Raw genomic sequence first — 72,089 nt, forward strand, 5'->3', positions numbered from 1 at the left:
CAACAGTTGACGAAGAACAACAAGAAACAAACAAAGAGAAATGCCAAATCAAGGCAGGGGCAGCATTCGCTCATGTCAAGAAAGCATGTAATTTACTTAAAGACCGTCACAAGCAAGATATTAGGACGGCAGGATTTGGCAGCATAGAGAACTGCAAAATAACGGGCTCCATCTGCAGACCACTTGCAGCACACATCTACGACAACCTGGACACAGAAAGCATGACAATCACCTTCGGTGATGGTACCGAAGACAAGAAAATCAAGATTACCAAGGAAGCTATACACAAGGTGTTTGGATACCCAAACGGCACGGAAAAGTCAGCACCAAGGCCAGAGAAGAGCCCAACTTCAATGAAAGAACTGATGTCAGACCTTGGCTTCAAACATACAAATTTCAAGCCAAAAGAACTGTTCAGGGAGCTAAAAATATTGGTGGAACTAGATGACGAACAGTCAAACAGGAAATCAGTTAAAATATTTTTTCTTATTTTTTTCCACAACGTTGTCTGCGGGTCAAGCGCCGCTATCTTCGCCCGACAAGCTATAATAGTAGAGGACATGGACTATCCAGAGATGGCAAAGATGGATTTCTGCGAGGTAATCGTCGAATGTATTAAGTAAGGAGCCAAGATATGGCAGAAACACAGAAATTTGCCTCGGGAAGAAAAGAACAAAAAGCATGTCAATGGTTTGGCACAGGGGCCAGTAATCATGTACCTCGACTCCCTGCTGCTGCCAACCGACACAAAAGAAATGCGGAAGATTGCAAAGACAATGGACAAGACCTCATTAACACGAGCAAACCATCTCAAAGAGAGTGACCTAGCAAAAATAGCTAGATCAGACATGAAAAGGGACGGAAAAGCACGACCAGATGACTATGAATTTGGCAAAATACAGGTATAGCTATATTGTACATAAATCAGTCCTTCCCTTTTTGAAAACGGTTTCCATTCTAATCAACTACATTACACCAAAACGATGCAGACATGGAAAGGAACAGCGGAGAGGATCTTCTATGCCAACACAGCATCAACTTCGTCTTCAATTCACCAGATAGCAGTAGAACATCGCAAACAACAGCAACACCAGAACACGACCAAACTGCTACCACCTCCACCCAAACGCCGGCGCGAACCACGTGTCGGCACCAGTCGAAGCAGGGAACCAAACAAAAGCATCAGCACAGGAGTAGAAGAAAGATTCCAAAGGATAAACAAATTGTTGGAAAAAGTACTCCATGAAGCAGAACAAATACCCGCAGTAACCACCAGGGCTGAACACCAATGCAACGAAAAGGAAAAGATATTGGATGAAAAAAACAAGAACCTAGTCGTGCAACAAACAATTGCCCTGATGGATTCATTAGAACAACTCAGACAATTTCATGACATAGTTTGCACAAGGTACCTGATAGACAACGCGACCCTGCAGACACTAGAGCAGCAGATCCAGCAGCCTCAAGTAGACTAGCCGATGCCAACCGCACAAATGAAATCGTAGCCACAACAGAACCAAGAGAAAGGAGAAAAAAAGAAAGAAGAAGAAGACGAAGAGAGGAAGAGAAGAACAAAATCAAGGGACATAGGCATTGACAAGAACAAGATAAAGCGGCAAAAACAGGTAAGTAAATAGTAATGCATGGTGCCATACGCACCCTAAAGCAAACCCCTGTTTTCATACCTCAACTGAAAAAGAACTGCCTCAATGCTTTCAGAAACGTACCAATAGCACGCCAGGCCAAGATGAACTCCAACAGCAGGATGGTGTCAACAACCCCAAAAACACAAATGAACGGAACAAACAAAGCAACCTCACAACGGACAATGCTACAACAACAACTACCCCAACACAAGCACAAGATACGATCAACGTCAGAACTTGTGAAGAGGTCAGTATGAACATCCATTTTTCCTTTCAAAACTGGATAGAGTTATAAGTTAACTGACAAACCTCCAACAAAATATAGACTCAGCTGAAGAACAAGCAAGTCAGCAGCCCCGCGAACCAAATGCAAGACGCTAACCCACAATCAACCGTTAGCATAAGAAACGACAAAGAAGAAGAAAACAACTAGGAGGAGGTAAACTTCCATACCCACTATTACCCACACTGAAAGCTCATAAATGGCAGGAAAGAAAGTGAACCGCAAACTCATATTGTTTGATCTCCAGGTATCACAAGCACTGCAAGACCAAGAGACAACCCGTGTTGAAATTGAACCCCATAGTGAACCTCAAACAGCCGAAGGCGTCACAGAACAGGAACTTTGTGTACAAGAGATTTCCAGCGCCACAACATTGCAGATCACCATCACGAGTACAAAGGAGAAAGCGCAAGACATCCCAGCCGATGAGAAACAAGAGCCTGTTATACCTGACAAAGAAACAGTAGATGCAGGCACAAATAACCCAGTCATCAACACGGAGGTAAAAATTCAACAACAACAACAACCACTTTTCAAAATATTTTTATGATGTCTGAACTACCTAATACACCCCGCCACGGCAATACAAAGATTATAAGGTATGTCTCACCATTTTCTTTGAACAAATGCAGGAAACAAACGAGTACGCTGATATCGAAGATCAAGAACTTCAAACAACAACATCTGAAGAGGTGAGGTTACAAAGCTCAGACACAAATGAAGTTCAATCTATAAATTCAATTTTTATTAAACAGGAAGAGGAAGCATGCAAAAGCACTGGCATAGACATTCAACAAGAAAAACTAGAGGACAACACGAGACAAGGAGAAGCCGTAGTACAAGTAGTAGACAGTCCTGCAACTCCAGAGATAGAGGTCTTATAAAAAAATTGTAACTGAACAGTCACAAATGCACCCATTTCTTAAATATTTTCTGTGTTGGTGCAGGCACAAGAAGCTCAAGAAACCATCAACAATCAAGACCATCAAACACAACCAGAGGAGCCCAATGAACAACCCGAACATGTTCTTCAAACGATAGACAATAATGCCACTGAAGACCAAGCCACAAAAAATCACTCACCAAACAACAGGTACCAGAGACAGGGGCAGCGTCAACGACTGAAAAGGTAAACTTACGAAACCTGCAACTATGAAATTATAAAATTGCTGCGTGCACAATCAAATAAACTCAAACCTACCACATTTGTATTCAGTCCAATGGACTCTCACTTTGCCGCCTCTATGTTTGAACAGCTGCAAGAAAAAAAACAAGGTCAGTGACGATGAACAGCAAAATAAAGAGCAACAGAAGGACCCAAAACCACCACTGAACGAAAAATCAGCAGTAACAACAACAAATACAGAGGTGAAAACACATAAAACCTCTTCATGAACTTATAGTTCAAAAACACGCATTTGACATTTCACTACTTTCCTGCATCGCAGAGAGAGGAGACCAATGAGCAAAAGGAGGACACTGAAGAAGGGCAACATGTTCTTCAAAAGGCAGTCATCAACGTAACAGAAGACCAAGCCCCAAAATATTCACTCACCGAAAAACACGCAGCAGAGAGGGCAGCAGCAACAACGACTGAAAAGGTAAAGTTACATACGTTGATCCTATCAAAGTATAAAATAGCTATATGGAACCTCAAATGCACTGCCACTTAGCCACCTGTGTGTTTCAAAAGCTACAAGACAAAAATGACGGCAGCGGCGATGAACTACAAAAGAAAGAAGAAGAAGATGCCCAAAAACCTCCACTCTACGAAGAACAAGCACAACATTCAGCAGCAACGATTGAGGAGGTAAAGTTACATAAGTTGATTCTACGAAAATATAAAATTGTTCCATGAGAATTAAAATGCACTCAAACTTAGCCACCTTTATGATTGAACAGCTGCAAGAAAAAAACCATGACAGTGACGATGAACACCAAAACAAAGAACAGGAGGATACCCAAGAAACTACACTCGACAAAGAACGGGTGGAACAGTCGGCATCACCAACGACAGCTCAACAGGTGAAGTTGCACAAAATATTTCCACAAAATTACACGACTTAATCACAATCAAAATAGCTTAAACAACACAACAAACGCTTCGCTATTTTCCCATAACAGCTTCTATAATTAAAATAAAGTAGCAAGTTAAATTATTTCAATGCTTTTTCAATGATAACGCAGAAACACGAAGAAGGCGACCACGGAGATACAAGCAATGAAGCAGACACACACATTGTTCCAGAGAAAGAAGCAGAAACCATCGAAGAAAACCCTACACCGTTGTACGATGCCAATTCCCCTGGCAGAGAGGTCAGTGCCAACTAGGTCGAGACTGAAAAACAAGACGGAAAAGACCACCAGCAAGACACGCCGGTTGACAAGGAAAAACATGATGCTAAGAAAGACACAAACGACTCAAATGAGGATGCAGTAAAAACTGAACAAAAGGGTACAATGCAAAAAGAAGAACATAACATGCCGCAAGAAGCAGAAGGAGAACAACACTGGACAGGACATATCTTCTAGCATCGAAGCAGGCAAGACAATAGAAACTTAATTGATATCTTGTGATCTTGTGACTTGGAATTATTTACATTAAATTCAAAATAATCGCAGGCACAATGGAGAAAGGGGACAAACATAATGATTCCGTCAACAAAGCCATCGAAGACCTGTACAACGCTGTATGCAAGCCATGGACACAGAGAGAAATGTAAGTTCATGCAACTAACACAAAACACATTATTACACACGATCATTTTGACTGTATCATGTGTAAACTAAAACATTTTTCTAAATATACTTTGCAGGGATGAGCTTTTCATTACAACGAACAAGTTTGATGTCAATCTAGGCCATGTCGCCGAAAGCTTCAAGGTCGGTAAATCAGTACGCACCGAAGCAATCGAGCCCATGCTAACAATCTTGAGAAAACAACTAAATGGCACAGGGAGAAAGATTCTGTCATTAAGAAACACTGTAAGTAAAGATCACGGCAAAAGAATCAAGTTTAAAACAATATATATGACTTTATAAATAGATAAACTTCCCTATAACTGAACTTACAAATTCCCTTTGTGTATCTGTGACAAAACAAGCAGCACTCGATAAAGGAAGCCGAGGACGAAGATCCAATGTCTACAAAAATAATGATCAAGAACACATTAGAAAAAAATTACTACCTGCCAGGCTTAGATCATTTTTCAACATGCAAGAAGAAGAAAAACTGCAAGATTATAACATGGTAAGCAGATCAGCTTGCATGTATATTGTGCAAAAGTTCTCATTTTATTTTATGTTTCTAAATATAAGAAGATTTCCAAATATTTTCTTTTTATTTTTTGTTTTGCAGTTCCTTCTACCATGTTCGTTGCGCGGGTTTGAGGAAGACGAAAATACAAGTCATTACTTCACCATTACAGTTAACATGCAAAAACAGCGCTTTGAACTCCTTGAATCTTCAACTGCATATCCAGGCACAATAGAATTCTTTAACAATGTAACCAGCAAATTAATGAAAATATGGAAGCACGTAAGCACAGAGCTACATCTTTCACAAAAAAGCATCGACCATTTCAACAGGGTCAAACTGCAGGTGCCACTTGAAGGAGAAGACACGTAAGCACTTCCAACATTTCACTTCTTTCTTTTTTTCAATGCAAGATTCACTACTACAATTACTGAAATAATCCTGTTCTTTCGTCTTTTTAATGCAACAATTACCACTACCATTGCTCCAACACTTCTCTTCTTTCCGTTTGTTGAATGCAACAATCTTACTAGTACCATTCCTCTACATGCAGAATGGACTGCGCATTCTATATGTACATGAACCTGAAGCACTACTCCAATGATGGAACAGCATCAACCTTAGAGCCAGAACAAGTACCAGAGTTGAGGAAAAAAATTCTATATCAACTAATCAGTCAACACAAAGGGAATACCAAACTGTCATTAATCAAGTGTACAACATGTTAGTCTTTTCAGAAACTAATCCTTACAATTTTGTCACACTAGAAGAAGTAATATTCTTTTTTTAATTATTATTTTTTGATTCTAACAGATATGCTGAAGTATGAAGTCGATATGGGAGACAAAGAAATGCAACAGACAGAATGTTGCGTACTAGAAGATTTTCTGCCAAATCCCGAGCCAAAAGAACATATTATGCATGCGACAACCACAAAAGAGCATGAAGTTATTGATATATCCAGTAAACACAAAGAGGTTATGGATGTCAGCAGACACGCCGTCGCCCAAGAATCTTGCACAGACCATGAAGAAAAGGATCCACCAGTAGAACCAGATCAACCACCACCAGACGACAAGATACCACACCATGCTGAAGAGCAAACGGACGAGCAAAATATCAACAGCAATACCCCGAGCACAGAGCAACTTGAACAAACAGGCACTGATTTAAAAGAGGATGGCACAAGCAACGACGTACCAAATACACAAGAACAGGTTTCCGAGCAGAAGAAACAACCTGTTCTTCTTCAAGAAGAAACAGGCTCGACAAGCAATCAGCAAGGCACCTCCAGCACCATCTATCTAGAGTTCCTAAAACCCAAAACAATGGAAAAGCACGACGAAGTTGATGAATTTCTTTCAAGCCTTAACCCGCTCCAACTAGAGGAATACAACGAGCATGTAAAGATGGGTGTTGGATTCGATGCAATCAAAACATGGCTGAATGACCATGAAAGCTATGAATTCAACAAAGATCCCACGCCGTATCTGACAATCTTGCAGCAAGAATCAGGAGAACATTCAATGCCTCAATCATCTGAGAACAGCTCAGAAAAGAAAATCTCAGTCAAGAAGAGACCGGTAAAGCCTTCAAGAAAGCTGCATGGAAAAATTCCTACTTTTGTCCCAGGAGATTTCAAATATATGGACAAAGCCAGAGCACTTCATGAATACCTATTCAGCACAGAAGGACAGGATGAATGCGGAGAGTAAGTACTTTCTCTTGTCACAACAAAAAAACAAAGAAATGTTGCCCCTTTTAAAACCAACCTAACTAATGTATAAACTTTTTCTGCTTGCAGTCTAAACGTATATATTAGCTCGAAGCGACCCGATTGGATTACAGGAGAACAAATGATGGAACAGCTACGGAAAGGAGATCATGGACAGATGGAGGGATCCATCGCAAACGCATTGTTTGAAGAATGGACAGTGCAGCAACAATACAACACAACCGATAAAGCCATACTTCCCGCAGAATTTGCAAACGTATGAAGTCCAATTTGACAAAAACACTTGCATCATTTCAGTGATTACAAAGATTGTACTAAAAAGTAGAAAAAAAAATGGTCGCAGATCGTGCTCGGTGTTAAAATTGGAGAAAAAGGAGGACTAGCAGAATTCAATGAGGGCGAAGCATTGAAACAGTTTGCACCCCTTGTAACAGGGAAGGAACTTTTAAAGAAAATGCTGGTAAGTTAATAGAAATATACAAACATAATTCATTTTTCCTACAGATTGCACATTTACATGTCATTTAATTCTCCTGACAAGAATGAACTTTAACTCACTCTGTCTCCAAACACCGCAGATTATGATACCTCACAATACAGCTAAACACTACACATTGTACGTGCTCAACAAGTACACAAGCTCCATCGACATACTTGACTCCCTGAATTACAGAGACGGAGATGGAAAGAATACATGGAAAACACACCATAAGGATCACCCAGAACTGGTACGTCAATTCAACCTTGTTTTCTAATTGGTTTTCCAATTCCTGTATTCCCTTGTTTAATGCCAAAACCCAACAATAACACCAAACCGTAATCACAGATTAAAAGGACGCACACACTCATGAAGAAGCATTACGGTGAAGCAGAGCTACGAGCCAACGGCGAACCGAACTGGTCGAGGATAGCAGAAACACCTAACAGAGTTTGCGTGCCAAAACAGCAGGGTACCCAATGCAGACACTTCATGGTTCAATTTGTAAAATACTGGAATGGCATTGATCTCATAAAAGATGATGAGGATTTCGATGTAAGTGAATAGTACGAGAGCAACAATTTTAATTTTTACAAGCAGCACTACTTGAATACTTCAATTATCTCATGAAAGAAAAATAAAAGAATATCCAATGACCTCCATGCAGCAAAGCAACGTAGATGCCGAGTGGAAACCAGAGTTCCTTTTTACAGCCATATTTGGTGAAACAAACCAAGTAAAGTGCGAGAAACTACATGGAAGAGTCAAAGAATTCAAACCAGAAACTTCAAAGTTCTTTTCCACCAACAAAGGTAAGAAAATCATTTCTACTTATCTTTTTTTGTAATAACCTACCCATCCCACGGTTCACCAATGTCTTTCGTATCACAAGAGCTTACATATTACATATCTGCTTCCGCTGACAGAAACAGATGAAACTAAAAGGGAAAAAGACGAAGCACCAGTCCATACCCAAAACATTCTCATTGCTTCCAACACACAACGGAGGCGTCCGACCTCTTCCATCTAGTCATGAGCGACAACTGGCAGGAAGAATACAAAAAGTGAGTTGTTTTCTATTGCACCTCAAAAATAGTTGGACAGAGCCAAAAATAATGTAAAAATCTATTTCTCACTGACCGTGACCTCCAAAATTATTTAATCTCCCTGTCGCAGCAAAACTATATTTAGGCGCATCCGCAGGGACAGTGAAAGCACGCAACTTACTGGAGCCCAACTGAAGGCAGTATTTGGTCCAAGACCAGCACAGACGAACATACCACATCATATGGAAAAGAGGGTCCTCGATGACATAGCAGAAATCTGGGAAAGCAGACAAGATTCAAAACAGAGTGACAGAGTAATATTAGACCCGAACTTTGCAGAGGTAAACTTTTAAAAAGCAAAATCTTGTCTATATTGCAACACCTACTCTTTTTATATTGTTACACAGCTCTTTTTTCTAACAGTTTTTTTCATCATAATTATTGTTTGCAGCATATATTGGATTTAAAGGAACACAAAACTACTATTAAAAAAATTTAAAAATGAATTGCAAAAAAGAAAGAATCAGCTGGTTCCCATGTATCTCAAGGAAAATCAACGGAAAAAGCTCTCAACAGCAAACATGGTAACAACCCTTTCCTCCATGACAAAATCTCAAAATATGCGTTCTATTAAATTACTTTATATTAAACTGTCATCTAAGCAACAAGTATTTTGTACGCAGATATTCGTTCCAATGGAGAAGCATGACCGCTATGTACTATATGTGCTGGACAAATACAAACACAAAGTTCACATTATTGATCCTCGAGAAACGACTCCAGAGGAATTTGAGAAAGAAAAGATAGACGTGGATAAATTGGATCTAAAAGAAGCATCTCGAGTTCTTCAGGAAAATGAAGATGCTAAAAAAGAAAGAGAAAGACAGTTTCAGGAATATCATGTTCATAAGTCGGCAATCGTAAGCATTTATACATAACAATTTTTTTCAGTTTTACAAGTTGCAATATTAAAACAATTAATTACAAAATGCAATATTCTCAAGTACCTAGGTTTAAAGAAGTCTTCAACACCATACTAGGACAAACAATGAATGCCAAGGGTACAAGATGGCAGATTCATACCGCGCAAGATGTTCCAGTGGTAGAAAAGGGAGAATCAACATTTGCTATTTTAAAGCTTGCATTCCTCTACAATGGTGAAAAGTTTGTCGAAGACCTGGAAGATTTGACAGTAAGTTTATATAGATTTACTTATAAACAACTTATATGCACAAACTCTAATAATATACTTCCCTTCTCGGCAAAATTTCACAGGATGAGGTCGAAGACTGGAGGGCAGAGGCAATTTACATTCTCTTAAGTAGCGAGATGAATCAAGTCAAAGCTAGTGAAATGGGTGACGAGATTAGCAATATCTTGAGCAAAAATGAAGACTAAAACTTTTGATTTAGCCCGCGAGGCTAATTCTATCTAGACGTGACAAAAAAGTTTATCAATAACTCACATTTCTATGTAATGTAGTTAGAAATTGCGTGTTCATGTTGAAAAGATAACTATTTCGACAACAGTGCCTCTTACATCATCAGAGAGTGCCAGTAAACTATAAACAACAATGCCTCTTCTTATTTGTACGACAGCAGTGACTCCCAAAACGAACCCTTACGCATGACTCTGGAAACCACCCTCTCGTGCCTCCAGAGGCGACATGGCCTTGTGCCACCAAACCCTGGGTCACCATGCCTCCGGGCAATATCAACACACACACATACCCTTACGCGTGACTCTGGAGACCACCCTCCCGTGCCTCCAGAGGTGACATGGCCTTGTGCCACCAAAGCCTGGGTCACCATGCATCCGGGCAATATCCACACACAAATACCAAGAACGCCTCAACCGTGGCTAGCTCCTACGCACACGTGACTTCACATGCTTCAAACCCGTGCCTCTGGAGGCAGCATACCAATGACTTCACGTGACTTCACATGCTTCAAACCCGTGCCTCCGGAGGCAACATACCAATGCCTTCGTAGTATACACACACACACACGTGACTTCACATGCTTCAAACCCGTGCCTTTGGAGGCAACATACCAATGACTTCACATGACTTCACATGCTTCAAACCCGTGCCTCCGGAGGCAACATACCAATGCATTCGTAGTATACACACACGTGACTTCACATGCTTCAAACCCGTGCCTCTGGAGGCAACATACCAATGACTTCACGTGACTTCACATGCTTCAAACCCGTGCCTCCGGAGGCAACATACCAATGCCTTCGTAGTATACACACACGTGACTTCACATGCTTCAAACCCGTGCCTCTGGAGGCAACATACCAATGACTTCACGTGACTTCACATGCTTCAAACCCGTGCCTCCGGAGGCAACATACCAGTGCCTTCGTAGTATACACACATGTGAATGCACGCACAAACCTAGCTCATAAGCAGACGTGACTTCACATGCTTCAAACCCGTGCCTCTGGAGGCAACATACCAATGACTTCACGTGACTTCACATGCTTCAAACCCGTGCCTCCGGAGGCAACATACCAATGCCTTCGTAGTATACACACATGTGAATGCACGCACAAACCTAGCTCATAAGCAGACGTGACTGCACATGCTTCAAACCCGTGCCTCTGCAGGCAACATACCAATGACTTCACGTGACTTCACATGCTTCAAACCCGTGCCTCCGGAGGCAACATACCAATGCCTTCGTAGTATACACACATGTGAATGCACGCACAAACCTAGCTCATAAGCAGACGTGACTGCACATGCTTCAAACCCGTGCCTTTCGAAACAAAGAAGCTTGCCTTTTGCACAACCTGCTATATAAAAATTAAACAAGCAGGTTCCCTCGCGCCGGAGGCGCCGTCTCACACCATGACATAAAACACGCCGCACGAACCAGCACGCCGCACGACCAACACACACTTCGACCTATGCCCCCCCCTTCAAGATGTTTATGAAAATTGAACGAGCCGAAGGCGAGCCGGAGGTTCCCTCGCGCCGGAGGCGCCGTGCCACACCACGACGTACAACGCGCTGCACGTACCAGCACGCTGCACGACCAACACACACTTCGACCTATGCCCCCCCCTTCAAGATGTTTAGGAAAATTGAACGAGCCGAAGGCGAGCCGGAGGTTCCCTCGCGCCGGAGGCGCCGTGCCACACCACGACGTACAACGCGCCGCACGTACCAGCACGCCGCACGACCAACACACACTTCGACCTATGCCCCCCCCTTCAAGATGTTTAGGAAAATTGAACGAGCCGAAGGCGAGCCGGAGGTTCCCTCGCGCCGGAGGCGCCGTGCCACACCACGACGTACAACGCGCCGCACGAACCAGCACGCCGCACGACCAACACACACTTCGACCTATGCCCCCTCTTCAAGATGTTTAGGAAAATTGAACGAGCCGGAGGTTCCCTCGCGCCGGAGGCGCCGTCTCACACCATGACATAAAACGCGCCGCACGAACCAGCACGCCGCACGACCAACACACACTTCGACCTATGCCCCCCTTCAAGATGTTTATGAAAATTGAACGAGCCGGAGGTTCCCTCGCGCCGGAGGCGCCGTGCCACACCACGACGTACAACACGCCGCACGTACCAGCACGCGGCACGACCAACACACACTTCGACCTATGCCCCCCCCTTCAAGATGTTTAGGAAAATTGAACGAGCCGAAGGCGAGCCGGAGGTTCCCTCGCGCCGGAGGCGCCGTGCCACACCACGACGTACAACGCGCCGCACGAATCAGCACGCCGCACGACCAACACACACTTCGACCTATGCCCCCTCTTCAAGATGTTTAGGAAAATTGAACGAGCCGGAGGTTTCCTCGCGCCGGAGGCGCCGTCTCACACCATGACATAAAACGCGCCGCACGAACCAGCACGCCGCATGACCAACACACACTTCGACCTATGCCCCCCTTCAAGATGTTTATGAAAATTGAACGAGCCGAAGGCGAGCCGGAGGTTCCCTCGCGCCGGAGGCGCCGTGCCACACCACGACGTACAACGCGCCGCACGTACCAGCACGCTGCACGACCAACACACACTTCGACCTATGCCCCCCTTCAAGATGTTTATGAAAATTGAACGAGCCGAAGGCGAGCCGGAGGTTCCCTCGCGCCAGAGGCGCCGTGCCACACCACGACGTACAACGCGCCGCACGAACCAGCACGCCGCGCGACCAACACACACTTCGACCTATGCCCCCCTTCAAGATGTTTAGGAAAATTGAACGAGCCGAAGGCGAGCCGGAGGTTCCCTCGCGCCGGAGGCGCCGTGCCACACCACGACGTACAACGCGCCGCACGAACCAGCACGCCGCACGACCAACACACACTTCGACCTATGCCCCCCTTCAAGATGTTTATGAAAATTGAATGAGCCGAAGGCGAGCCGGAGGTTCCCTCGCGCCGGAGGCGCCGTGCCACACCACGACGTACAACGCGCCGCACGAACCAGCACGCCGCACGACCAACACACACTTCGACCTATGCCCCCCTTGAAGATGTTTATGAAAATTGAACGAGCCGAAGGCGAGCCGGAGGTTCCCTCGCGCTGGAGGCGCCGTGCCACACCACGACGTACAAGGCGCCGCACGAACCAGCACGCCGCACGACCAACACACACTTCGACCTATGCCCCCCCTTCAAGATGTTTAGGAAAATTGAACGAGCCGAAGGCGAGCCGGAGGTTCCCTCGCGCCGGAGGCGCCGTCTCACACCACGACGTATAACGCGCCGCACGAACCAGCACGCCGCACGACCAACACACACTTCGACCTATGCCCCCCTTCAAGATGTTTAGGAAAACTGAACGAGCCGAAGGCGAGCCGGAGGTTCCCTCGCGCCGGAGGCGCCGTGCCACACCACGACGTACAACGCGCCGCACGAACCAGCACGCCGCACGACCAACACACACTTCAACCTATGCCCCCCTTCAAGATGTTTAGGAAAATTGAACGAGCCGAAGGCGAGCCGGAGGTTCCCTCGCGCCGGAGGCACCGTGCCACACCACGACGTACAACGCGCCGCACGAACCGGCACGCCGCACGATCAACACACGCTTCGACCTATGCCCCCCCTTGAAGATGTTTATGAAAACTGAACGAGCCGAAGGCGAGCCGGAGGTTCCCTCGTGACGGAGGCGCCGTGCCACACCATGATGTACAACGCGCCGCACGAACCAGCACGCCGCACGACCAACACACACTTCGACCTATGCCCCCCTTGAAGATGTTTATGAAAATTGAACGAGCCGAAGGCGAGCTGGAGGTTCCCTCGCGCCGGAGGCGCCGTGCCACACCACGACGTACAACGCGTCGCACGAACCAGCACGCCGCACGACCAACACACACTTCGACCTATGCCCCCCCCTTCAAGATGTTTTGGAAAATTGAACGAGCCGGAGGCGCTTTTTTCTTCAATTTAGTAAAGTTATTATACACCCGTGCCTCTCATAGTGTTCACTTGTGCCTATAAAGAAGTCACACGATTGAATGACTCTGGAAACTGCTGTTTACATTAAAAAGTTGCTTTTTTTTCTTTACTTGAAAGGTGACATTTGATAGTGTTGATAGTCCCCGCCCGTAACTACCCCATAAATCTCCATTACCCGGAAATATAATGGGAACAAAAAGGGAAACGGGAAAGGGAATCAGGGAACCAACCGCGCGAGCTGGTATTTTTTTTGTGTTTTCGCGCGGAAAGGGAAAACGGAAAATTCTAATAGTTCGAGGGTCAAACTACAAAACGCACCAAACCACAAACTGGAAAGGGAAAACCGGGAACCAACTGCGCAACTGGTTTTCCCTTGCGGGAGCGCTCCGCGCGTGACACCCGAACCGCTCGTTACGAGCGCTTCGAAGGAGCGCTCGTTAACTAGTTGCTCACAGTACTCCTTAATTAGTGATTTCGGATATCCTTCATTAATTTGGAGTTTCATTTTAGTTGAGCCCAATGCGCTCCTCCACTAAAACTTGCTCAGAGATAGAGAGAGCATTTGGCGCATACAGCCCAACCCATGTATGCTTCCGGCCCGCCTAACCTATTCCCCACCTCGAGATATTTTCGTTTCCCCCTTGCCCTCGCCATATCGTCTATCGCCTTCGGTTGCCACTCCTCTCCCCCCGCCATGTCGCTCGCCATGGCCACTCCCACCGCCACCGCCGCCGCCCATCTCGCCTCGCCCCTCCTCTTCTCCTCATCCCCGGACCCCCGCAGCCGCCGAACCCTGAGGGCCCCGTTCCGACGCGCCCGCCTTGCCGTCGTCGCCTCCGTCCCCGACCCCGCCGACAAGCCGGTGGAGTACACGCCCTGGCTCATCGCCGGCCTCGGCAACCCCGGCAGCAAGTACCACGGCACTCGCCACAACGTGCGTGCATCCCTTCGCCCGTGCTCCTGCCCCTCCCCCCTCCGATTCGAGATGACCCGCCTCCCCCTCACTTCGCCTGTGTGCGTCTGCGTGTGATTAGGTGGGGTTCGAGATGGTGGATCGCATCGCGCGGGACGAAGGGATCACGATGAACACCATCCAGTCCAAGTCTCTGCTCGGAGTAGGTACCCCGCTCACTCTCTCTCCTCGCTCGCAGCGTGTACATATGTGCCGCAGTTTTCAGTATCGTGTTTCGCAGTTACTGCTTGCTCTGTGAACCGCTGCAGACAAGACACCTTATTTTTAGCTGAGTTTTAGTTAAGAGGCATGCTATCTGGCCTTGATGTGAATTCCGATTCATGCTATGTTGTTTAGCTCGACGGCGATATTTGGTACACTGTAATTGTAAGCTTCTTACTATGCTGGCACCAGAAAGGCAGAAATATGACTTATATTCCAGATAAAATATGGTGGCTGAAGCAAGTGATCTGTGGAGAACACCCATCCCCATATCTAAGTTAACCTTTTACCAGTTTCTTGACAATGAATTATAGCTTGATTGCGTGTAAGCGTGTTTTTCTGCAGTATTAGCAAAGTGAATCTAAGTTGTTGTCGTCTAGGTGTTGTTCTACTTAATGTATTTACTTTTGAACAAACAGGCTGGGATGTTTTTTTCCACCTTTCATAAACTCTAGGGAAACTGGATTTCATTGCCTAGTCTTTCCCCTCTTGAATTTCAGTAGTAAGGCACTTAATATGGGTCAACATAACTCTGGTTTCCTTGAAAACGTAATATCCAGTTAAACTGGACTGTGTTTTCCACCAGCACAGATGGTAATAGGCAAAACCTTGGTAGTCTTTCCGAAGTATCCCTATCTTTAGTTACAAACAATGCATTCATTTCATGCTGGATTACCGTTTCAAATTCAATACTTGATTTTGTACTAAAAGTTTAAAATGGTAAACTTGATATCTGTCAAGAGGAAATGGTGTTCCAAGTGTCAGCGTATTACACCTTTTGATCATGCAGCTAACCTACTCCATTGTTCTGCAGATGACATCTTTGAAAATGTTCGGATCTCTTTTCTTGAAAATTAATTTGTGTTGTTGGCTCCTTCCTGATTTTGAATGTTAATCGTCATGTTCAAAACATGTATATACTGGAGGCACTGCATGTGTGTAGTGGCATATATTTGATGCATTAGTTACTTCTGAAGAAAGTAGTCTGGTGCATCAAGTTTGGCTAGTTGAGTGAACATTTTGTTACTGGAAGCATCGTTATGAATGGCAAGATGTGTTGCAGTCATTTGTAATCTTCAGATTAATTGTGTTTCCACTCATCCGTTGGGTTGTATTTTGGTACAGGTTTAATTGGGGAGGTACCAGTGCTGCTGATAAAGCCACAATCATACATGAATTACTGTGGTGAAGCAGTGAGTCTTTATTCTTGTCCTTCTTGAAGTAAACATTTCCTGGCAACTATATCATTTATGAGAAAAGTTGGTGTAATAGATTTGTGATATACTCACTTCAAGAATATCACTTCAATGTCTTTTTTGTACGAAGCAAAAGTTACCTAAGTTGGCTGCAGAGAAGTACTATCAGTTATGTTGCTAATCTAACTATGCCTATACATATCAGTTCTCATTTCTATTAGCATATCATGGACCATGTCTTATCAAAATGAACTAGTTTCTATAAGTTGTTGATAGGCTTGTTGAACACCCGTTTTCTCTATTCTGATGCAATATTTTTCGTGGTCTTCTTAATTTGTCATGTACTAACGGAAAACATTCCTCTATCGTGTGAAGATTGGACCGCTTGCTGCCTATTACCAAGTACCTCTGCGGCACATTCTTGTGGTACATACTATCATTGTTCTTTAGTAGCTTACAGCAGCAACTCGGTATCATGTGCTTGCAACTGAAACCAATGGTCTATTTTTTTCAGATTTATGATGACATGAGTCTGCCCAATGGTGTATTGCGACTTCAACGGAAAGGTGGCCATGGCCGCCATAATGGGTAATATATGAAGTTCCAAATAATTTGAACAATTAGTATGTTTAGTACTTGTAGTCACATGGAACGTGCTGATGTTACTTTTACATACATAATGCATTAGATTTAGTTCAGTCACTTCATTTTCTCATTCTAGAGTTCAAAAGGCGAACCAGAATGGAATTCATTTAGAGTAATTGTAACAAAAATGGGCCTGGTTTATTTTTCAGATGTAACAGTAAGATTTGCTTCTCTAGAAATCATACTGGAAGTTAAGTTCATATAGTTCCTGTTGAGATGTTTGCCTGAAGAGCTCATGAACAACAAATATGAATTTTGCTCAGGAGGCCAGGATTGAGCCAGAACATGTATTACATGGACTTACAGAATAAAAATTTGATCTATCAAAATTTTGCAGTATTGAGTTTGGAATACTTGAATAATGGGTGCCTCTTCTAACTTAATATTGTGAGGGAAAATATTAGTTCCTTTTGTTGTAGGCTTTATGTTATACTAGCAGTTTGCTTATAAATATTATGCATTTGAAGTGCTGTTTCTGCGATTTTAATAGGTAAGATATATTACTTACATTTCACAATCTATTGCTTACACTCTCAATGACCATCTGCACTGAAAAACAGCCTACAGAATGTAATTGAGCATTTGGATGGCTGTCGGGAGTTTCCTCGTTTATCTATAGGTACACATTATTATGTTCACCAGCTAGCACTTCAGTGTCTTCTCTGAAAATACGGGTCATGCCAACCTTGAGTTGTTGACTGTTGAATACAGGCATTGGTAGCCCACCTGGCAAAATGGATACACGAGCTTTTCTTCTGCAGAAGTTTAGTTCAGAGGAACGAATTCAGGTATTCATTTCACCATGTTTGAAATTTGGTCTTAGATATTGCGTATAGTGTGAAACCCCTTTCTTGTGATCTTTTGTCCTCTTCCAGTATGTTCATCCATTTTTCTCTCTCTAGTGGAAAAAACAGGCAATGCCATACCATCAATTGCATTCTAAGAGTTTATTCCCGATAATTAATAACATTTCAATTGAAAAATCTCCCACGATTTCATTGGGTATTGTAACTGATGAGTATAAATATATGTTGAACTCATGGTGAACATATGTAAGTACAAACAAAGAATGGTGATATGATTCTGCGCTGGCCATACTTCACATTTGTTGGTACTACTCGAACTAGATTGTATCCTTTACCTGGTGACGCAAAGGGACTATCTCAATTTATATGTACTGTTAACTGTTCTCAAGTTTACTTGCGAAGTTTCGCAATGTTGGTTCTCGTTTTCTACTGGTCGGCCCTTTTCTGGGAGGAACTCTCAGATATGGTTTTTGCTACATGATTATTGACCTAAAACCTGTTATCTTATTTTTATATAGATTGACACCGCATTGGAGCAAGGGGTGGATGCTGTGAGGACCCTTGTGCTCAAGGGTTCTAGTGGAAGTATTGAGAGATTTAATCTGGTGCAGAAGTACAAGTTCAACAGGGCTTGATGATTCTTTAGATGCTTGGATCTGTCTACTTTTGGAAGATACATGAATGCACACGAAAATGTTTTTGCAAGCGTTTGATGTGATAATACGCATAACCTTAGGTGCACTAAGTTGGATGTCCTGTAGTTTTGAGGATGTTAAAAACTTAAACAGGGTGTAGATAAGGTAGAGTTCTTCTGCACATCTTCCTAAAGATAACTCATGGTTTACTCAAATTGGAAATAAAATAGGTCCATTTGATGAAGGTCATGTAAAAACACTTTGTACTTCTGTAGGTTAATGACACATTAGTCTGATGTAAAAGAGGAATGTAGACCATTTCATTCCACCTTTCCTAATTCTGTGATTTTGTCCATGCAAATAAATACTTAGTTGTCCTTGTTGGGGTAGATCATCTGCCTGCAAAGTGGTGATATAGGTAATTTATTATCTTTGACCGTGCAACTCGTTTTCATCAACTTGATGTGGTAAAGTTGTTTAGTAGTGTGTCATGTTATGGTTAGAGATGTCTATGCCCCCACGTTATGTCACCCTTTAAAAGATTATTGTAGGAGATCCTCAGCTCTTATTTGACAAGGACTTGAAAGCAAAATCCAGTTTTTTATTTTCTTATGCTGATATGTCAGTCCAAACTTGTCGGCAACAGATAGATTACAGACGTTTCTTATGCTATGTAAAGCTTGCACATTCTTGCATCAGTTAAGCTAACTACTATCTACAAGACGCTGAGTAAAGCTAATGTAGCTATAATTTGTATTGAAATTTCAAGTTTAATATAGATATTTGGTGATTAACTTGCACGGGTCAGCTTATGATTAAATGTGATTTGCAACCATCTAGCATAATATTCTCTAGGTGAAGTTTAAAATTAGATCTAGAACAGTCTGCTATGCGCTAATTTAAGAAGGCAAGACCTGCTAGACCTTCCTGCTATGAGATAGGGTTCAGGATGGTGGCGATAATAGTTGAATCACCTTTTCAATTCATGGCTGGTTTATTATACTCATCTTCTTTACTGCCATCTTATCCTTTTGCGCGTTCCAATCTCATGTGCAAAATGTACACGAGTTGATTAGCTCCTGATCTGGGACCATAAAATTTTACTACTACATGTACACATATTCCATAAAACTATGTTTTTGATTGAATACTAGCATGTTTTCGTATTCTCTTTGTATTTTTGACATAAGTTTTACAATTTGAAGTTGATGCTGCTTTGCCTCCATTTTTAACGGGCTGTTTGTAAAACTTGAATTGGCTATGATGTGCAGCCAAGAACATGTATATGTTAATTTTTGTGGAAGTGTGCCTTTTCTGGTAATGTTACTTTATCCCTGATAAAACATTTATATACATGTTTCCTGTAATATTGCATTTTTATTTCATTTCCTCGTGGAAGAACTACATACGTCTCTTTATGTTATCAAATTTTATTAGTGAACCTTAAAAGATCAAATGCATGGTTCGGCAACAGAGTTAGTGAAGTTGTAGCTTTAGAAACCTGGTATTAATTGTGCTGAGATTGGTGGTAATGGCAATTGGCAACCTGACACATTAATTATTTTTGAGTTTCACATAATACTCCAGAAGCTTGCATAGCTGGAGAAATGACATGTGCACCGATGCTGGGTTCTCATAGTTGATTAGTTGTCCTTTAATGTAGAACATGATGTAATGAAGTAAGGTGACTAATAGTTTTTGGTAATTATAAGAATGTGAAAAGATCAGTTTTCAGCAATAACTGGTAGCAATTGCCTTTTCTACCAATATCAACCTTTTCATAGCAATACTAAGAACTTCTGATTAACGAAGCGCCTAGCGGAAATAGCAGAATGGAAACTAAGAACTTCTACCAATATCAACCTTTTCATATGATGACTCAAATGTTGTCATTACTTGCTAAAGCAACAGCAGAATGGAAAATAATTTATTCTGAATGAAATTGTAGTTGGTTCTAACCTTTTCTAAGTGGGAGGGGAAGGAACTAGTTTCAGTGCGGAGCTACCAATATTCCAGAAAGCCAGAGATAACTTGTGGTGTGATGGTACCAGTAACAACCATGTGACTTGCCTAGTACATCACACAAGATACGATATTTGTCAAAGGCTTAGTTTTGACCATGGTTTCAAGACCAAAAAACATTAGTCTAGTAACCTCACTTCCACTAATATTTGCCAGAAAAATTCCTTATGACTAATTGTTTTTTAATCACCAAGTGGATTCCAAAGTTTCAAAGATTATATTATCTAAAGCTCTTCCCTCCACCATCACGTTACCTAAACTACTTGCTAATCTCTTTCTTAAAGCCATCACCCAAGTAGGGCTTGGAGCAATCATACATCTAATCCATGTGCATCCATCTGTTGATCATTCGCTTGCCGAGCTGTATTATATTTACCAAGTGTCATAATCGTAGCCGTATTGGCTTAATTTGCGGGCTACACTGGATCTCTATGTTTTATATTGTTTCCGGTGGTGACGTTTAATTTTAGTGTTTTGTTAAGCTTTAGACATTCTAGACTATTAGATTTTGGTCTAGGTGTTTGTTTACTCCCTCATTGCATGATTGAGTATAGGAGAATCACTTCACATGACTTTAAGTGAAATCCACCCAATCTCAAGTGCTTATTTTATGGAGTAGGTAATGTCACTTGGAACACTAGAACATAGTTTAGAGTCCCTGCTCACATTGCTTGGGTTTGTTAACTAGCTTTCAAACATATTCAGTAGGAAGACATCAACCTCAATTATTAAGCCAAGCCGTTTTTAATCTCCTGTGGTGGCCCAAAAAGCACTTGCGAAGAAAAATAAAGAGATATGGTTGCTAAGTTGAGTGTTATGTATATATTGCTTTGGAGTAAAATGGGTGAGGTCATCCCTGGGATTAAACTATGTGCTAAACTTGTCATCATGAGCCACAAAGAAGGATTTTCTCTCGAGAGCATAAGTTAGGCGGGTCCCTGCTAGGATTCGGGCGATCTTAAATGTTGCCAACTTTGTGCTTGCAATCAACTAACAAATAAGTTGGGGATGTGACGAGGGGCCTTTGTTTAGGTAACACAACAGACTCAAGACAAACTTGGGACTAGTCACATGTAGCTTGTAATCAAGTTGCAGGTTGCAAGTGGCATACATTTCTATCTTATCAGCACCCCATCAAGGTTACTGAGCAGTGTTTTCGTTTCACCTGCTGTGATTAAATGGTCCACATGTGTTAGGTACTTCCGAGTGTAAGGTGCAAACTAGTGAGCCTTGTGAGATCCACACAAGTTAGTGACGTGCTACCCACCTTTCATAAAACCTCAAGGTAATATATGACTTGCTTTTGAGCATTACTGCAGTAGCATTGTAGAACATTTTTGGGATCAATACCATTTACTACTTTGATATATGGTTGGATGTCAACTTGATTATTTTCGTTTATGAAAAATAGACATGCATAACCATTTCAAAGCCCTCATTCCAGGGCATGAACTCTAGAATAGAGAGTGAAATATGACAACAGTATGACAGCAAATAGGCTACCTTAGCCGTGTTTTCCTGACTGTGAGGGTTAAATAATATCTAGATGAGGTGCTCTGTAGTGCAAGGTGGAGACCACTGCAGCAAGCAAATGCTAATGATGGATAGCCCCCAATCTTTAATCAGGGGAACAACGGGATGATTCACTGACCCTAATTTTGTTTGTTGGCCATAAACTAGTAAGTAGGAAGTGAAAGATATGAAGGAAAACATATTCAGCTCACATTTGATTCCCTACATGTTAGATCCAATATAGTTATCATCAACAAGGAGAATTATACCATTCAAGGAGATAGTAAATTGCAGGTAAAATTGGTTCGTTTACCTGCATCTGTGTTTGCAGGTTTTATTGAGTATACATGTTAGATTCTTGGTGGCATAAACTAATGATATTAGTGCTGCTGAACTTGTGTATTATAATAAAAGACCATGTGCGTTGCTGCAAATTGCAGTCTGAGGAAAATATTTAGGATCCCTTGCCCTCCAACCGCCCAAGCTTCTTTCAGACAATTCCTCCTGGAATCAAAACATATTATTTTTTCAAAAGAAGTTGGTGTCTTATGGGGTCCTAGTATTGGTCATCCTATAAGGTAGCCCGGAGCATGGAAGGAAAGGACAAGTAGATGAGGACTTTTGAAGTTATAGAAGCCAAAGTTTCTTTATAGAACTTGGCAACTTGCTCTACATTTTCTGGATTTTGCTAGGTTCACCACGCTAGCACGTGGCATGGGCTGGAATCAGTCCTAACCAACCATTAACTTCTACTCTTCTCTTTCTGTTCAAGCCTTATGCAGTATAGAATGGATTATTACTTTTTATCCAACATTTGTTTTTATTTGAAAAATTGGTCGATTGATTGTAGTGTAGATCTATATATACTACAATGGATTGTAGAAAAACGGCTCAAAATTCTGACCAAAAAAATACCGCAGTAGGTTTTCTATTTGGAGAACATATAGGACTGTTGTAGATATGACTCATAACAAGTTCAGTGTCCTGGATAGTTCAGATCTGGCCTATACAAGAGTAGGATCTATCTCAATTATGTCATGCATGGTGGTCATATTGGCGCACAACTTTCCTGTCTCGCATGATTGCTGTTCTGAAATGTGCATCATATTGTGTGATCTTACTTTTTTAGGAGATGTAGATGTTTCCTGCATTTGCAGTGCTCTAACTTGTAGACTTGAAAAAATCTAGCTACAGTTGGAGATGTCAAATCAGGATCACATTAGTTGAAACTTCAATTTGGCATCGTAGTAGACATTCTTTGGACTGTAGCGCAACTGACGACATTTATTTGCAGTAAACAAGAACTGTTTAATGGTAGATTCGGTTCATTGATGTAATATTAAAATAAGATGCTAATTCATCGTCTGTTGAGAAACTGCAATCACATTTCTAACGTCATGTACAATAATTCAAGGGAAGTTCACTTTAATTTTATTTTGTTGGTAAACAGTCTTGAGCACATTGTATGCCGATGACTACGCGTGATCTTTTCTTGTCGGTAATAATTGGCTACTGGAGGATTATATATTTATGAACCTGTTGTCTGTTAACGTTTGTCTAGATATGTAGCACCGTTTACAAAATAGATCAACAGGGTAGCAAGAGAAGATTCCATGCATGTGAGGTTTCTTATCTAACATCTGCTAGTCTCTGCTAGAATCTAGGTGTAACTGGGAAGTATACAAACTCTAGGATCATCTTGATAATGTATTTTTATTTCGCTTCTGTACAGAATACGAGTTTGGGCTACAGATGTCAATGTCAAACAAAAGGTGGCTTTGTTGCATAAAACCGGGCTGTCAGTCTAACGGATCCAAAAGATGTATTATATGGTTCTTTGACCCTTGATTTGTTATAGATGGAGGCATGCTTAGAGAATAAAAAAGTACAAGCTAGTACATACTTTATGGTCATCAATGCAATCAAGTATTTGCTCAACTTGGCTAACCTGAAACCATTAAAGTAAGCTGAAGCTCCATGACCTAAGCATGGTTAAAACTGCAAAGTAAAAACATTAGACCAGAATAAAGCCACATCTTTGGTGACAGCTATGTAACCGCGACTTCTCCCTAAGCAACTACTACTGGTTATATATTGCAGATGGTATCAACTTCTTTATAGCAGCAACTGCGACCCCCAAGCTCATGTTTTTGTTGAAAGGGATAGAAAGAGGGGAGCCAAGTTTAGGGGACAGGGTGGGCCTTTGTTTAGAAGTTGGAGAAAGACTTTGGAAAGAGGGGAGATAAGAAGGGAATTTCGGGTGAAAGAAGCTTTCGTGGATGGTGGAGGCGAGATTATGTTAGAAAAAAGATGCAGAATTTCTAGCTTTCTCTGGGGTTAGTAGGATTTGGAGAGATTTCTTTCCAACCTGGTTGAAGAGAAAGTCCAACTGAAAAGCTTTGCTGATTTGAACTCATGTAGACGACGCAGGAGGTGCGGGGCTCGATATATGCTAGTGCGCGACTAGTTTAGCGCTGTGAAAACGCGCGGAAGAGAAGGGTGGGCGATCTTGGCGCACTAGTTCGTAGTTATTACAGTAAAGATTTCTAAAGGCATAGCATACCTGATCTTTTTGGACGCCATGGAAGTTTGCAGACTGAATATGCCTGCATCATGGTGCCTTGCTCCTTTTGGTCCCAAGTCAAGCATGATAGTACATGATAATTAGTTTCAAATAGCTGATGTCTCTTTATCTGTCATTCACTGATCCCATCTCCTTTGTTGATTAATCCCAGTTATGTTAGCAGTGCAACAAGTGGAAGCCTTTTCACTTGAGTAGACTTACAATAATTGTAGCAGAATACCGATGTTTCATCACTTAAAATGATGTGAAAACGTTGGGCAAAAAGCTGGCTGATTAGCAAGGTTTGGTAAGACATGTTTTTCGTTTGCTTAACATCAGTGTGTGTTTTTCTCTGGGCAAAGCCATTCTTCTGCCTTTGGGTTTTGTGTGTGGACCATGCATGGGGCTTAAACTTCAGCGCACAGGACAGATATATTTCAAACGTCTTGAACATAATTAGCTCAATTATTACTCCTAACCTTTTCTGCGACATTTTGATGCGATGGGGAGTGATGTGTTCCTTGTTTGTTGCAAGGAAATCTGGAGTGCATCTCAGATTACGTGTTGCAGAAAAATGTGCAAGTTAACCAAAATGTTAGATATGCTATTTCCAGTTTTATCCAACTTAATTACATCATCGCCCATGCATGCTTTGCTGTGTTTTCTTTTGGCTCATGATTGCTTTTACGAATGAAAACATTCTACGCTTTTGCGTTATGTTTTCTATAAATAGTTAGTTATGCATGTTTTGGGATGATTATTACTCCCACTAGAGAGGGTTGGTTGGTTGTAACTATTAGGATTGGAGATTGTTTACTAATATCATCTTGGATCCCCTTGAAAACAGCCTTTTCCGTCCGAGTAAAACTATCTTAGCTCCCATGAACTGTTGTAGATCGATCGGTTATGCGCTCGAGGACCATTCTATAGTCTATCCTTGCTGCCTTTTCCGTACACGACCGAGAATATATATACACACATACCGATTTATTTATTGCAACATATCCAGTGATATATTATTTGCATGTACCAGAAGCATGTTCTAGTATATAATTATATATATTTCGTGTGTGTGGCAAAGACATAATAATGGTCCGGGCGATGGATGGGATGGGACTCATCAAAAGCGAGGATTCTTTGCCGAGGTCATCCGCCATCATGACAGGAAAGCTGGCCACACAAGGGAACAAAAATGGGCACATACCTACGCGCCTACGTACGTACGTGTACATACATTCCAAAACACACTCTTTTGGATACATTATACACTCCAAAGGGAGGAGAATTTCTTGGCTAGCTCTGCATGTAGTGCACTGACTGGTCCAGCTCGATCCCACATGCACGAGCTTCCCAACTTTAGTTTGTACTCCACTCCACACACACACACAGAGACACAATAACTTAATCACGGCCATGCTGGCTAATTAAGTGTGGCACCCACTTATGTTAGCTCCTGCACATGGTCCCTCTGTTATCTCTTTCTACACTACACATCGATGGGGCCGGAGCCATAATACACAAGATATTTATAGTTGTTTCCATGCATATAACAACAAAGAACCATCCACTTATTGTATTGTGTTGCCTCACCTCCACACAACACCGCGGCGTTGCAAGTGTAAACTATTGCATTACGTACATGTAAATTAAACTAGTTGATGATTGAGCATCCTTCCTTCCTTCCTTCCTGCTCCATGAGACCGATCGATGACCACTATAGTTTAGAATGGCGCCCCTAGTACGTATTAGTTGGCCACTTAGTTCTGGCTATGGCCAGTGACACATTAGTATGATTAAACAATATCTTATCTTAGCCAGATATAGGTATAGCTAGGTAGTGTATATAGTACTCTGATCATCTAGCTAGCTAGCTAGCTGAATAAAAATGCTTTGATCGGGTAGCTACGCGCATAATATATCTCGGCCGGAGTCCTATCATGCGTGTGTGTGTGTGTCGACGATCGTAATAAACCAAGCATGAGTCGCCCTGCCCAGTCCAGTACAGTCCAGGCGCGTAGTACGTGCATAAAATAGTGCAAGTGCAAGTGCAAGTGCAAGATATGGAGCCCGGCCGAAGCACAATCTAGAACTCAACAACGCTGTCTCTTGTGCTCCTGTTCACAACCACCACTGATCCCCTCTCCCCCTCTCTCTCTCACACACACCTTCTCTCTCTATCTCTTCTAGCAGTAGTACTAGTACTAACTTTGCATCTGTACAGTCCTTCTCTCTCTAAAGTGCATGGGGGATATAAATAATGTTAGGAGAGAGGAGGGAGGAGCCCCTGTAGATGCGTGTGTATGTATTCAAATCATACATGCAGACTTCTTTCACCTATATCCACTGGGAGGACTACTGTGCTTGCCTGTGCGTGCCTCCGGCTCCAGGTGTTATATATACTGCCCCTCCCCACCTGACACAGCCACAGCCCATGCACATCCGGCTTTGACGGACAGCAGCATCTCCATCTCCTCTCTCTTCTCCGTCCGTCTCCTCCTCTCTGCTCAATTCTCTCCTCTAGTACGAGCATGACGAGCCCCAGGCTGAAGCTCTTCGGCTTCCACTTCTCCTCGGCGGAGGAGAGCCACACCACCATGGACACGGCCGAGCACGAGGCGGCCGAGCCGGAGAAGGGCGGCTCCGACTCCTCCTCGTCATCTACCACCACGACCACGGCCACGGCGGCGGCTGCGGCGGGCGGCGGGGGTGGCGAGGGGCGGAGGTACGAGTGCCAGTACTGCTGCCGCGAGTTCGCCAACTCGCAGGCGCTGGGCGGCCACCAGAACGCGCACAAGAAGGAGCGGCAGCAGCTCAAGCGCGCGCAGCTGCAGGCGGCCGCGGCCGCCGCGGGACGCGCGGCCGGGGGAGGCGCGCTCTACCCTCGTGGCGCCGGCGGCATGAACCCCATGGTGTCCGCCTTCGCGCAGCCGCCCCACCTCCTCGGCGGCGCCGGCGACGGCGGGACGGGGCCCACCAGCTGGGTCTACTTCTCCCCGCGCGCGGCCGCGGTGGCCGGCGGCGCCCAGGGCCAGCAGTTCCACGTCTCCCACGGCTGCGTCTTTCCCTCCGGCCGCGCCACCCCGGCCTCCGCCTCGCCGGCCGTGTTCTCCTACGCGCCGACGGCCTCCTCCGCAGCGCAGGCCGCCGCGGCGCCCTACGTCGTGCAGGCCGACGTGGTGGACCACCACGGCCGGAGGCTCCACGCCGCCAGCTTCCCGAGATACCCTGGCATGGTGATGGCGCCGGAGCCCATGGCCGCCGCGCCCGAGGATGCGCTGGGGCTGGACCTGCAGCTCAGCTTGTGACGACTCCGGTCGATCGAGAGCCGCGTACACTGTTGCTCCGGTAAAAAAAGGAAGGGATGAATTACCCACCCACTACTACTAGTACCTGCATGCGTCCGAACTAAAGCTCGATCGATCGATCCTCGCTAGTACTACTAGGTAATTAAATTAGCTAGCGGTAGTAAGTAAAGTATAAGTAATTTTTAGCTTCCGGGCTAGCTTCGGAGTGTTAAGCCGGCCGCCCCCTGCCTTGTAACCGAACCAACTCCCGTACGTTCCTGATATGATCCGAGATCGATCGATGACGTCTTGTAAATTCTTGGTCAAATCCATTCACCCATCCATCCATCATCCCTCTCTGCCATTTGCAGTGTTGATCAATATCACCCATTTTCTTGTTGATGTGTTAATCACAATTAGTACGTCCATCCATCGACGAGGACGTGTGTTTGATTTGTCAAGGATGATCCGTTTATTTAGCAAAAAAATTGTCAAGGCGAGTTAAAAAAATCGAGGATGTTCACATGCATGACAATTACGCAAGTGTATTCTAAACGGGCATGCATACGCACATCCATTTATAATCAAGGCGGCAGGCACTTGGTGATAGGTGAGTGCACCATGAGTCAGTTCCCCTCTTGTTCCATTTCCATCATGCCACCTAATAAACTTTGTTTGCCCCCTTTTAATTATATCTGGGTTGCCCTAATTGACAATCTCCTATTTCAGCATGCATGCATGGCACTACTACCAGTGCCGACCAATTAGCACCAGTAACAATCTCACTTCCTCTAGAATTAACCCAAGAGAGAAGGCCACTTTTGGTTGCAGTCGACAGTTACCCGTATAGGCCATACTACCAGCTACTGTAGTAGCTAGCAATCACACACATGTACTACACATGCAGGATTTACCTGCATATTTTACAGACGCGCATGCATATGCATCACGAGCGGGCGAGCGAGTACGTGTGGGTGTGGGCGTGGGCGCATGGGTTGATTGGACGCGGCACCGCACGCAAGGCGTTGAAGAGTGCACCACCAAAGCTAGCGTGCGTGCGTGCATGGGTGATCGAACAAACCTTGTTCCGAGTGCATGCAAAAGGCGCCTGCGTGTGGCACACCGTGCCGCCCTCTGTGCCTGGTACTTCGCTCCAGGCCAAACCGGCCGTGCGATATCCACTGACCCCGCCACTGTTCGCCGTACCCTACGTGTCAACCCCACCCCACCCCACCCCACTGTACATTCACAAATTAGCCATGCATGCATGCATGCTCCTCCATGCACGCCCAAATTCGACTCTAATTTCTTGATTCTTGTGTTGTTACGTGTGGTGCTTACTTATCTGATGTGCAACTGTGCGTGCATGTGGCCGAGGCAACAGGAGTCCACGCACGCATATGCGCTGGCTAATTTTTTCTACTTATGGCATGCTTAGTGAGGAGCGAAAGGGCACTAGGTGCTTGTGCTGCCGGTGCGGTAATCAAACACAAGCACAAACACAGTGGCTGAGAACAGCAAGTCCGGAGATTTCTTTTTATGGTAATGTCTGGCGAACCCCATTGCGTAGAGATTCTCAGGGGGGCCCCACGTCGCCCCTCGGGCCCGGTCCGAATGGGCCACGTAGGCCCACCACGTTTCGGGCTCTCATTGGGTGCTTCCGGCCACTGCCAGCTCGACACATGTCCCGCGGTCCGTGGCCTCCCATTGGCCGCCCCGACGACAGCAGCCACGACCTGGCCACGTACAAAAGGCACGCATGGCGGCCATTCCGGCCAATAGGATCAGGTTGTGCTTTACGCTAGGGTTTTGTTTACTGCATGCGATCAGTACTAGTACTACTGGTACTAATGGCTAATTTGCCATCTCTTGTTAATTGGTAGGCGTCCCTAGGACCTAAACTAGGATTAATTAGTCAACATGTGCACAGTGGCAGCAAGGAGGAGGAGGAGGAGGAGGAGGATGATGATAGATCATCCTAAGATTCGTATCGCTTATATTAAGCGCGGGGTTACCAGCCTTTCGCGCCCACCAGCTGTGATGCGCGGTCGCACCGGCCCCCGCTTTTCCTTCTGCCCTCCCCCTTTTCTCCCGCCCCTGAGACCGTATTATAAGACACGATTGTCGGTGTTGTTCCGTGCGTATATGGTTATATTATCGGCGGTTACATGCGCATGAGCCATTATTGCCGTGTCCGGCCGGGGTCCGCTGGTAAGTGTCCGACGTAAAATTTGCATACTAAACACTTGCCGTGTGTACATATATGTCATGTGTAGTTATTGATTTATCAAATTCACATCATGTAGTAGAGATTAGGTTGGTCAAGGTGGATTAGTCTCTTTAAATTAGCCAAGGTTTTAACTTCACTTGAAGCTAGTTGATAAAATGGTGATAGATTGTATAATGCCCATTACACGTCATTGGGGAGTAGCTTTACTTTGCCAAGCGTGATGAAGCGTCATTACATATAAAACTAATCTAAATCGACTGCTATAATTGTACGGGAGACGCATGTACAAAGGTTTTCATAGGATGTCTCCAGGCAGGCAACTAGCTTAGTTTAATGTACAACCCTAATTAATCAATATAATCGTGACTATCGTATGCCGGATATATTAGTTTACGCGCCAGCGCCAGCTCAATCTGCTTGACAAATCTATAGCTGACAAAACATCAACATATATCTGACCCCCCTCAATCTCTCTGGGTTAATTCGGTTGTCCTGATTAGTGACCAGATCAAATTGCCATTTCATTGCCAGCTTAACTGAGATGCCATCATCTCTCAACTTGGCCATTAATTTTGCATGCTGTGAGACTGACGATTTAGGGTTGCATCATCTTGGGATCTTGTGTTGCTCGTGGGATTACTTAATTGGTGGCCCAAGTACACGTAGGTATTCAGTCTTTTGGTAAAAGGACAAGAAGCAGGTGACGCATATATGGCCCCTCTCTACTCTCTAGTGCGCATATCCAAATCCTTTACATTTAGACCAGGCAAGTTAATCACACTTTAGTCTAGGCGGCCATTTACGTTTGTGTTTGTTTGGTGACTGAAAATAGTGATAAGCTGACTAGGGTACTTGAATACATGTGGATTAGGAAGAAATTTCTAGCTAAGAAGCTAGCTATAGCTGAAAGGGATGTCCACTTAATTGACACTTAATTAGCTTGTTTTGAATTACTAAAAGTACACCAACTGGTTGCCTTCTAGAATATAGGATACTAATCGGCAACTTCTTAGGGTTCAAGTTTTGCCAAATTCTTGTAGTGGTTGATGTGATGGGGAAGGTGATGTAAAGCTAGGAATACTGATAAACAAACAGATGAATATATATATAAGTTGCGTCGGTAGGTGTCTATCCTGATATCAACTTGGGTACTTGTCCTTTTCTTGTCCCGATTTCCTGAGGCAATTGTAATCTTTGCAGCATTGAATAATTAAGCACCCAAAGAGTATCATGTAGTCCACATGTAGGGGCTATGCTTGAGTTGGAAACGAATATGATTCTCTCGCAATTATACTATGAGAATCTTTGCACATCGGTCTGCATATTCACCAGGGTGCTTACTTCTTAAGTGTATGCCAGAATTATTGGCCGGCTTTTTGTTTATGCTTAACAAATATTCGGTGGCTTGATTTTTTTATTGCTTGCGGATTTTTTAGAATTTATTAAAAAGTGTAATTGTGGTCCAGTGAGTTGTTTGGGCCGGTCCAAGATGTTTTATGCTAATTGATTGTTTCCACTCTGAAAGCATGTGTACTGGCTTCATTAGTTTGGCATGTATTGCCACCTTGAGTTAGCACTCCTTGTCGAGACAACTTGCGATGCACGTGACCAGAAAGAGGTTGCGATCACTTTCCTAGATGCAGAAATGAACCACCTGGTACTATTTATATTAAGTTTTTCCAATCACTTTTGACATGGCTGTCATACATTAACTCCACTTTGGTACTAAGACATTCCTTTGTGAACCAGGACACTCAAAGAGTTAGATTCTTTTTGGACTATGCATTGTCTTGTACTATCATCTACTTTTGTTTGGACATAATTGTGGAAATGGCTAAGGTAGGTCATGTGGGCACTTACTCTTAGGTTAGTGTTCATACATACTATCAATTTTAGCAATCTCATAATAATAATACTTAGGCACTTGCAAAGTTGGGCACTAATTAATTTATACTGGTGCAAACTAATGCTTCGATAGTTGGATTATAGCTGCACAGTTTGATAATTCTATGTCGTCATAATACCTAATCACAGGGGTGCATGTATATGTAGTTCAGAGAGGTCAATAATTGATCACTACAGGTTAGAGAACATTGTTTATATTTTCTCAAAAGTGGCCACCACTTTTGAAAGAAGGAGACAGAACAAACTGAATGACCACCAAGCGGACATTTGGCCCCAAAGGTTTCCTTGAACCATACTTTGTTAAGTAGGACACCCAACCACTAGAAGGCATGAGCTGATGAACCATCATATTTCCCAACAAACTGCCTATGGCGATACCCTTACCACAAGGCATCTAGAACAATTATTATTTTGCACCCCCTAGGAGTAAAGGCTAAAGAAGTAACGCTAGCTAGAAAAATAAATTAAAAACTTTGGCCTGCTGAGGCTCCCCATGTGAGTCACCATCACCAAGATGTCCCAACTACAAACAAGATCTCAAAAGGGGAGATTTGAAAACACTTTTGCCATGATCTCACTCGAGTCCCTTGATGTAGTTTTATGTCAAGAAACCTTATCCTAAATTGTGGGCCCTAGCCGGCCTCTTGTTGTTTTCTTCTAGCTAGCTAGGGTTCCTCAACTTGATTATTATGCGCCGAAAGATGGCAGCTTGTGTGTGGTTTTGGACGACTCAAATATGCTAGTATAAATTAATTGTGTGTTTGTTTTGTATATTTATGTGGTGTTGGAGCATATCCCAATTTCGGGCAAGCATCCGAGTTGTCATGCATCCTCCCGTGGAGCCTCGCTCGGACAAGATTAATTAAGAAAACACGTCAATATGCGGTGGCCCTAAAGGCATGGAATAATCACTGTTGTTAGCTTAAGAGAATTGGTGTGCATGCAACAGTAACTTATGGTAGAACACAAGAATTTCATGTTAATTTCTTCCCTCAGGCCCTGAGGAGTTGAATTGTGCTAGAACAGTAAAGACAAGTCATGGATCACAAGACATCTAATAGTGCACTAGCTAGAGGATATGGATGGATTTCCATTAGAGAAAAAGGAAACCAACTTTGCTTCATGCTGAGGAGTTGATCAGTCCCCCTCTTTTAGGGGTCCCAACTGAGCTACTAGCACACATAGTCCCCATGGATAGCTAGCTTGTCTAGAAGGGAAGCAATGGGGTCAATGTCTTGTCTCCCTTTGGCATCATGTCAAAGACCTTAGGGCATCATCATGTTGTACTTAAGTACCCTCCTACTCCTACTCCCTCCTCCCTCTTTTCGTGGTGGTGTGAGGTGTTGGTGTTGGTGTGCATGGCACCAAGCCACCAACCAGTCAGAATTCAACAGGTAGTGCCAAGGTTTTAGTAGCCCTAGGAGTGAGCGCCATGATTAGAAGGAAGATGCCATGCTTAGGCTGACACATACACACATACATATATTGACATGCGAAATGAAAAAGCGCATGCCCCCCTTGGTGGACTCCTGATCATTTGGTCTGATGAAAGAAAGCTCGCCCGCTTTATTGGTATCTGTACTTGCATCCTGTCACTTGCCCTGTTTTTCTGGTACCGCTACATGCCCCAATTCCTCCCCCTTTTCCACAATGGCTCAGCTCAGCTCGGCTCAACCCAGCACAAGTAGTGGGTTTTGTGCTGTCTGATTGGCTGCAGGGAGTACTTGATGCATGAATGGTCACACATCTGATACAACATCCTTTTCCCTTTCCCTGCTCACTGAATTGATCGGCATGTTGTAGTAGTAGTAGTATTTCACTTTCACATTAACATTCACACCCTGTAAAAATACCACACTTGGTTGATTTTGCTGGTGATGTGCCAGGTGTGAAGCTTGACCTACTTTCAGTTGGCTAAGCACTCTGAGGCTGCAGACAGTGCACTCCACCAAGCTGCCATATCCAGCTATTTCACTAGTTAATCTGCACTGACTACCTTATGATCACAATTTTAACAGACCTATGGCAGATAATTAACCTGCCTAGCTAGGCTTCAGATCTTCAGGCTTGCTTAATGTAGCGCATAAATGGTTAATTAGTAGCGCTCTAGGTGCGAGGCTTAATCACTCAGTCAGACGGGTCCAGGCTAACTGTAGCTAGCTAGGTCTCTGCTCTGCTCATTAAGCCACAAAGGAAGTACATTAGTGCTCTAGTTTTGAGGCGTAATCACTCTCGGATGGGTCCAAACTAACTGTAGCTAGATAGCTAGCTTGGCTCATTGAGCCCCAAAGGCATCATCTTCTTATTGAGATGCTTTCTACCGTACGGAGAGCTAGCAGCCTACGTGTTGTATAATGGCACTTGTGGAGTAAGTAACAATGCTAATTTGGCAGGACTGCTAGGTAGCTAGTGTGCACCACTGCTTGCATGTGTAAGCTAGGTAGCGGTAGGTCTGTTAGTCGTGGCTCGCAGTCATGAGGCGTCAAGTTAATTCAACTCTAAAGACTCTAAAGCGCTTGTCGGGGCTAGCTAGGTAAGTACTAGCCGCTGCTGCTAGGCATCAACCGATCCGTCGATCAGCTGGTTGATTGAGTTACTTGCAAGGCGGAGGAAGAGGAAGAGGAAGAGGAAGAGTGGGATCATCGGATTGACCGGCCGGGGTGACGCGAGAAAGTAGGCGAGAAACCGCCGGGAGGTCGATGATGCACCAGCACGAGCGGCAGCAGTGAGATCGAAAGGTGAAAAGAAGAGGGTTGAGAGGAGGATTGAGGTGACGAGGAATCAGCTGTCGGTCGTGTTTGATTCCATCTAGATCCAGTGCGGTGTGTGCTCACTCTGACGGTGCGTGTTCACTGATCGATCGGGCGCCTGCACTGTGGTACAAGAATACAAGATTCAGGAGACGTTAGAAACTACCGAGTTACCTCCGTTTTAAAATAAGTGTCGTGATTTTAGTTTTTTTTGTTGTTGAGAATTTCGTGATTTTAGTTGTTTGTAGCAGAGGCCGAGCTAAGCTATAGTTGGCTGGGTGTGATGTCCTCACGGGCCAGTCACCCGAGGCCTTGTGTCCTGCCACCCTCTCAACAAGCGAGCGTCAGGGAGCGCGGCTACTATATCCCGCTTAGAGAATCCCCAACAGGCGTGTAAAAACTGGTCGGCGCGCTAAAAACCGTCTTTTTTAACGCATAGACGCTCGAGTAGATGCTGCAAAGGTTTAGAACACGCGCTAAAAAGCGCTATCGCACCTGCAAATTTGGGATGCTGGATCGCGCGTGCTTCATAATTTGCACTGCGTGTTTTTTTGGGCGCGCATTTCTGGGCATCTGAAAAACCAATGTTGACCGTGGGGCGCTAAAAGTACTACAGTGGCGCTGTAAAATTATTTTAGCGCTCGATATTTTTACGCGTCTGTTGGAAATACTCTTACAGCAAGTTGTATCGTACGGTCGCCTAAAGAAAATTCGAGTCGCGTTTAAGCTGGGCCAACCCAATTCTCATCGCTCGCTCGCACGCTGTTCTAGTTTTGGTTTGTTATTTTTCTGGTTTTCTTCATCCTTTTTTTGTTCTTTTGTTTTTCTTTTCGGTTTCTTTTGTATCTTTACGGTTTTCTTCAGGGCTCTGTTGTTCTGTTTTTCATTCTTGTTTTTGTTTCCTTCAGGTTTTTTTGGGTTTTTTCTTTGCTTGCATCGCTTTCCTTTGTGTCTTACACGGGTTTCACTGGTTGGACGGTTGCCCTCCTCCCGATACGCTCCTGCCTCCTCCCGAGTTGCCCCCGTGTGGCGGCCGGGAGGCTCCCAAATCCCGTCGCCCGGCCTCCCCTCCTCCTCCCTCGCCGCCGCCCGAGGGCGCGGCAGGGCGAAGCCTTGCCATCGCCGCCGGCGGCGGGGACTCGAGGCCCTCCCGCTCGTGAGGGGCTGGCGCGGGCCGGCGCCCCCGGGCCGGAGCATGGTGTTCGGCTGGATGTCACGGCGGGGGGTGGCGGCGCTCCGGCGATTCCATACCTCCACGGCTGGTGGTTTCAAGGTCTGGGGCGTCGCGGTTGTCAGGAACGGCGGCGGCGCGACCGGGTCGGCGGCGGCGCGGCCGAATCAGGGCCCAGGCGTGGGCTTGGTCTTCGGGTCACGGTCGGCGCGGTGGCGGGTGCGACACGTCGGCAGCTGGGCAGATCTGCGGATGCCATTCTTGTTTGGTCCTTGTCGGCACGGGCAACTCTGGGGGAAACTCATCTCCTTGGGATCGAGCGATGGCGGTGCCTTTGCGTCGTAGTCCCTCTTCAGGGCATCGTTTTGGAGTTTGCTCCAGTTGAAGGGACCAGCGACGCCGACGGCGCACGCCCGGTGGCGCAAGTGCCGATGAAAATCGCGCCGACTCCGGTCATGGCGGACGATGGCGGCGTCTTGGATGTCGTTTCCTTGTCGAGGCATCGTCGTTGCAGTTTGCGTCATCAGGCTCGGGATGCTCCGGGGAAAACCCTAGATCTGGGTCTCCCAGATCGGACGATGATGTCGTTCTCTGTATCGCTCTCCCTCCTGGGGGCGTCGTTTTGGAGCAAGTGATGGATGGAGGTGGCAAGAGGAGGAGCGGTGTTACATCTACCGCAAGGCCGACGGCGGATCACGGCGGCATGGCGTTGCGGAGTTTCGGCGATGGGCGCGCGTGGATGGACACGTGCAGGATGGTGGCGTTGTCTGGCATCGTGGTGGCGTCGACGGCAGGCCTGGCAAGGTTGATGCAGCAGTACATCACTGAGGATGGATTGGCGGCAGGTGGCTGCGGTGGCCTCATACCCGGCAGGCGCCCTGGTTGAGGAGTGCGCCGAACTGGTGGGTGCCCATACCCGGCAGGCGTCCTCGTTGGGACCTCAGGTCTTAGATGTTAGGTTTGGCTGCGAGGTCTGTTTGGTATTAGGCCCAGACTATCAGCATCCCTTCATCAACTGGATAGAAATAGCGACAGATGTTGCCTAGACGGTGGCTTTAGTCTTACTGTTGTATGACTTTGTAAGGTCTTGTGAATAATTAATAAAGTGGCTGCATGCATCGACCAGATGCAATGGCCGGGGTCCTCCTCCTTTTCTAAAAAAAACAATTTTCACTGGTCTTTTTTACTTTTCTTTATGTCTTCATTTTTCTTTGTTTCTTTCTTGGTTTTCACTCTTTTCTGCTTTTCTTTCTTATTATTTCTTTGTTTTTTGGTTTCATTGATTTTCTTTGTTTTCCATTTGTACATTTTTTGTATGCATAAGGAACATTTTTTCTATACATGTTTAACATTTTTCAAATATATAATTAATACTTTTGTTTCAAAAATTATATTGTTTAGATGTCTAATTGTTTCCACACACACACATTGTACATATTTTCCATATATCAGGACGTTTTTTATATACAAATTTGAAATTTTGGAAAGCATGATTATAATTTTTTTAAACACCTATTTTTGATGCCTACCTTTTCCATAAACATTCTACATTTTTTGTAAACATCAGGTATATTTTCTATATACATGTTTAATATTTTCCAAATACATGCTTAACATTATTTGTATACACATTTAACATTTTCCAAGAACATGATTAACATTATGACTTACTTTTTTATGTCTATATTTTTTCATACACATTGTACATTTTCTTGTATACACTGGATTCTTTTTCTGTAAAAATTTAACATTTTCTAAATACATGATTAACATTTTTAAAACTTAAAATTTTTATGTCTATTTTCTCCATACATATTGTACATTTTCCATATATATTGAAAATATTTTTATGCACATTTAACATTTTCAAATGCATGATTAATATTTTTCAAATTTTTTATGAAAAGTGTATTTGTAATATTTAGATTTAAAATATTTGGAAGTATAAACAAAAGTAAAATAGAAAGCAAAAAAATAAAAACAAAGTGCAAAACCCCCAGAGAGAACGAGGCTCTGCCTTGCGGCCTTCCGCGCGTGGGCTGGCCCATTATCACATGCTTGAGCCGAGCGTAGAGGCTCATGCTAAGCGAGGTATAGGTGCACCTGTAAGAAGTCTATTAGGTGTGCCCCTATAGAATCACTAATTAAGAGATACTCATTCCAAAGATCACGCTCATCTTGTCAAGTCTTTTATACAGTGCATCCAAATCTTGAACTATTTTCACTGTTGGATCCCTAGCATCGAGAATTTAAAACTAAATTCCATGTTGATTGGTTTCGATGACCTTTTCTCATGAAAAAACTCGACGAAAAAACCGAACTGAGAGCATTTTTCTCCTTTCCAAAGAGTCATGCATTTTTTCGTTTCTGAGAGGCATTGCCGTGCCTCTCGTAGAAGCAAATCCGTACCTCCATGAGAATTAAATATGTGCCTCTTGCGGAATGAAAAAAAGTAAAATACGTGTTTTTTTCTTTTCCAAAAGGCATAAGCAAATCCGTGCCTCGACGAGAAGTAAATCTATGCCTCTCGCGGAACAAAAGAAAAAAGAAAACACGTTTTTTTTCTTTTCGAAAGACACGGGCGTGCCTCTCGCGGAAACAAATCTATGCCTCCACGAGAAGTAAATCCCTGCCTCTCGTGAAACGAAGAAAAAGAAAACACGTTTTTTTCCCTTTCCGACAGTGCCTCTCGGGAATCAAATCCGTACCTCTCACGGAATGAAGAAAAAGGAAAACATGATTTTTTTCCTTTAGAGGCACGACCATGCCTCTCGCGGGGGCAAATCCGTGCCTCCACGTGAAGTGAATCCGTGACTTTTGCGGAACGAAAAAAACCGCCTTTTTCTTTTCGAGAGGCGTGACTGTGCCTCTCACGGAAGCAAAAACGTGCCTCCACGAGAAGTAAATCTATGCCTCTCACGGATGGAAAATTTTGTGTTTTTTTTGTGCAACTATTGTTTGTTTTTTGAATATTTTTGGTCCAAAATCCAAAGAAAAACTAGGGAAAAACATAAAAGCTGAAAAAACCAAACAAAATCATCTAAAGCCGAACATATACATGTTTTTGAAAAAAATCCGGAGGAAGCGCCCAGAGCGCGACACGTGATGGCGGCTGAGAGTGTGAAAAGTGGCGTGCTCCCATCCCACCCCAAGTGACCTTACCGGGGCTCCTGAAGGAGTACTCGTCAATTAGTTAATCTCGCGCCCCTATATCTCGCTTCACGCGACACAGAGGGAACTCTCGTGAAAAGTTTGGTGTAAGTTGGGCCGGCCCAGGCACGCGGGAACAACAGCCACGTTTTTTGTTTTTTTCACATTATTTTTTCGTTTTTGGCTTTTTTATACTTCTTAGTATTCTAAATAAATATATTATAAAATCACTCTACATAAAACATTTGAAAAGTGTTGACCAAACATTTGAAAAATGTTAAATGCGTATACATGAAATGTTTATCATGTATATGAAAAATGTATACAAAAAATAAAATTTGTATGAAACAAACAATTTGATCATGTATTGACAAAATATTTATCAAGCATTTGAAAAAAATGTGGAACACGTGTTTGAAAAAATATTAATCAAGTTTTCAGAAAATGTTAAATATGTATAGAAAAAATGTGAACCGTGAATTAAGAAATGATGCAAAAAATTGATCATGTATTTAAAATATATTAATCAAGCATTTAAAAAATGTTGAACAAGTGTTTGAAAAACGCTCATCTAGCATTCGGAAAATGTTAAATGTGTATAGAAAAATGTTGACTATGTATTAAACAATGTTGAACAAAATTTCACCGTGTATATAATTTTTTTTGTCAAGCATTTGAAAAAATTGTTGAACAAGTATTTGCAAAATGTTAGTCAAGCATTTTAAAAATGTTAAATGTGTATTAAAACGTTGATCATGTGTTAAAATTAATAGTCTTGTATTTGAAAAATGTTTGTCAAGAATTTGAAAATGTTGAAAAGCGTGTATAGAAAAAAATGTTTGACCATGTATTCAAAAAATATTAATCTTGTTTTTGAAAAATGTTAATAAAGAATTTTGAATTTTTTTGAAATTGTGTATAGAAAAAATGTGGACATTGTATTGAAAGAATGTTAAATTTAATTGGAAAAATGTTCTTGAGACATATGCAAAAATGTAGAGCAAAAACCAAAAGAAACATAAGAAAATTAAAAGAAAAAAAGAAAAAATAGAGAAGAAATAAGGAAATCAAACAAATACAAAGAAACAGAAAAAGAAACAAAAATATTAATCAATACCTAGAAAGAAAGAAAATGAAGAGAAAAAGACCTAGAAAGAAATAAAGAAAACCAATTAAAAGGAAATAAAAGAAAAACAATAAATACAGAGAAAAAAATAGAGAAGCCGATTAAAAAACAAGAGAAAAATGATCTAAAAAACGGAGAAGAAACAGTGGAAGCCCGACTTGTTTCGACTTAAGTAGTCCCGCCCTACTGCCCCATCATAAGCCTAGACAAGCCTAGTGGCCAGTAGCGCTTGCAATCAACCAACAGACCTGTTAGAGTTATAATATAAGTCATGTACCCCTTTGTATTTATCCCGTTGTATAAGGGGTTTCCTGCATATGTTCCACACCTGCACATGTATATATATCGGCCTATGGCCTCATGGAAATACAAGTTGCTTATTCCTAACATGGTATTAGAGCTTTAGGTCTCTTTTTTCGCACGCGCAACTCGTGCTACGATCCAATCTCGTCGCCGCCGCGTTTTCTCTTTGCCTCACGCCGCTGCTGCGTCTCTCCCGTCAGGCGCCGCTCCCGCCTCCTGCTCCCTGTGCCGCCGGCCCCGGTCTCCCGTCAGGCGCCGCTCCCGCCTCCTGCTCCCTGTGTCGCCGGCCCCGGTCCCGGCTCCCTCCCTGGCATCGGCACCTGTCCAGGCCCGTGCGCAAGCCCCGCTCGCGGACTCCCTCCCCTGCCTCACCGCCCGTCGTCAAGGCCCGGCCCCAAGCCCCGCCTGCGGACAGGCGTGTGCGGTCTCCTGCTCCCAGCCACGCGAAGGCAGCGGACGCACCGGCTCCGTGCGCGGCTACCCGTCCACTTCCCGCGGCCGCCGTTCTCGTCTCTGCTTTCTCTCGCGCAAACAAAATGTCTGCTGCATCGGGCTATGTTGCTGTCCCTCACTGTCCGGTGATCTTCGATGTGCTTGGTTCTCGTTCGTCTGTGCTATCGTCCCCTGTGGCGACTCTCGCACGTGGTGATTGTCGCTCTACATCGACTCCTCCTGCGACTTTCATCGGTGATTATCGTTCTACACCGGCTCCTCTCACGGCCCCCATCGGATGTGTTGATGCATATGACTCTATTGACCCGCGTCTTCCTTTGGCGCTTGGGGCTTGTCTGCATGTGCCCTCGTCTCCCTCACCGGCCTCTACGGATGATGTTGGTTATGCTATGTCGCCTCCTCTGGCGGTTTCCACAGGTGGTGGTGGGCCTGGTGGCCGCTCCTCTCCCAGTGCTACTGCGTCATCTATTTCAGCTATGTACTTCACCGAGCAGGAGATTGTGGGACTTCGTGGTCTGCTCACTGCCTCCGGCTCTTCATTGCCGGGTGCATCTACGTCGACCTCTTCAGTTGAGCTCCTGACTGAGCAGGAGATTACGCGCCTTCGGTGCTTGCTCGCTGCATGCTCTGGTTCTTCACCGACGGGTTCTGCTGGTTCTGCTACTGACTCCTCTGGCATTGTGAGATCACCTTCAACACAGTCAGGTACATCTCCATGGATTCTTGATACTGGAGCATCTTTTCATATGACTGATGATTCATCCACCTTGTCTTCTATTCGTGCTCTTGAATCTCCTATTCATGTTCTTACTGCTGATGGTACCTCCCTCCCGGTTAATGGTCGAGGCATTCTTAGCACCTCATCTTTTCATGTTCCTGATGTTGCTCATGTTCCTCGACTTACCATGCAGCTCCTTTCTGGTGGTCAGATTGTTGACTCCGGTTGTCGGGTGATTCTAGACTTTGACTCTTGTTCTGTTCTGGACCGTCACACTGGTGCTGGCCCCCGACACCGTGACTCTCAGGGTCTCTGGGAGCTTGACTGGCTTCACCTTCCCTCCGCTGCCACCGCCGCCAGTCTTTCCCCCTCTGTTGCCTTGTCTACCAGCTCTTTTCAGCAGTGGCATCATCGCCTTGGTCACTTGTGTGGCTCTCGTCTCTCCTCCTTAGTTCGACGTGGTCTTCTTGGATCTGTCTCCGGCGGTGTGTCTTTAGACTGTCAGGGTTGTCGGCTTGGTAAACAGGCCCAGTTACCTTATCCTCATAGTGACACTATGTCTCAGCGTCCTTTTGACCTGGTTCACTCCGATGTCTGGGGTCCAGCTCCCTTTGCCTCGAAAGGAGGTCATCGCTACTATATTATTTTTATAGATGATTTCTCTAGATACACCTGGATATATTTTATGTCTTCTCGTAGTGAGGTGTTATCTATCTATAAGCGTTTTGCTGCCATGGTTCACACTCAGTTCTCTACTCCTATTCGTGTTTTCCGTGCTGACTCTGCTGGAGAGTATATCTCCAAGATGTTGCGTGGAGTCCTTGCTGGGCAGGGTACTCTTGCCCAGTTCTCTTGTCCTGGTGCTCATGCTCAGAATGGCGTGTCTGAGCGCAAGCATCGTCACCTTCTTGAGACGGCTCGTGCGATGATGATCGCCGCCTCTCTTCCGCCTCATTTTTGGGCCGAGGCTGTCTCCACTTCCGCCTATCTCATCAACCTTCAGCCGTCTGCTGCTTTGCAGGGTGGCGTTCCTTTTGAGCGTCTTTTTGATCGTTCTCCCAATTATTCGATGCTTCGCTTGTTTGGTTGTGTTTGCTATGTTCTTCTTGCCCCTCGCGAACGCACCAAACTGACCGCTCAGTCTGTTGAGTGTGTCTTCTTAGGCTACAGTGATGAGCATAAGGGCTATCGTTGTTGGGATCCTATCGGTCGTCGGATGCGTATCTCTCGCGACGTGACTTTTGATGAGTCTCGTCCTTTCTACCCACACCCATCTTCCTCGATTTTTTCAGTGGAGGATATCTCTTTTCTCACTTTTCCTGACTCACCTATCACCCCCGTCGCGCCTGTGCCTATTCGTTCCACTCCCTCTGCTTCTCCACCTCTAGTCGATTTGCAGCAACCATCTTCTCCGGTCTCCTCGCCTAGCATGTCACCGGATTCTACACCTTCATCTCCGGTGACTTCTTCGTCGCCACCCACACCTTCATCTCCGGTGACTTCTTCGTCGCCACCCACACCTTCATCTCCGGTGACTTCTTCGTCGCCACCCCCCGATTCTACCTTGGCGATTCCTCCTTCTATTGTTCCATCTTTTCCTCAGCATTACACTCGTCGTTCACGACCTGTGGATGCCTCCTTGGATGAGTCGTCCTCTTCCACTCAGCCTACTTATGGCTTGAGTTCTCGTCCTCGTCCGCCTGTTGATCGCTTTGGATTTCCCACTGCTGGTGCTGCTATTCTTGAGCCGACTTCTTATCGTCAGGCTGTTGTTCATCCTGAATGGTAGTTTGCGATGGCAGAGGAGATTGCTGCTCTTGAACGCACTGGTACCTGGGATCTTGTTTCTCTTCCTCCCGGAGTCCGTCCCATCACTTGTAAGTGGGTCTACAAGGTTAAGACTCGCTTCGATGGTTCTCTTGAGCGTCACAAAGCTCGTCTTGTGGCTCGTGGTTTTCAGCAGGAACATGGTCGTGATTATGACGAGACTTTTGCTCCTGTGGCCCATATGACCACTGTTCGTACACTTCTTGCTGTTGCCTCTGCACGCCACTGGTCTATATCTCAGCTTGATGTTAAGAATGCCTTTCTTAATGGTGAGCTGCGTGAGGAGGTGTACATGCAGCCACCACCTGGGTATTATGTTCCTGATGGCATGGTATGTCGTCTTCGTCGCTCTCTCTATGGCCTTAAGCAAGCCCCTCGCGCCTGGTTTGAGCGTTTTGCCTCTGTGGTCACTACTGCTGGTTTTTCAGCAAGTGCTCATGATCCAGCCTTGTTTATTCACCTTTCTCCTCGTGGTCGGACTCTTCTTCTTCTCTATGTTGATGACATGATCATCACTGGGGATGACCCCGAGTATATTGCCTTTGTAAAGGCCCGTCTTAGTGAGCAGTTTCTTATGTCTGATCTTGGACCTCTTCGCTACTTTCTTGGAATTGAAGTCTCTTCTACCTCTGATGGCTTTTTTATATCCCAGGAAAAGTATATCCAGGATCTTCTTGCTCGTGCTGCTCTTACTGACGAGCGCATTGTTGAGACTCCTATGGAGCTCAATGTTCACCTCCGTGCTACTGATGGTGTTCCTCTCCCTGACCCGACGCGTTATCGTCATCTCGTTGGCAGTCTTGTCTATCTAGCTGTCACTCGTCCGGACATCTCTTATCCGGTTCATATTCTGAGTCAGTTTGTCTCTGCTCCCACATCGGTTCACTATAGTCATCTCCTTCGTGTTCTCCGATATCTTCGGGGCACGATCTCTCACCGTCTATTCTTTCCTAGCTCCATTTCTTTACAGCTTCAGGCCTATTCGGATGCTACGTGGGCTAGTGATCCTTCTGATCGCCGTTCACTTTCTGCTTACTATGTTTTTCTTGGTGGTTCTCTCATTGCCTGGAAGACGAAGAAACAGATTGCAGTTTCCCGTTCGAGTGCTGAGGCTGAGTTGCGAGCCATGGCTCTTTTGACGGCAGAGGTGACTTGGTTATGGTGGTTACTTCAGGATTTTGGTGTTTCTGTCACTACACCGACTCTGCTCTTATCTGACAGTACATGTGCTATTAGCATTGCGCGCGATCCTGTGAAGCATGAGCTCACCAAGCATATTGGTGTTGATGCTTTCTATGTGCGCGCTGGTGTGCAGGATCAGGTCATTGCTCTTCAGTATGAGCCTTCCGAGTTGCAGTTGGCGGATTTCCTGACAAAGGCCCAGACTAGAGCCCAACATGGCTTTTATCTCTCCAAACTCAGTGTTGTTCATCCACCATGAGTTTGAGGGGGGTGTTAGAGTTATAATATAAGTCATGTACCCCTTTGTATTTATCCCGTTGTATAAGGGGTTTCCTGCATATGTTCCACACCTGTACATGTATATATATCGGCCTATGGCCTCATGGGAATACAAGTTGCTTATTCCTAGCAAGACCAACGTTCCAATCCCCCGCACGCTCCCTTTTCCATTCAACAGTGCACGAATGGGCCAGCCCGATTAATTTAGACCCTTTAGCGCGTCATCCCCAGTGTCTCACGTAATGCGAGATATAGTCGCCGCGCCTAACAGCACTTCAGGCGCTCGCAAAGCACTATGCGGGCCATGAGCCAATAGCGCTCGACTCGCACATGCCAGCTAACTCACTCACTTTTCTCTCAAGTTTTTCTATTTTTCACAACCGATTTTTAAATTAAGAAATGTTTCACAGATTTTAAAAAAGATCGTGATTTTGAAACAAAGTCATGTATTTCTAAAAGTACAAGAAATATGGGAAAAGTTCATAGATTGGGAAATATCACAAACTTGAAAACTCTAAAGAATTTTTAAAAACTTCAAGAATTTAATGAAAGTTCACGAGTTGAAAAGATACTTGAATTTGTAAAAATTTCATAGATATAAAAAATAGATTGTCAATTTGAGAAAATTTCATGTGTTTGAACAAAAATTATGGATTTAAAAATGTTAGTGATTTAGAAAAATATTATGAATTTTAAAAAATTTCAAGAATTTCAAAATCTTCACGGTGAAAAAAGCTTGTAGATTAGTGAAATGATTAAAATTTCAAAAATATTCATGAACTTGAATAAAGTTTGTGAATTTAAAATAAGAACAAGTAACATAAAAAGTTTGTCCTGGGAAAAATCAGAGAAACCCGCCCTAGAAAACCGGACCCAGGAGCTTATGAAAGCTTCCCAAAATTGAGATGAGCTTCAGAAAAAAACGCAAAAAATCCCTTTAGATTGGTCGGCCTACTTAGAAAACTGGGAGAAGGGGTCGACCTTCCCAAACTCGAGATGAGCTTCATAAAAACAAAATGCAAAAACCCCCTTTTGATTGGCTGGCCATTTGAGAAAACTGGGGAAGGGGTCGAGCTTCCGGAAATCGAGATGAACTTCAGAAAAAGGAAATGCAAAAAATCCCTTTAGATTGGCCGGCCTACTAAGAAAATTCGGGAAGGGGTTGGGTGTGCACTACCTATGGCCTCTAAGCGCCAAATGAATTGGCTATATCTCGCTTTAAGTGAATCAGAGGTAGCGCTTGCTGGTACTCCTTTTCGTGTGGGTTGGCCCACCAGGCTAGTGTTCCTTACTATCTCTAAGCGCCAAATATGAATTGGCTATTTCTCGCGCGATGCGAGTCGTAATAGGTATCTACAACGCGACGCTACTGGTCTGGCCCAACACTCTAGTGCAAGCTGATGGTGTCCTGAACTAGGCGGTGCTCACCACATCGTCCCCCAGGCATATTGGTCGGGCCGAGAACCCCATGATGATTTATCAGTGGGCCACGCTCATCGGGTCCAGGAGCACCAAGATGGATATCTTCTGAAGACTTGGCGCATACTCCAAGACTTAGAGGTTGTTTACGCTACTATTACCCTAGATGTAACGGACCTATGTGTAAACCCTAGAAACCCATGGTACCTATATAAACCGAGGAGTGAGGCTCATACACGACACCTCATACACACACGATCTCATGGTAGATCAACCTGTAATTTTTACTCCCTCGGAATCAATCTAATCAAAGTAAGACGTAAGGTATTATCTCTTCGAGAGAGCTCGAACCTGGGTGAAACTCATGTGTGTCTTGTTGGGGAACATAATATTTCAAAAAATTTGCCTACGATCACGCAAGATCTATCTAGGAGAAGCATAGCAATGAGCAGGGAGAGTGTGTCCACGTACCCTCGTGTAGGAGATATACCATAGAGGCAATAATAAATGATATTATTTATCTCCGAGTTCATAATTATGTTTATGTTCCATGCTATAACTGCAATGGTTCTCGAGTCTGCAATATCCACGAGGCTCGGAGGAAGACTCAAATGCACGTGTGGAATAATAAACGGTAAGAAGTATTCCTAGTCTGGCCTCTAAGACTAGCTCAAGTGTTGCATGATGATTCTATATTCCTGTTCATGGGCATGTCTATGCCAGCAACTTTGAGGGCACAATGTTAAGAGAACATTTGTGTTGAATCAACCCGGATTGATGTTATGCTATGAGATTCATTCGTCACAAGTTTATTGGTACATAACACAGAGATGGTTAACGTTTGCATGATTCCTTAGACCATGAGAGTATCGAGTTTCTTCATGCTTGCTTCATGAACTTTGGGGTTTGTTAAACGTCATCCGTAAATGGGTGGCTATTACGGCGGCTTACGGGTTCATGGAAAAGTGTGTCAAGTAACTTGATAGCTCAAGATTGGGATTTGCTCCTCCGACGATGGAGAGATATCTCTGGGCCCTCTCGGTGTTACGGTATCCATCATCGTCTGGCCAGACACTTTGTGATTTGATCACGGGGATGCCGGAACACGATAACGAGAAAAGAGAACAATACCGGTAACGAGGTAACTAGCATACTGGACAAGTTGTTGATCCACGGGAATGCCAACATGTCTCACCTCGGGTATTTGTAACATATCGCGAAGCAACAGGAATAGCACACGGCAACTGGAGGTTCACTCGAATATTTATTCGTGTGGGTATAGGGGTCAATATGGGTGTCCACGGCTCCGATGTTGATCATTGATCGGAAGGGGTTCCGGGTCATGTCTATACTTCACCGAACCTATAGGGTCACACGCTTAAGGGTCATCTATCTGCTGAATACTAGACAGGGAGTCTGAGAGAAAATCACCGAAAAAGTTTCGGACAGCGGAATCGTACCGCAGAGAGAGGTCATCGGATAAGTTTCGATGATACCGAAAAGTTGTTTCGGGATACACCATTAAGTGAAATTGGTTTCGGCACATGCCTGATAATTCTTGGAGGATGCCAGAATCATTCTGGAAGCTTTTTGGAATTTTCTGAGATAAAAACCGGAAATGTTCCGGAGCTGCCGGAGCCACTTCAGATGCGTTTCGCAGATGAAAATCACTAAAACCGGAATTGTTTCGGAACGCGTTGAAAATCATTTTAGTGGGTACTGGAAATGTTCTTAGCCCACATAAATATTTTCAGTTCGATCAGACGCTGAAAAATGTCGTCGTGAATAGTGAAAATCAGCTTTATGGTTACTTTATGGAAAGCCACCTTTTGGGGCTTTGCTCCAAAAGATCTTGGGGATGACATGGATGGATAGGAGCCATTTTTTGGGCCCCTCATGGGGGTGTGGCCGGCCACATGGGGTATCCCCCCTTGGGGACCTTCTTGTTCCTTGGTTTCACTCCTAGGTCCTTGTGGAAGGACTTCATTCATGTGCATTTTGGGTTTTTTGTGAAACTACCCTACCCCCTTGGGATTTCCTATAAATAGAGGTGGAGGGGCAGCCCTCCACACTCATCCCTTGCTCTCATACACATTCCATGCATTATCTGGCTTCTTCTCTCCCTCCCACGAAAAGAGTTTCGTAGAGCCGTAAGGCTGTCTGGGTTCCGGCAGGAACTAGTTCTGGACGGCGAAGCCCTGCCGGATAGATGACACCGTATGTGTGCAACTCTGTAGAGAGATCGTAGTTTCGGTCTTAGTTCGTGAGTGCCTCCCGAAGGGCTGTCCGTGTGACCGTCCGAGTTTCGAAGGTCCTCCCGAAGGGCTGTCCGAGTGACCGTTCGAGTTTCGAAGGTCCTCCCGAAGGGCTGTCCGCGACACCGTCCGGGGGGCTGTTCGACCGCCTCCCGGAGGGCTGTCTGAGGAGCAGATGAGGGTATACATCCTCGCGGTTGGGAGGTTGTAAATCCTAGCTGCAGGGATCTGCACCGCCGATCGTCATCGACTCTACTTCCCGCTGCGCTACGAGTCGGTAACGAAAAAGATCAAACCATGTATGCAGTCTCCATAGTGGTCCTGGGCTGGTGCGTAGGTCGGAAATTTTTTGTTTTCTGTCGCGTTCCCCATCAGTGGCATCAAGAGCCGTGCTATGCGTAGATGCAGGTTTCGATCTAGAATACATGGAGATGTATGGGTATTGCATAATATAATTAGGTAGTAGATGAGATCTATTGCTGAAAATTATTTATGCGGGTGACAGATTAAATCTGTTACCCGAGGTTCTTGCTGCTTCCCTAGAATTTGCGTTTGCTCAATCTCGAGACAGCATGGTGGAATTTGACAAAGTTCTGGCAATCCGTGATCCTGATTGATCATGGAAGTGCTATCAGTTCTTTGGGTTCTGCCGTAGTCAAAAGAAAGATGAAATTCACAGATGAAAGGGCATTGCAGATATGATCTGCACGGGGGTCATGCGTATGACGAAGTTTAGTATGGGGCTCGAGATTTAATTATCCCGTGTTTCATACACCCCGAGATGTTAATCTAGCAACTTGAATAATCATACTTGATGATAAAACGTTGGTCGCTGCGGTTTAAGTCAAAACCTTAGAAGCCACGTAAAATAAATTTTGCATAAACCGATTAGAAGCGTCTAACTTGGTTTTGCAGGATGTGCATATGATGTGGTATAGCAGTGCTCATACTGATTATGTATGAGATGACTATATGATGTAATTTGATTAACATGACCTGCGTGTCATGATTCGGCATGATGGTTGGAGCCATATGATTGCACTTTAATGACCTGCGTGTCAACCTTGTTGTAATGCATTATTTTGTTAGCTATAGAGATAGCAATATTATCTGGTGCATCGACAAGGTGGTGGCAATCTTCGCGAAGGTGAACACGCGAATGCCGAAGACGAAGAAATGAAAGACTTCTCCGTCAGAAAGGGCTATACCATATCATGCTATTATGAATTGCCTGAGATGTTTATCCCTTATGATGCACCCTTCTTGATTGCGCGGTAGTCGCTTTTATTAGGGTGATCTCTCACTTAAAATACCAAGTAGTTAGTGTTCTCCCAAGTGTAGCACCGTCACGGCACCTATCTTTTCAGGGTGCGCCGTGTCACACGGGTACGAACGATTAGAGAAGTGTGAGGCGGGTGAGTTGAGACCTCGCAGCGAGATCACTTGGTTGTCTTGACGTTCAGGCATGACCGTCATGAGCTCGGACCACACGCATCGAAAGATGAACAAGAGTCACATAGAGATGTGATTGGCAAGTTGGCCTACCGGTTGAGATTTTTCGTCATCAGTGGTGTTACACCAATGGCGAACAATTGAAATGTGGGTCTTGTATCACTCACAATCAATTTTGAGAGATATTGATTTGAGTGGGAGCGCACTGTTGAATTAACATGTTTAATTCTTAGTGCAATTAATTATGAACATTGTCTAAGTGTTATATGCAAAATAGTTGTAGAATAATGGCTCGCGTTTCCACCTTCCCTGTTAAAATTGAATAGCTGTTAAATATCTGGTTAAAACTTTACGATTGGTACCGTAATATGAGGATTGTCCTCAAAAGTGCCGAGAAGGACTTTGTCCTATCGCATGCTTTCCGTATCCTCCCGCTAATGCTATGGATCATGTGACTCTCGTCCTTTGATCCAAAAGCTAGAATTCTGTTACGGTCAAGTGGAATATGTTTGCTTCCATGAAACCAGAACTTCAAAAGTTGGGATAGTTATATGATATTCATGGAACTGAAAATTATTTTCAGATACAAACAAAGCAATGTTTGTTTGCAAGTATTAGTAAAAGTGTTTACTATGCATTTGACTGTTGGGAAAGGGATCTAGAAGAACGCCTGTCGTATAATAAAAGGTGAATAAAACAACAACTTAAAGAGAAAGGAAGTGTCCAAAGGGTGTTAGTATGACTTACACGCCTAGGAAGTCCGGGGCTAATGCCACTCTTAAGTTGGGTGCTTCTTCTGAGAGTAGGAGAAATACTAAAAGTTAAACTGATAGAAGTATAAAGGCAAAAGGAAAGAAGACTGGAATATCCAGCTCATGTATGAATGTCATACAAGTTTTTGATGTATAGAAGGCTGGTCAAAGATATAGTTCTTGCGAATTATGGTTAAACATGTTAATCACTAATTCTTGGGTATCGTGAGTTCATCACAAAAATTCCCGCTCGATTGCATTCTGTTGCAACTCGATGTAAGAACTACTATGGCCTGAAAGACTAGCTAGAAATGAGGTTAAGGTATACACAGGGAACATAGTAAATGTTACTATACCTTCCATCGGTGTATTGCCGTCTGTATTTATTTTCATAATTCATTTAGAGTTTTACAAACTCTATCCCATTGCATAAGGCATCTTGCAAGAAGGTTGTTCATAAGAGAACTTTTTATGTTCGATGTTATGAATAACACAAGGGCCATACTTTCATTATGAATGATATGTATGTTATGAATATTGATAATAATACAATACCTCTGGGTTTACTTTCATAATTCATTTTAGAGTTTCATACACTCTAGCCCATTGCACAATGTTTGTTGCAAAAGAGTTGTTCATAAAAACAACAATTGTTGTTAAGTATTATGAATAACATAAGGGCCATACTTCCATCATCGATGGGACGTATGTTATGAATATTGAGGGTAATATGATACATCCATAACACTGACGCTAAATGTCGCAAGACTAAAAGAATACCACACAAGTGTGGCACTACATTTGGTCACATTGGAGAAACCCGCATGGAAAATTCCATTATGATGGATTTTGAAGTCTTTTTGATTTTGAATCATCTGACACTTGCAACTTTCCTCCGAAAAGTGAAGTGACTAAAATACCGTTCACAGGCCATAAGGAACGAACAACAAACTTATTAGTGATCATACATTTGATGTGTGTAGTCCGATAAGTGTTGTTAGTGGTGGATTTATTTATCTTCAGAAATGACTCAAGTAGATATATGGATATTTACTTGATGAGACGTAAGTCTGGATCTTTTGAAATCATTCGAAAGGTTCTCAAAAATGAAGTAGAAGTTATTGTAACAAGAAAATTATGTTTCTGCAATTTGATTGCACAAAGGAATATTTGAGTTACATGTTTAGCGAATGTCTGATGAGTTGTGAAAGGGGTTTCATAAACTTGCACCTCCCGGAACACCACTGCAAGTGGAAAGTCCGTGGAGATGTAATCAAACCATTTATGACATGGTAAGGTCAAAGATGACATAAATAAATTTGCCATTATCCCTTTTAAAGTGATGCTTTAGAGACTGCGGCTTTTACACTGAAAAGAGCTACATCGGGTCTGTTGAAATGAACCCATGGTATGGTACGCCCAACCATGTTATATCTTTTCTTAACATTTGGAATATGGGGCTTGTGTAAAAGTTTACAAACCTATTCCAAATCAGACAAGTGCTACTTTGTAGGTTATACCAAAATGTTGGGTATTCCTCCCTCACTATACCGAGGCAAATAGTTTTGCCGCGAAACGGTGTGCTTTTAAAGAGAATGGTTCTTTCTAAAAGGTGAGTGGCAGAATAGTGCAACTCGACGAGATAAACAGTATCTTCATCAGATCAAAGGAAAGAGACCTTGGAAGAAATTCCAGAGTTTCCTACTGCGACTGATACAGAAGTCTCTACAATAGAATGTATGAACTTCGGTCGAACTTGCAGCTGAACCACGTAGGCAAGGCTCGTGCAAACCTCTCAGGTGCGCAAACGAGATATTGTTGTTAGACAACATTATACCTACGATACACAAGGAAGCGTTGATGGGCCCTGACTCTGGAATTGGCTAAATGCCAATACAACCCGAGTTAGTTTCCATATAAGTGATTCAAGATTAAAACCTTGATACACCTTTCGGAAGACTTAGAGTCTAACGAATATTTATGGAACTTAAAACTGATACGAATAAAATGTTTTATCCATAAAGCTCGACTTGTTGAAATAATACGATGAGGTTGTTTTCATCGTAGCGATGCTTAAAGTCGGTTCGGGTTGAACTAGCAATTAATACATATTTCAATCATGAGATATGAAACATGGATGATAAAAGGATTTCCATCCGATGGAAATGAAAGCTAGGACTTGTATATGATACAGCCCAAAGTAATTTGTCGATCCAGAGGATGCTAGTAGGTATGCAAACTTCAGAGTTCCAGCAATGGACAGAAGAGAGCAAAATGGAGTTGGAATCTTCGTGTTTTGATGAGATGGTCAAAGGGGTTTTGACTTCATCAATGGGTAACGAAGATGCTTGTAATTCAAGAAAGTAAGTGGGAGCGTAATAATATTTCTAAAAACCTTATGTTCTTGGCACATTGGTAATTGGAAATAAATTTCTTGACACAAATTAAGACTTCATTTGAAAATAGTTTTTCGATGAAGTGCTTAGGCTAAATAGCCTCAATATTAGGCATGATGATCTATGGAGATAGATTTACCTAATGGGGCTAAGCAATGAATACATATTGACAAGATGCTAAAACCTTTTAGCATTTAAAACGCCAAGGAGTGATTCTTGCCAAAGTCACATGGAAAGAGTTTTTGCAAGACTCGGTGTCCCAAAACACTGATGAGTAAAATACATGATGCAGATTCCACACACTTTTGTGTTTGGATTAATCATGTATTCCATGGTATGTAAAACAACCAGATATGTCCGATACTCCCAAGGTGTTGCGAGTATGGATACCAAAGTGATCAAATTAGTGATCATGGGACAACAGTGAAAGATGTCACAGAGTACTAGAGTAAGTACTGATGACATGGTTTTCTCGCAAGCAGAGATCATGAAGAGTTCGTTGTAAAATGTTACATCGATAGAGTCTTCATCTTTTCTCCATGCGATTTTCAATTTAAATTAAGGGTTTTGTGTAACACACAATGTGGTGGCACAGTTAGTTGGAATTTGTTCAAACTAGTTACTGTGGCGAATTCTATAACAAGGGCTAAGTATGTTGACGCTTTAGAAGCGACAAAGAAGATGTTGAATCATATAGTTCATTCATGAACTTAGTATAGTTCCAAGATGGCTTTTGACAATGGGACACTACTGCAGGTAGTTGCTCCATAACTCAGTCTGAGGAATCCAGGTTCGACCTATGATTCACATACATACAAAGCCAAGTCCACACAAAATATGAATTTTGTGAAAACGTGAAAACGCGAGGACATGCAAAGATACACACGGAACTGAAGTCGTCAGATCCGTTGGACATCAGGCTATACCACAAACGAAGCATATTTACACCGGTGTGCCACAGGTGTGAAGTGCATTAGCATAAGCTAGATTATTAACTCTAGTGCAAGTGGGAGTCTGTAGGAGATATGCCCTAGAGGCAATAATAAATGATATTATTTATCTCCGAGTTCATAATTATGTTTATGTTCCATGCTATAACTGCAACGGTTCTCGAGTCTGCAATATCCACGAGGCTCGGAGGAAGACTCAAATGCACGTGTGGAATAATAAACGGTAAGAAGTATTCCTAGTCTGGCCTCTAAGACTAGCTCAAGTGTTGCATGATGATTCTGTTTTCCTGGTCATGGGCATGTCTATGCCAGCAACTTTGAGGGCACAATGTTAAGAGAACATTTGTGTTGAATCAACCCGGATTGATGTTATGCTATGAGATTCATTCGTCACAAGTTTATTGGTACATAACACAGAGATGGTTAACGTTTGCATGATTCCTTAGACCATGAGAGTATCGAGTTTCTTCATGCTTGCTTCATGAACTTTGGGGTTTGTTAAACGTCATCCGTAAATGGGTGGCTATTACGGCGGCTTACGGGTTCATGGAAAAGTGTGTCAAGTAACTTGATAGCTCAAGATTGGGATTTGCTCCTCCGACGATGGAGAGATATCTCTGGGCCCTCTCGGTGTTACGGTATCCATCATCGTCTGGCCAGACACTTTGTGATTTGATCACAGGGATGCCGGAACACGATAACGAGAAAAGAGAACAATACCGGTAACGAGGTAACTAGCATACTGGACAAGTTGTTGATCCACGGGAATGCCAACATGTCTCACCTCGGGTATTTGTAACATATCGCGAAGCAACAGGAATAGCACACGGCAACTGGAGGTTCACTCGAATATTTATTCGTGTGGGTATAGGGGTCAATATGGGTGTCCACAGCTCCGATGTTGATCATTGATCGGAAGGGGTTCCGGGTCATGTCTATACTTCACCGAACCTATAGGGTCACACGCTTAAGGGTCATCTATCTGCTGAATACTAGACAGGGAGTCTGAGAGAAAATCACCGAAAAAGTTTCGGACAGCGGAATCGTACTGCAGAGAGAGGTCATCGGATAAGTTTCGATGATACCGAAAAGTTGTTTCGGGATACACCATTAAGTCAAATTGGTTTTGGCACATGCCTGCTAATTCTTGGAGGATGCCAGAATCATTCTGGAAGCTTTTTGGAATTTTCTGAGATAAAAACCGGAAATGTTCCGGAGCTGCCGGAGCCACTTCAGATGCGTTTCGCAGATGAAAATCACTAAAACCGGAATTGTTTCGGAACGCGTTGAAAATCATTTTAGTGGGTACTGGAAATGTTCTTAGCCCACATAAATATTTTCAGTTCGATCAGACGCTGAAAAATGTCGTCGTGAATAGTGAAAATCAGCTTTATGGTTACTTTATGGAAAGCCACCTTTTGGGGCTTTGCTCCAAAAGATCTTGGGGATGACATGGATGGATAGGAGCCATTTTTTGGGCCCCTCATGGGGGTGTGGCCGGCCACATGGGGTATCCCCCCTTGGGGACCCTCTTGTTCCTTGGTTTCACTCCTAGGTCCTTGTGGAAGGACTTCATTCATGTGCATTTTGGGTTTTTTGTGAAACTACCCTACCCCCTTGGGATTTCCTATAAATAGAGGTGGAGGGGAAGCCCTCCACACTCATCCCTTGCTCTCATACACATGCCATGCATTATCTAGCTTCTTCTCTCCCTCCCACAAAAAGATTTTCGTAGAGCCGTAAGGCTGTCTGGGTTCCGGCAGGAACTAGTTCTGGACGGCGAAGCCCTGCCGGATAGATGACACCGTATGTGTGCAACTCTGTAGAGAGATCGTAGTTTCGGTCTTAGTTCGTGAGTGCCTCCCGAAGGGCTGTCCGTGTGACCGTCCGAGTTTCGAAGGTCCTCCCGAAGGGCTGTCCGAGTGACCGTTCGAGTTTCGAAGGTCCTCCCGAAGGGCTGTCCGCGACACCGTCCGGGGGGCTGTTCGACCGCCTCCCGGAGGGCTGTCTTAGGAGCAGATGAGGGTATACATCCTCGCGGTTGGGATGTTGTAAATCCTAGCTGCGGGGATCTGCACCGCCGATCGTCATCGACTCTACTTCCCGCTACGCTACGAGTCGGTAACGAAAAAGATCAAACCATGTATGCAGTCTCCATAGTGGTCCTGGGCTGGTGCGTAGGTCGGAAAATTTTTGTTTTCTGTCGCGTTCGCCTTCACCTCGTAGACCGAAAGCGGAAGCGTTTAGTAACGCGGTTGTTGTAGTCGAACGTCTTCGCGATCCAACCGATCCAAGTACCGAACGCACGGCACCTCCGCGATCTGCACACGTTCAGCTCGGTGACGTCCCTCGAACTCTTGATCCAGTTGAGGCCGAGGGAGACTTTCGTCAGCACGACGGCGTGGTGACGATGATGATGAAGTTACCGGCGCAAGGCTTCGCCTAAGCATTACGACGATATGACGGAGGTGTAAAACTGTGGAGGGGGCCACCACACACGGCTAAAGATCAACTTGTGTGTCTTGGGGTGCCCCCTTGGCCACGTATATAAAGGAGGGAGGAGGAGGAGGCCGGCCTAGGAGGGGCATGCCTATAGGGGGAGTCCAACTAGGATTCCCAATCCTAGTTGGAGTCCCCTTCCTTTTCCAAGAGGGGAGAGAGGGAAGGAGTAGGAGAGGGAGAAGGAAAGAGAGGGGGGTGCCGTCCCCTCCCTAGTCCAATTCGGACTTGCCATGGGGAGGTGCGTGGCCACCCCTTGAGGCCCTTCTCTCCTTTCCCGTATGGCCCATTAAGGCCCACTACTTCCCCCGACGAATTCCCCTAACTCTCCGGTACTCCAAAAAATACCCGAATCACTCGGAACCTTTCCGATGTCCGAATATAGCCTTCCAATATATCGATCTTTACGTCTCGACCATTTCGAGACTCCTCGTCATGTCCGTGATCTTCTCCGGGACTCCGAACAACCTTCGGTACATCAAATCACATAACTCATAATACAAATCGTCATCGAACGTTAAGCGTGCGGACCCTACGGGTTCGAGAACAATGTACAACATGCCTGAGACACATCTCCGGTCAATAACCAATAGCGGAACCTGGATGCTCATATTGGCTCCTACATATTTTTTTGAAGGGTTAGACAGTAGGAAAGGCTCCTACTGCTTAGTATATTACCAAGGGGTAAAACAAAATGTACAGTGTTACATTACATATGGACATAATTCAGCAAGCAACCCCCACGCAGGGGGGAAAGCATTACTGGTATTCTCAATGTAGAGAGTCAAGTATAGTGGCAACTATCTGTTTTCTGTGGTCAGGGACCCTATGGCTAATACTAGCAAAGTCCTTCTTGAACCTAGTTTTCCAGGAAGAGACTGATGGGGCTACTTGGCGAAAGTAGTTATTGTTTCTTTCTTTCCAAAGACTCCAAGCTGCCACCAAGAAGATATCCATAACCATGGGGCGACGATGTAAAGTTTTGAGGTGCATCATCATGTCCAATCTGTTGCCATTCACAGGCCAAGAAATATTCAGCTCATTCCAGCATGCCCCACTAAATGTACACCTGAAGAAGAGGTGTTCCACCGTTTCCTCAATGTGCTGCCCGCAGAGCAAACAATCCAAGTTGTCCCCAATGTTATAGTGCCGCCTTTTGAGCATGTTCCTTGTGTTAAGACGATCGGATAAAAGGAACCAACCAAACACTTTGAGCTTGGGTATACATCGAGCCTTCCACAGCCATTTAAAAGCTTCATGTGCAATTACATCTCTGAAGAAGAAAGCGTAGTACGCGGTTGTCTTGAATTCAGCCGTCCCCCAAACGCAGGACCATATGTCCTTTATGTCTGTCACTCCAAGGTGTCTCACGTGTTGTTGCAGTGTCTTCAACTCATCATGCGCCTGGAGTGAGAGAGGTAAGTGAAAGCCTTGCTCCACACTAGAAATGGTGAGGAACTGGTTGATCGAGGCATCTTCCATGATGGTGTATGAGAATGCACGTGGGTAGGTATCAGCAACAATGCCTTCACACCAGTCATCCTTCCAAAAAAGTGCTGAGTCACCCGATCCAACAGTCACCTTCGAAACCCCCCTGTAAACTGGCATAAGTTTGATGAGCTCCCGCCACCAGAAGGAACCACAAGGTGCTGCAGCATGGGGGACAGTGGTGGAGTAGTAGGAGTCCCACAGGAGGTGTACCCAAGGCGTATCAAATTTATTATAGAATTTGTGGAGTAGTTTAAGAAGCATTGTGTCATTCTGAACCTTGAGGTTAAGTACACTGAGACCACATTCTTTTTTGGTCTGCAAACCATGTCCCAAGCTGCAAGGGAATTACATTTGTCCCCGTCATCAGTTTTTCTGATCCACAAGCCATGACGTCTGATTTTATCCATTTGTTCAATGATTTTTGGCGGGAGTCGAAGGGTACCCATTGGATAAATAGCCAGAGATGTGACCAGCGAGTTCATAAGAGCCAATTTACCCGCGTACGACATCAACGACATGATAGCTGTGATCCTACTTTCGGCTTTGCAAATCCACAGAGTGAGATCAGCAACAGTTGGTTTAGTGGTGTTGTCGTGGTTTTGTCACGGCAGATGTCCTAGAGAAAGGACTTAGTCGTGGAGCCATCGCTACGGGTTAACTTAAAGGGGTTAAAGCGGACAAGGGACGCAAGAGATTTTATACTGGTTCGGCCCCTTGCGGTGAAGGTAAAAGCCTACGATCCAGTTGTTGTGGGATTGCTTGGGTTTCGATGACCAGGGAGCGAATATGCTTTGCCTGAGTTTCGAGTTGTTGTCTGTTGTCCTTGAACCACCGCCGGGTCATCCCCTTATATACGTGGGTTGACGCCCGTCGGTTTACAGAATCCCGAGGCCGGCTCATAAACGTGTCCGGCTCGGTCTCCGCTCTTTCTATCTTACAACACAAGTTTACATATCAATACCGGTTTATGTCTACAGGCCTTAAACCGGTTTTGGCCCCTGGGCTTTCATAAAGCGTCACTGTCTGTCTTCATGGGCTTGAGATATAATGAACTACTGATGGGGTTAACCCGGCCTCTCCTGGCCGGTTTACGCCCAGTGGTAATATCCCCAACATTAGGCCCCAGATTGATTTGAACTGGTTCATGTCAATCCTCAATACTTAAGAAAATTTCTTCTTCAACATCTTCACATAATCTTGTAAACCGCCGTGACGTCACCTTCCAGGACCATGGTAAATCGCCATGACGTCATCTGTTATTTAAAACTGTGTACAACCCATCTTCATTAATGGGCCTCCGAGGATCGAGGCAACAGAGCTGTCACACACCCCATTTTTCGGGCTCCTCGATTCTCGGGCCTACCTTTTATCCATTCATCTTATAAATAGGGCTGAGGGGTCACTTTCACTTTTCCCCCTCGTGCCTCTTCGCGTCGTCATCTTCCTCGCGCCGACCGACCCTCGAGCTCTGCCGCCGCCGCCGTCCTTCGCCTCTGCTTCGACAAAGGCCGCTGCATCAACCTGACCATATCAGAGAAACGCGGTGATCCTCCGCTGCTTCCTCCTGCACCAGTAAGTTCCTCTTCTCCTCGCCCTAGATCCGCCATTAGGGTTCGGTGTTCTTCATAGCTTGAAGCTGTTCTTCCTTCAGTAATACCAATGGCCAGTTAGATCTGACTGTTTTCAGCGCCTTTTATAGTTTAAACTCTTTTCTTCTTGTTAAGGCATCTGCTTGATATCAAACTCATCCGAACTTACTGAACTTTTTGAGCGCTTGATATTAGACCAGAATATATTTTGATTATCCAACGCACGGCAGATCTGAAATTCCCATGCCAAACTGTGAAACTTGTTTTTCCTTCACTTATACATCTTTATACTTATACCTTTAATACCAGATTAGGCGGTTTAACTTCACAGAAAAAATGATGACCCATTAGATACCATTAGTCCCCTGTTGAACCGCCAATGCATTCATCATTGAACTGTTTCCATTGCCAGACTCCGGTTTACGAATAACCAAATCTGGTTTAACAATATGCTTGCATCCTTATACCGCTGTATAGTTGTCCACTATAAATCTTAAATCGGTAATAATCATGTTTCAGATCTTCATTGCCATGGCCAAGCAAGTCTATGAATGCAATTGGGCTCCTTCTCGAGTAACCAAAGAGCAATTAAACAACTGTGTTAAAACGAGCGCTTTAGCCAAGAAAGATGTCATCCACTTGAGGGTCCCCGGCCTGGAAAATCCTCCTATACCCAAGGATGGAGAGGTAGTTGTGTTTGCTGATCACCTGAGTCGAGGTTTTAGACCTCCCGGTCCAAAAAAATTCCGGGATGTACTGGCCAGTTTTCAACTGCGCCCTCAAGACAACGGTCCAAATTCTGTGACCAACATCTGCCACTTCCAAGTCTTCTGTGAGGCTTACCTACAAGAAGAACCTACAGTCGAACTGTTTAGGGATTTCTTTCACTTAAACCATCGCACAGAATTCACGGATGGACCCAATACTGAATTGGGCGGAATGTCAGTTCAGAAAAGGAAGGAAGTCACCTTCCCTCATCCTAAGCTCCACAGTCACCCCAAAGAGTGGAACCAGACCTGGTTTTATTGCAAGGGTACATCTCCACCTGATGAAAACCCCATGCCGGGTTACCGCCCTGAATGCCTTAGCAATACATATCCTTTTCCTCAGAGGTTGACTGAAAAAAGAAAGGGCCAACTATGCTCCTCAACTATCAAAGCTTAGAGCCTTCATGGCGAACGGTTTGACAGGAGTTGATCTTGCTCGTTGTTGGATAATCTGGAGTATTCTGCCCTTAAGCCGGCGCTCCGGTTTGATGTGTGAGTACACAGGGAGTTTGAAGGATGCTCAACGACACATTGACATTCAGCTTACAGATGCGGAAGTTACTGAGGCTGTAAAGAAGATGCTGAACGAACCGGAGGCTGTCTGTGCCCAAACCGGACTGCTCCCTTTCTGCACCTTCCATAAACCGCCAGCTGTAAGAATCATATAATCTTTTCATCTTAATTTGCTTCTGTCCAAATATTCTCTGAAAGTGTGATTATTCTCTGACAGGGTAATGATCCGTTTTGGAACAAGAAACCACAAGAAACCGGCAAAGCCGCAAGACAAACCGGCCAAGCCACTTCGCCCAAAGACCAAGGTTGTTAAGAAACCTGGCAAGAAAAGGACCACTGCATCCTCCGAGCTACCAGCTGATGACAATGTGGGTAACCCGGAATCAGAGGTAGAACTTGACTCTCTTGGTTCATTTTTCGTACACCTCATTGACAATGATTATTATCAGGACGACGCTAAAGGCAGTCACGCTGATGATGTAGAGGGAACCATTCTTTCCTCCGATTCAGATCCTCTGCCAACATCAAAAATCCGTCGAGAAAACTGGAAAGTAAATTTTTCTCACCCCCTTGCTTACTTGGACCCAACCTTTCTTTTGAAGACACAGCAGCACGAGGCTCGCCGCACAACCCGGCACAACGGCCAGGTAGTTACCTTCGCCGGTTTACCGAACAGCCCGGTTCGGAAACGTCGATCAGAGATCTCTTATCCCCTTGACACTTCCTGCCCCAAAGCAGGTTGTTTCCGCCAGCCTCTTAACCCGTCTGATTCAAATTATCAGGGCACTTCTCACTCATCTTCTGGCGAGTCGTCGGCCACAAAGCTTCCACCCCTCAAAACAGTTCTTGGGTGAGCCATACACTTATTTTTATCCTTGATATGTTATTTTTGATATACTGTACTAATCCTCATGTTTATTTTTCTCAGCGCCAAGCCCAGACCCAGCAAGAAGGCTCGGTTGAATAAACCGGCTGATGATGACATGGCTATTGAACTGGAAAAAACTCCAGACCCTGAAGAGACCAACGTTGATGCCATACTGAATGACCCACCGCCTCAAGATCATGACTTTGTTGCTGAGGAGGTAGAAGTTGACACCACAAGCCATGCCGACCAGCCTACCAGCCCTGTCCGAACTGATGACAAACCGGCAAGTCCAGTTAAAAATACTGACAAACCGCCAACCCCAGTAACGGCTGCTGATGACAAAGATGATGATATTATGATTACTGGCACTGGCCATACCACTCCTGGCAATCCTGTCGCTTTGTCCAAGCATACTGCCAAAGACGAGCTCTCTGCAATTGGCAAAGGCAAATGGAACGCCGATTTGTCAAATTATGCCCATCTGAATGCTCAAGACCTTCACTCCGGCTTCTTGAACCGTCTGTACACCAGCCGTGACTATGAAGCCGGTTTGGTAAATTTGATGAAGGAGCGATATGAGGTAACTACATAAGTGTTTGTCTCTTACATTCAATTGTAGATTATCAACTCCAGTAGCCCCCAAGTGACGGTTTAAGATACCAATCTAAACCGGGACTTAGTAACAAATTCATGTTTGCAATAATGCATTTTAACTTCACAGATGTAGCCCCCAAGGGCCGGTTTAACTTTATGAAGATGAACCGGGACTTTGTAGAAGAATTCCCATATCAGCAATTATGAGCAAACACACATTAGCCCCCAAGTGCCAAGTTTAATACTTGTATTGTGCTTGGGACTTGTAGAAATTTCTGATAAGAAACAAATATGCATTAGCCCCCAAGTACCAAGGGCATAACTTGTTATGTGCTTGATACTTCAAATATGTACTGTCAACTCATTATATATCTGTCTCTTTATAGGCTGAACTGAGCAAGAAAGAAAGCCAAACCGCTGATCTGCAAGAGAACCTCAAATCCCAGCAAGCCGAAACCTCCAAAGCCAGGGAGGAGTTGACCAGCGCTCTAGGCGCTATGGAAGAACTGAAAGAGGGCTTCAACAAGGAGCGGGCGGATTGGGAGACTGAAAAATCCGCTTTGATAAAAAGAGCCGAGAACGCAGAAGCAGCTCTTAAACCGGTGGTTGATGAACTGACCGGTGTAAAGCGGCAGATTCATGCCATGACTGCTGCTGTGTTCGGTAAACATCTTTTCCTTAATACTTTCAATATATCTTCTCATGTATTGTCGGTTTACTGATGTGGACAATGGTGCAGGAACTCGCATTAGCCATCTGGGCTCTGATGTACAGAAGAAGCTGAAGGCTGCTTACACTCTAATAGAACAGTTGTACACCAGCGCGCAGCGGATCATCTATACTGCTTCACACAATAATCCTCCTCCCACCTTGATCAAGGATACCTTAGAAAGGTTATCTATGCTTCCTGCCCGGGTAGACGAGCTAAAAAAGTCTGCCGCAAGAACGGGCGCTTTGACCGCACTAACCCGGGCAAAAGCATGGTACCTGACTTTGATCCAGTGGAAGCGGCCCAAGGCTATCCCAGTTTGAAGGAAGACGGAACAGAATTTGGCAATGATGATCTCCGAACCATAAACCGGGAAGTACGTCCATTGGCTTGCCAACTGGTTGAAGAGGCGGACCTCTCGTACTACCAGGCGAGTTATGATGACAAGAACAGACGGGTTGCTGCACCAATTCCGGAAGCGCAAAATCTTATCCCACCAATCCGTAAGCACACTTATGCCCCTGACATTGAACCGTCCACGCTTATAAGCGATGAAGCTGTATTCCAAGAACTAACTGGGATCGGCTGGGCAACTGTTGACTTCCAGCCATTGGGTAGAGAGGAGGGAGTTGAACCGGTGTGAGACTATCCGCAGCCGTCAGGCCAAGCTGGTGACCAATCATGAACCGGAGGCCAGTTTAGTCTTCTACATGCTGCAACATGTATTTGAGAAAACAATTATCCTTTTGGGCACTGAAACGCCTTGTAATAGGCTAGTTAAAATACTTGGTCTGGTATGCCTTTGTGCATATTTATCTGCGACTGATGCTTGCTTAATCCGACATGCTTAAGATATGATATTCATAATCCATAGCCATTTATTCAAGCTGTTCCTGCAGATAAGAAGCTTAAAGTGCCCTGGCGGTTTACCCCCGGGCGGGTCATGATACCCAAATATATATATATATATATATATATATATATATATATATATATATATATATATATATATATATGACCAAGGTTTATAACCAATGTTGTAAAAGATAACCAAATATGGAAATATATAATACCTGTGACCTTTAGGCATAATGTTAGCTGACCAACTTTGTAGTGAGGGTCATAACCCTACTCTGGAGGATAAGTAACTCCTGTTATATGATGCCGGTTTACAATAAAACTGTTCCGGGTTGTGATAAACACCGGTTTATTCCATACTGGTGACTTTGAGTCAAAACCAGACCGGGCTGATAGTCTCCGAATTATAATTTGATCATGTACTAACAACTTGTAGTTGATAGCCTAACCGGGTTGATAAACACCGGTTTGAAAACATCACAATCTTATCAAAACAAAGAAAAACTTAGCAAAAGGCAAATAAAAACCGTTGTAGTCGAGGCTTTTCACGGGCTGCCAGGCCCCAAATTCGAGGCTTTTCATGGGCTGCCAGGCCACTGAGTTAAACCATTTTTGCAAAGCCTTTTAAGATGGTCCTCAATCCTTAACCAATCATCGTTTTAACTTGACAAGTTCAGGGTCTTCATTTTAGAGTAACTTGTCAAAGTTCGAAGGGTCATTCCAGGTTTACCTGGGCGGAGTAACTTACTTAAATAGGCAGGTTAACCCGGGGTTTTAGGTGTATACACCAGGCTTCCAAGCCATGGCTATTACAAGTGTAGATTATTTGTTCATTTCGATAGCAAAGAATCCCCAAGTAACATTTTGAGCTGTGCTCAGTGGGTGCCTATGTTTGAGTTGTTGTTTTTCAACACTCTCTTTGGCCCCGGATTGATTTGGCTTTGAGCCAATCAAGAGGTGTGACTATGGTTCAGATACGACCAAGCCCCCAAGTGATGCTGTGGCATTACGCCGATCAAGAGGTGTAGCTATGGTTCGGATACGACCAAGCCCCCAAGTGATGTAAGATAAAGCTTTGATAAGCTGAATCGAGGGGTAAACCGGACGCCGTTTTATAAACAGAAGCTCCATGTAACCACACATGATGTAAGAAAACAACAGATACCCCGCTTTAGCTGAGATTCCTGTTTATTATATTGATCATAATATATACATTGTCATAATATGTACATAAGCAGAGCCTATGGCTCAAGTATAGTAGGGCCGAAGGTGAGCGATATTCCACGGCCGGTGGGTCTCCTCCTCCGATTTACGTGAGTCTTTGCGCTCTCGAACATCTATAAGGTAGTATGACCCGTTGTGCAGATTCTTGCTGACCACAAAGGGTCCTTCCCAAGGAGGGGATAACTTGTGCATATCCGTCTGATCCTGGATGAGCCGAAGCACCAAATCGCCTTCTTGAAAGGCTCTGGTTCTAACCCGGCGGCTATGATAACGACGCAGATCTTGCTGATAAATCGCCGAATGGGCTGCTCCATGTCACGCTCCTCATCTAACAGGTCAAGAGCTTCCTGCCATGCCTTCTCGTTGTCAGCTTCAACATATGCCACTACACGAGGTGAGTCATGACTGATGTCACTAGGAAGAACCGCTTCCGCTCCATAAACCATGAAGAACTGTGTGTATCCTGTCGATCTGTTGGGTGTGGTATTGATGCTCCATAACACAGAAGGTAACTCCTCAACCCAACAACCCGGCGTCCATTGCAAAGGAACCATAAGCCGGGGTTTGATGCCTTTCAAGATCTCTTGATTGGCCCTCTCCACTTGACCATTGGATTGGGGGTTAGCCACTGATGACACGTCAAGCCGGATGTGGTCACGTTGACAGAACTCCTTCATGGCACCCTTTGATAGATTGGTACCATTGTCTGTTATAATGCTATGTGGAAAGCCAAACTGGAAGATCACCTTTTTGATGAATTGAACCGCCGTAGCTACATCACACTTACTAACTGGCTCTGCCTCCACCCACTTCGTGAACTTATCAACCGCCACCAAGAGGTGGGTCTTCTTGTCCTTGGATCTCTTGAAACGCCCAACCATATCCAGCCCCCAAGTTGCAAACGGCCAGGTGATTGGAATCATCCTCAATTCTTGAGCCGGTACATGAGCGCGCCTTGAGAATTTCTGGCAGCCATCACATCTTTTGACCAAGTCCTCGGCATCAGCATGAGCTGTTAACCAATAGAAACCGTGACGAAACGCCTTGGCCACCAAAGACTTTGAACCGGCGTGGTGACCACAATCTCCTTCGTGGATCTCACGCAAAATTTCACGGCCTTCTTCAGGAGACACGCAGCGTTGAAACGCCCCTGTCACACTGCAATGATGTAACTCTCCATCGATAATAGCCATAGACTTGGACCGCCGGACTATCTGCCTGGCCAACGTTTCATCCTCTGGTAACTCGCCCTGGTTCATATACGCCAAATATGGAACCGTCCAATCCGGAATAACATGAAGATCTGCCACCAACTGAGCTTCCGGATCAGGAACAGCCAAATCCTCTTCACCAGGGAGCTTGACGGACGGATTATGGAGAACATCCAGGAAAACATTAGGTGGAACCGGTTTAGGTTGGGAACCCAGGCGGCTTAAGGCGTCCGCCGCTTCATTCGTCCGCCGGTCCACATGATCCACCTGATAACCTTTGAAGTTACCTGCAACAATATCCACCTCACGACGATATGCTGCCATGAGTGGGTCCTTGGAGTCCCAAGTGCCGGACACTTGTTGAGCCACCAGGTCCGAGTCACCGAAGCACTTAACTCGGCTTAGGTTCATCTCCTTAGCCATCCGAAGACCATGGTGTAAGGCCTCATATTCAGCTGCATTGTTAGTGCAAGGGAACATTAAACGGAGAACATAACAAAACTTATCACCTCGTGGGGAAGTTAATACGACTCCAGCCCCCGAGCCCTCCAATTGCCTGGACCCATCAAAATGAATAGTCCAATAAGTATGATCCGGCTTCTCTTCTGGCGCTTGCAGTTCTGTCCAATCATTGATGAAATCCACAAGTGCCTGAGATTTGATCGCCGTTCGGGGTATGTACTTCAACCCGTGAGGCCCGAGCTCGATAACCCACTTAGCAATCCGGCCAGTTGCTTCCCTGTTCTGGATTATATCTCCCAAAGGAGCAGAGCTAACCACCGTGATGGGATGACCTTGAAAATATTGCTTAAGCTTCCGGCTTGCCATGAAAACTCCATATACCAACTTCTGCCAATGCGGGTACCTCTGCTTGGACTCAATAAGTACCTCACTAATATAGTAAACCAGACGTTGAACCGGATATTCCTTTCCGGCCTCCTTACGCTCCACCACAATAGCCACACTAACAGCCCGGTTGTTAGCTGCCACATATAGCAACAATGGCTCTTTGTCAACCGGAGCAGCAAGAACCGGCGGATTAGCCAGCTGCCGCTTTAAGTCCTCAAACGCTTCATTTGCGGCATCACTCTAGATGAAGTTATCCGTTTTCTTCAACATCTGATACAAAGGGATGGCCTTCTCGCCAAGGCGGCTGATAAACCAGCTCAACGCGGCAATCCGGCCTGCCAGGCGTTGAACATCATTGATACACTTCGGTTTGGCCAAGGAAGTAATGGCTTTGATCTTTTCCGGATTAGCTTCAATGCCCCTGTTAGACACCAAAAAGCCCAAGAGCTTGCCTGCCGGTACACCAAAAATGCACTTGGCCGGATTAAGCATCATTATATAGACCCGCAGGTTATCAAAGGTTTCCTTCAAGTCATCAATCAATGTCTCCTTCTTCCTTGATTTCACCAAAATATCATCCACATAAGCGTGAACATTGCGGCCGATCTATTTATGAAGACAATTCTGCACACACCGTTGATAAGTCGCCTGGGCACTCTTGAGCCCAAAGGGCATGGACACATAGCAGAAGGCTCCAAAGGGAGTTATGAAGGTTGTCTTCTCCTGGTCCTTAACTGCCATTTTGATCTGATGATAACCAGAATATGCATCCAAAAAGCTTAAATGCTCGCAACCCGCCGTAGCATCAATAATTTGATCAATACGGGGGAGGGCAAAAGGATCTGCTAGACAAGCTTTATTGAGATCTGTGTAGTCCACACACATACGCCAAGTGCCGTTCTTCTTAAGGACCAGCACCGGATTAGCCAACCACTTAGGATGAAATACTTCAACGATAAATCCAGCTGCCAAGAGCCTGGCTACTTCTTCTCCAATAGCCTTTCGTCTTTCTTCATTGAACCGGCGGAGAAACTGCTTGACTGGTTTATACTTGGGATCAACATTGAGAGTGTGCTCAGCGAATTCTCTCGGTACACCTGGCATGTCAGAAGGCTTCCACGCAAAGATGTCCCGATTCTCACGGATGAACTCGATGAGCACGCTTTCCTATTTTGGATCCAAGTCAACAAGCTTAGTCTCATCAGCCGATTTAAACTTTAGGGCCGGATCATGCTCTGTAGTTGGTTTCTTCAATGAAGTCATATCTGCCGGATCAACATTGTCTTTGTAAAACTTCAACTCTTCTGTTGCACAAACCGACTCAACATAGGCCGCATCACCTTCTTCACACTCGAGAGCAATCTTGCGGCTCCCATGCACTGTTATAGTTCCCTTATGACCTGGCATCTTGAGCTGCAGATAGACGTAACAGGGCCTTGCCATAAACTTAGCATAAGCCGGTCGTCCAAACAGGGCATGATATGGGCTCTTGATTTTCACCACTTCAAAGGTCAACTTCTCTGATCTTGAATCATGCTCGTCGCCAAAAGCAACCTCCAGAGCTATCTTACCAACGGGATATGCCGATTTACCAGGCACCACACCATGGAACACCGTATTGGACGGTTTAAGATTTTTATCTGTTAACCCCATGCGACGGAAGGTTTCATAATAAAGGATATTGATACTACTCCCTCCATCCATGAGTACTTTGGTGAACTTATAACCTCCCACCTGAGGTGCCACCACCAACGCCAGATGACCCGGATTATCAACCCGGGGCGGATGATCCGCTCGACTCCACACAATAGGCTGCTCAGACCAGAGTAAGTATCGGGGAACCGCCGATTCAACAGAATTCACTGCCCTTTTATGAAGCTTCTGATCGCGCTTATCCAAGCTAGTGGTGAAGACATGATACTGCCCGCTTTTCAACTGCTTCGGGTTGCTCTAGTAACCCGTCTGCTGCTGCTGCTGTTGCTGATTGCCCTGATGATTATAACCACCTTGGTTGCCCTGATTACCTTGATTGTTATGTCCACCCTGATTACCGTGGAAGCCTGAACCGGAATTTCCTCCGCCATAACCCGGCCCATGAGATCCGGGGCCTGAACCGCCACCCGGTCCATGATCATACCGGAAAGAACCAGAATTTTTGAACTCTTGCATGATGTAACAATCTTTCCAGAGGTGCGTTGACGGGTTCTCCTTTGTCCGGTGCTTCGGGCAAGGCTGGTTCAACAGATAAGACAGGCGGTCCGGATTAGGACTTGGTCCTCCACCGCGCTGGGGCGGTTTACCCTTATGCCGCTGGCCCTTGTCATGTGTGCTGGTATTAGCCACAAAGTCTAAACTGTGGTCCGCCTTACGCTTGCCGCCGTTTCCATGACCCGCCGGATTGTGGTGCTACCCCTTGGCGTTGCCGCTCCTTTTTCCCTTCCCTGTCTTATCATCGTCAGACTCGGGATCCTTGGTACTATCAGAGTCGGCATACTTCACCAGAGCGGCCATGAGAGTTCCCATGTCATTACAATGACGTTTGAGCCGTCCCAACTTCAACTTCAGGGGTTCAAACCGGCAATTGCCTTCCAATGTTAAAACTGCAGTATCAGCGTTGATGCGGTCCGATGAATGCAAAATCTCTGAAACCGGGCGCACCCAACAGGTTGTCGACTCTCCTTCCTCCTGGACACAGGAAGCTAAGTCCACAATTGACATGGGCTACTTGCATGTGTCCTTAAAATTTTGGATAAACCGGGCTCTCAACTCGGCCCATGATCTGATGGAATTAGCCGGTAAGCTCTTCAACCAAGTGCGGGCCGTCCCCTCTAGCATCATGGTGAAGTATTTCGCACATGCCGCATCGTCCATATCCAGCATCTCCATGGCCATCTCATAGCTTTCGACCCATGTCTCAGGGGACAAATCGGCGGTGTAATTCGGCACCTTGCGCGGGCCTTTGAAATCCTTGGGCAGGCGCACATTGCGCAACGCTGGGACAAGACACGGTACCCCCAACAAACTAGAAGTAACTCCTGGTTCTACCGATGTGGTTGGACGAACCGGAGTAAGCTGACGGGCTTCATGCTGCGCCGCTAACTCGGCCTCTCTACGTGCCCGAGCCCGGTCCACCACCTCCTGAGCATCACCAGCACCACCCGCTGGGTTATTACCACGGGGCGGATCACGGTTCCGCGCGTTGCTTGACACTGCCGGTTCATCCATACGCCTGCTGTAACTCCGGCTTGGGCAGGGGGTGGAATGGATCCGATCGCGACTATATGAATAAGCCTCCTGCTGAACCAAAACGGTCTGAAGAAGCTCCCTAACCCGACGCGTCTTGACCGCCGCCGGAGACTCGCCTTCGATCGGGATGGCCGCCAGCCGTGAAGTGGCAGCGACAATGTTGTCCATCGGGTTAGAGTAATGACCTGGTGGTGTCGGGACATGCTGTGTCACAATGTTGTTCTGACAAGGCGGATCCACCGAACACGGCTGAACCGGCGCCCCCGCTCCAGGTGCCTCCGCCCGGTTTACCACCGGCGGATTACTGGTCCCTGCTCCTGGGGTATTAAAGAGGTTCCTAGCTTCATAAACCGGCGGCAGGCGAGATCGGTACCTCCTCTTTAGGACATCGTTCGACGCACTCTGATCCAGCATAAGTCGGTAAGCCTGTGCATCCAATGCGGCCCGTTCCGTAGCCATCCTGGTATCCTCTGCTGCCAGGTCGGCCTTGGCCTGAGTGATCTGATCTTTCACCTTCGTGATCTCCGCATTATGTGCATCTTGGTCCGCCGGGTTAACCTCTGCCATCAGCGTTGCCAAAGCGTCAAACAAATCAGACAGAACCTGAGCCGGTGGTCGCACTGGGCCTCCTGCCCCGGCCGCTGTTGATCCGGAAATCATCGCCGCTGCGGTCGAAGAGTGGAGCGCTAGTTGCGTATACCGACCATGAAGATCGCAACCCGGTTTGGCTGATCAAAGGGGTCCGGAATACTGTCGCCATTGGAACAGCCCTCGATCCGGCCATCTTGCAACTAGTACAGCGACTCGGTCTCTCTGGTCGATGACTCGTCGCCGGAATAAACGACGGTTTCACCACCAGAGTCCGATCTACCTCAGATTCTCCTTCGTGGATGACTCCCACGAAGGCACGCTTCATGACAGGCTTGACCCGGGCAGATCTCGCACGCTGAGTCGTTTCGACGAGGTTGGTGCAGATGTCCGGCTTAGGGCTCGGTTCACCGATCTTGCCAATGAAAACGTGTATGCCACCAAAGGGGACCCGGTACCCGTACTAGATTGAGCCGGCCTCGGGGCCCCAGCCTGCATCGTCGATGTAGAGCTTGCCGCGACGACTCTTGGTCATCCGGCCCACAGCGTAACCCTTGAGTCCTTCGAAGCTGCCCTCCAAGAACTTGAAACCATTGTGCGATAGCCCCACGGTGGGCGCCAACTGTCGTGGTTTTGTCACGACAGATGTCCTAGAGAAAGGACTTAGTCGTGGAGCCATCGCTACGGGTTAACTTAAAGGGGTTAAAGCGGACAAGGGACGCAAGAGAGTTTATACTGGTTTGGCCCCTTGCGGTGAAGGTAAAAGCCTACGATCCAGTTGTTGTGGGATTGCTTGGGTTTCAATGACCAGGGAGCGAATACGCTTTGCCTGAATCTCGAGTTGTTGTCTGTTGTCCTTGAACCGCCGCCAGGTCGTCCCCTTATATACATGGGTTGACACCCGTCGGTTTACAGAATCCCGAGGCCGGCTCATAAACGTGTCCGGCTCGGTCTCCGCTCTTTCTATCTTACAACACAAGTTTACATATCAATACCGGTTTATGTCTATAGGCCTTAACCCGGTTTTGGGCCTTGGGCTTTCATAAAGCG

The 72,089-nt window shown here is 44.9% G+C and overlaps 2 protein-coding genes across 2 annotated transcripts; both read left to right on the forward strand.

The window, feature by feature from the left end:
* The first annotated feature begins 14,506 nt into the window (after positions 1-14,506).
* Positions 14,507-18,774, forward strand: LOC123076935 (chloroplastic group IIB intron splicing facilitator CRS2, chloroplastic). Its single transcript, XM_044499093.1, has 8 exons — positions 14,507-14,812; positions 14,913-14,997; positions 16,178-16,245; positions 16,624-16,674; positions 16,763-16,836; positions 17,454-17,512; positions 17,605-17,681; positions 18,218-18,774. The coding sequence occupies exons 1-8, from the start codon at positions 14,573-14,575 to the stop codon at positions 18,332-18,334; spliced, it is 771 nt and encodes a 256-aa protein (XP_044355028.1). The 5' UTR covers positions 14,507-14,572; the 3' UTR covers positions 18,335-18,774.
* Positions 18,775-26,773: 7,999 nt separating this feature from the next.
* On the forward strand, positions 26,774-28,117 carry LOC123073818 (zinc finger protein GIS3-like). The gene has a single exon (XM_044496844.1). It carries the CDS (start codon positions 26,960-26,962, stop codon positions 27,734-27,736), a length of 777 nt encoding a protein of 258 aa, XP_044352779.1. The 5' UTR covers positions 26,774-26,959; the 3' UTR covers positions 27,737-28,117.
* Positions 28,118-72,089: the final 43,972 nt, after the last annotated feature.

Source organism: Triticum aestivum, chromosome 3D (genome assembly GCF_018294505.1).
Source record: "Triticum aestivum cultivar Chinese Spring chromosome 3D, IWGSC CS RefSeq v2.1, whole genome shotgun sequence".
Lineage (NCBI taxonomy): Eukaryota > Viridiplantae > Streptophyta > Magnoliopsida > Poales > Poaceae > Triticum > Triticum aestivum.

What these genes read in the sequence shown, in the direction of transcription:
- LOC123073818 (XM_044496844.1), top strand. Translation starts at nt 26,960, where the DNA reads ATGACGAGCCCCAGGCTGAAGCTCTTCGGCTTCCACTTCTCCTCGGCG.
- LOC123076935 (XM_044499093.1), top strand. Translation starts at nt 14,573, where the DNA reads ATGTCGCTCGCCATGGCCACTCCCACCGCCACCGCCGCCGCCCATCTC. An exon ending in CAAGTCTCTGCTCGGAGTAG is followed by an intron (nt 14,998 to 16,177) that starts GTACCCCGCTCA and finishes ATTTTGGTACAG; the next exon opens with GTTTAATTGGGGAGGTACCA. An exon ending in GGCCATGGCCGCCATAATGG is followed by an intron (nt 16,837 to 17,453) that starts GTAATATATGAA and finishes ACTGAAAAACAG; the next exon opens with CCTACAGAATGTAATTGAGC.